The sequence below is a fragment of the Pinus tabuliformis genome, chromosome X (assembly GCF_031772625.1).
Source record: "Pinus tabuliformis cultivar Carrire ecotype Pingquan chromosome X, CPIR1, whole genome shotgun sequence".
NCBI lineage: Eukaryota > Viridiplantae > Streptophyta > Pinopsida > Pinales > Pinaceae > Pinus > Pinus tabuliformis.
This window is the reverse complement of record NC_142308.1, coordinates 1642276679-1642348767: the sequence shown is the minus strand read 5'-3', so window position 1 is coordinate 1642348767 and position 72089 is coordinate 1642276679.

The window sequence follows — 72089 nt, the reverse complement described above, 5'->3', positions numbered from 1 at the left end:
CTTTTAAACATAAAGTGTGTATTCATTGTTATATCTTTCTTTCGTGTTGGTCTTCACAACTGGGTTGCTCACGGACCAAGCCTTCACCAACATGGTTCAACCAATGCACTGGTGGTGGCATTGGAAATATCACTTCACGTGATCAGGCCCATGCATCGTTAACTTAGGAGTAGGAGTAATGTTTGCTTTCAGTTGGTTTGCTTGCATGTTTGTCTACTTACTTGTTTTTTTTGTTTGTTTGTCTGCTTGCTTGTTTTCTTACTCAATTTTATTTTGCTTTTGCTTTGTTGTTAGTTTTCTTGTTTTGTTCATAGGTTAGTTTCACATGAAACCATGTATGACTCTTGAAAATGCTGGGTAAAGTACAAGAGTCCTTGTGCAACTATCACTACTTGGTTATATGTCATCTTGCCTATGTATGAAGAACTTGTTATTTCTAGTCCATGATACACCAATGGAAAATACGTACTGTTCAAAGTGAACCTTGGTGAAAACACAACGCTTGCGTGCTAACTAGTATCACCTACTCTAGTCGGTTGTTTTTGGGTTAATCCTTGTCAGCTCAGTCAAGAAGAGTAAGGTGAGGGGGAAAACCTTTATAAACACGTCATAGATATACATAAACTACTCCTCTAGAGGAAAAACCTCTTCTGCTCTCAATAAGTCAGGATCCCTCTTCCACCTCTGAAATGAATAAGTGATATTCACAATTATGAAGATGAAAAATGAAAAAATCAAAATGTTAAAAAGGTTAAGAAAAAAATGAAAAAGAATAAGGCAAAACAAGAGAAAGACTTCCTGTGCACAGAGGTGATGCAAGTAACTCTACTGGGGTACTGACTAGACTCGCTGGCAGCAGAGCCATGCTTATGTTCCTGTGTGACTCTGCCGGGGTATTTTCTAGGCCTGCTAGCAGAGGAGAAACACCAGAGATGAAACCAAGACTTTGACGACTATACTGCTTGTGCACCAATATACCCCTCAAGGCCAACTGAAACAACTGTGTTGACTTGGCTTGGAATGTGTGTCAATTGACCAAGAGATTGGCAGATGCTACATGTTACAATCAAGCAAGTGTGGAAACCAAGTCGAACTAAGAACTGAACAATATTTACAGAGGTGTTAGAATTGCTTTTCACGAACAAGGTCCATTCAGAGAGATGGATTTCTACCAGTGTGTCACCAAGTGTTGTAGCAGCTACAACAACCCACAAAATTTTTTCCTTAGCTCCATTTTGGAGCCTCCCTACCAACCTTTCACAACAACATGTATTTCCTTGTGAAGTACACAAGCTTCAGTGATTTTCTTGTAGAAAGAAAACCTATCTATCAAAGCTTGATGCATTCCCCTCATAGGTTGTTCCTCCAAACTTGGTCCGGCTACAGGATGAGAAGCTCCCTCAAGAAATTGCGCAATTCTAGAGGGCAACCAGCCTTCCCTCCAGAAATTTCATAATTCTATTTGGTAGCCTACTGGGCTCCAGAATTACACAAATCTCCTAGTCAGGCTTCATCTAGAAAATTGCGCAAATCCTCCCATTAGGGCTACTTAGCCTAGGAATTAAACAATCTTGGGTAGCAGTTAGCTACTTTGCTTGGAAATTGTGCAAATATCATGGGAAGCTAGCCCAGCTCCCTCACATAAATGCAATTTTCTCCCAGCAGTTGAGAAGCCTCTTGCATGTGTAATTGAGTTGACTGGTTCCCTTCGGGACCAAGCAAAACAAATTTACATGCATGGGCTTCTTCTCCCAAGGTAGCATGGAAAGGCATCCCTTGATTCAAGGAACTACTTTTGCCGCTGGAGGTTGCATCCAAAGATCATTTCGGAAACCTCCCACCAGGTGTCTCTCTTCCTAGATTTGTGGCATGCACGTCACATCATTGATTTTATCAAAAATCATGAGTCAAATGCTGCAGAGCTCATTCCTCACATCAGCCTTGCAGCTTTGACATCCCATGTTGCATCTAGGATTCATCGACACATTTAGCTCAACTATTTTGGGGTAAGCCCGCCTTCCATGTCTTGTGTGAATTTCTGGCGCTTTTTGTGTTTCACTTCTTTTGAATGTTGTCTGATTGATTTCAGTGAGAACTTGCTATCGTTTTGATACATACTAGCTTGTACTAGCACCATTTCAATTTTCGTTAACATCTCACTGTTATCGCATGCATGAAACTATTTTTCACGAACGTTCGCTAATTCGGTGACTCACCTCACCCACATGCATGTTGTTCCATTTTCTAAATTTGTCATTCACCATTTGCAAGAATGATCATTCACTTATTCTTACACTGAGTATCACCATGCATTCAAATTCACTTTCACTTCTAGTTGCCCGTCGACGGGTCTGGGCAGCCTTGACCCGGACTCTGCCTCACCAACATAACATTGCACAATCTTGAAAGGGAAGGCTATGTCTTCCTCTCAAGAAATGAGAATTTCTTCCCAGTGACTATCCTCCAGTATTGCATTGCGTAATTCTGAGGGACAGTGACTGCTGGCCCAGAAAATTGCGTAATGCAGTCACTGAGCCTGCAACCATTGATAGCTGAGATTGCGCATTGCGCAATTACAGTAGTTAGCAGCCAGGTTGGACTGTGCATTGCGCAGTTCCAGCAGTCAGTCAGCCTCCTAACAGACTATACTATGCCTTGCGCAGTCTTGGCAGTCAGTCTCCCAACCTCCCGGTAGAAATTGCGCAACCATCATGATTAGTCACACAAGTATTTGGCAAGTTAGTTCTCAAGTTCATTTTGGTTTTTGACTGACAAATTGCTTGCCATGAGTGTTTCCATGTCTCCAGGTATCACATGTGTTCATCTGCCTCTCAGCAGCATAGGTACAATGGTTTCCAGGAGAGCTGAGTCGAAGAAACCGTTCAAAGCACGCTTGGGGATGCACTCGATCAAGTGTCTATGAACTTTCCTACCCACAAAGACATCAAGTTGTTCATAGACAAGGACATCAAGATATCAAAACAACAACATCATAGCAAGTAGCACCATGAACAGTAGCTGAAGGAAACATACCGGATGTAACGAATGCAAGAGGAAGTTTGTTGACAACACAAAGGCGGAACAAAGTTGCAAGCTCAAGTAGATCCACTTGTGATAAAAACAACTTTGGAGACTCAGGCTATGAGGTGACGGCATGACATGAAGATCACACGAAGGTAGAGAATGGAACAGAAAATGTGTTTTATGTGCTCAAGCAACAACTCAAGGAAGAACAAGAGCTACATAGACGAGAGAATGAGTTGCAACAAGAACAGGTACAATAGGGGGCACAACATGCACAGACGGATGAAACTGCACCCGTACAAGTTATAGATTCATCCCAACAGCTAGCACGAAGCAGATAAGGTGAGTGGTGTTATTGATCGCATGCAAGGGAATTCAACAACATGCACATCATTTTTCACATGCATGTGATCTAACCCATTTGGCACACTCACCGAGGCAAAGACAAGAAGCAAGTCCAAATGGAGTTGAACATGTAGTTGACAGTTGATGTGCATGACCACCAACACACACTGGAAGATCAACATGGAGACTATGCATCAGTGTGTTCCTGGTTCAGCTGCACCCAAGAAGACCATGCACATCCTAGAAGACGAGTTGGATGGAGGAGCCACACCAATGCACTTGGATGCAACAGAGGCAAGAGTTCTCTTCAACAAGATGTCACCATGGAGCGCATGCACACCATCGCAGACAACCAAGCTTGGCATCAACTCACCACCTTCACCATCACAATCATGTCAAATAGTTGGCATCACCACAACAAACAGAGTGTCAGTGATGTCTTTCATGGCTTGTTGAAGCCATTTTGTCTCACATAGGCACATGTGAATTATAATGTAATGTATTGTCAAGGGGAAGTTCAAGTGTTGATAGTTAGATGTAACAGTCATAGAGTAGATGAAAAGTCATGAGGGTAGATGAACTGTCACAAAGGGGAATGTCAGTGGTCACCCCACCCTTTGCTATAAATAGAACCTCATAACTCATTGTAAAGGCTTTTGGTTAGCCAAGCTTCTGATGAGGCTATATTTGAGAGAGCTTGGACAGTACTGTAATGAGTCTTGGCTTCTCCACTACACAGAGATAGTACATCTCTTTGGAGGAGCAGGCAGATGTGGCTATAACGTTCCACTATCAGAACTAGTGTTTGGACATAAATGTATTGTATGACTGGAACTTACACTTCTTAATATAACAGAGCCAGAACGTTTCATGCATATGTTATATTGTATTCCAGCTATCTTGTTTACTCTAGATGACATATGTATTTGTTTTCTTACACATGCATGTATGGACTATTCGGTATAAGTATGTATGAATCTTTCTGAAATGTGCTGATTGGTTTAACCATCACTTGGATTGTTAGCTAACTTGGTTTCTAGTTTTTGATGCATCTTCGCTCGTGTGTTCCCTTCCAAGCCGCGTGCTACCACAGGTTTCCAAGGGGCACACTCACCCAGCTCTGTGTGTGTTAGAACTGTTCATGCACCTTCCTTGTCTTACTAAAACTATCACACCCTTGCCACCAACAGAGTTATCTTACTTGCCTCTGTACAAAATCATAGTCAAGCCATTACGTACGACCCACTGCTGAGAGTCCTACACCAAACGGTTTGAGGTCTAATTCATACTTCTTACTTGGGAGATCCCCTGACATGTTGGTGGGTCCCTCACCGTCAACAGGTCCAGAGTCTGATCAGTATCCAATACAGTCACGCTCACTTGCTGCAGACTTGCTTGAATCTCGCTTGCAGCCATCCCATCTAAATCTGTAGGTCGCGCAAATCCTTCAGCAAATTTCATAGTGCCTGTTGGTACTGCTATTCGAACTGCGTCCATAGTCTCGTCGTTGTGTCACAAACCTTATCTTTGATTTTACTGAAGTCCCCCTAAGTGAGGACCATTGGATCAACATGTGTGTGCTTGTCGGATTTCTCCTTCTTTCTAGGTCTGGAAGTTGTCTCCTTGGTCCACTTTTGTAGTTTAAAGGGAGTGCCCTACTCCTCAACCTCGCCTCCTTCAACATTAGACTCCCATTTGTCCTCTGTGTGCTGAGAAGTGGACTGCTCAACTTCAATAGTGGTCTCCTTAGCCACTCGGTCTTTCTCAGCAGCTACCTTAGCAACAACTACTTTGGCAGCAACTTCCTTCTTCTACTACGCAACTTTCTCTCGATCTGCAGCTTGTTCGACCTCCTTATACTTCTGCACTGCTATGGCCTGCGGGGAGGAACTCTCCCCGACCTTGCTTTTACCCCACACCTGCATCTAAAGGGTGCAACCACTTCCATGGACATTTCCCAATGACCTCCTGTGCATCTTCCTTGTTCACTAAATAGGGTAACTTATACCATGTCTTCTTCGGATCCCAACGCGTGCGGATAGACACGTCGTGAAATTCCACCTTGAATTCTGCATAAGCCTCCAATTGTTCATACAGGGTTGGCGATAGCCTCGGCCTTTGGCTGATCACCATGCAGAGCTCCCTTTTGACCAGAACCCAAAACATCTTAGTCTCCATGACCTGCGCAGGGTCCTTTGTTGCCCATAGTGAAGCGAACTTCGCAGCTTTTTGTAAATCAGGTTCTTGTGGGGTGAATTGATTGTCTTCTAGTAGCCTCTAGGTGACAAGTGCAATAAATAGTAGCATCCAAGCATAGTGAAATGCCTTTCCTCCATTTTGGGCTTCCTGGCAGTTTGCCAAAAACTCCTTGTAGAGGTATTGTGCCGAGTTTTACTGCACTCCCTTAGCACATTGGGTAGCAAGTGAAATTACTAGCACCGGAACCTCATCCGCATGACACTTCCTCATGATCTTGCAGGCCAATATATGCGCGATAACTTCATTGCCTTGTCTATAATAGAGCGGATGGAATATCCAAGCGAATTCTTCACCAAGATGAACTTGCTCTTCATTTGGTCTGCGTTTTTTTTCTTTGGTTTTTCGTCCAAACTCCTCTGCTAGATCCATTCATTTATGGGGAAACATTCTTGTCCGATGGATCAACATATCTATAATAGACATGGGTTCTCCAAACCAGAGACACCCATCATGCACCAGGGTAAGCAATTGTCGAACACAAACTGTGTTGATGTTTGTTTTGCTAAAATGCGACATGTACAACATATTTATCAATCCTACCTTTTCAACCTTGGTGACCCATTTCATTGGCTCCAATTGCTTTACTCCGGTCTCCTCGTAGTAAATCTTTGCCAAATACTTATTCAATGCTAGTTGGGGGAATTTCTCATGATCTTCCAGATCCCAATCTTCCATTTTGAGCATAGGAGTGCCCCCTAAGAGTGTGCCTTTAGATACCGCCTTCTCCTGCAATAGTGGTGTAGAAAGCATAAAATTGGCGGTATCTCAGTCTTTTGGTACCCTCGCTTTTCCTTTTCATGGTGGGATATACTTTGGGAGCCGAGTCACAGGCTCACCCTCTTCAGCTCCCATCTCCTCAATTCCTTCATCAAGATCTAGGGGCTCATGTGGTTGCTTTGACTTATCCATTTTCCCCTTTTGGCGAATATCTTGGGGGTTTTTCCTCGAGGATTGGCGCACTAGAACTTATTGCAGCTTCTTTTGTTTCTTCTTAGTGATAATCAGATTACACCTAGGTGACCTCAGCACCGTTGGAACAGAGGGAATTTATTCCATTTGCTGTATGATTTCAGGGGATGTAGCTGCAGAACTTGTGGCTTTTGTGGGGTTAGTGGCCGTCATTCTGTCCAAGAAGGCCTTACAAAATGTTTCAGACATGTTACCTAGACCTAGGTGCTTAAAACGTTCTTCCTAATCAATCACGTTCATCAACTTAAGGCAAGAAATATCACAAACCATTTTCAGAGAGAAAAGTGTTCTAATGCAGGGCAACATGCCTGATTTACTGGCGATTTCAAATTCAAATCCAACTTTTCCCTCCAAATTTCGATCATAAATGCATCTTTTGCGGAAGATTTCCAAATATTTGCACCATAAATGCATCCTACCCACTCCTTCTAATGGAAAATTTTCCATCCAATCACCTACAGTGCACCTAACGACTATTTTTTGACCCTGATGCGCGACACTAACCTACATGGTGTAGCTCCTCTTGGCACACTTCTTGCTTCCTTCGTGCATCCCACTTACTTCTTTTTTCCACTCCTTAGGCAATGTAGTTTATAGCCCTGTACTTCCTTGTAGTTTCCTGGAGTACTAAGACTATCTCGCCATCATATATTCATTGCGTAGGGGCGTGATCACCCTTGAACAACTTCAATCGACTACCGTTGACTCTTCCTCGAAACAACTCCCCATTAAACTTCACGAGTTGTGTTAGGTTCAGTCTTTGCAACCTTCCACCAGCAATCAAACATGCTCTTACAAAGTGGTCTTGGGGTGTCAAAGTCAAATTTTGTCATTTCAGTGAATCTTCAAGTAAAATTTGGTCAATAGGTATTAGGTCTAGGATTTTTTTTCACTCCTTCCAAATTTTTCCAAGTATTGGTCCATGTCACCATTCGGTTGGGTGTACCATCATTCAAAGAGTTGTCATCATTATTTCAAGTTCCAATGGGTCATTTTACACCTTGTTTGATAGGTCCCTGTAATAAGTTAGTGATTACCCCATTACTATTGTAGTTGTATCCCTTATTAATATTGTTGTGCCCCTATTGTCCCCATATTTTTATTACTGTGCCTGATAGAATCCCTCTATTGTTATTTTTGTGGCTTTATATTATTATTGTTAGGTCGGCTGGGTTATATTGTGACTCCTTAGACTCCTATATATAGAAAGGAGGTTTTGTCATTTGAATGATCCAAGAATCGCTCATTTATGTAATGTAAAGTAGGTTTCCCCCTCGAAGAGGCTGAATTCTAAGGCGTTGATCTATCTTTTCTATCTTTTTCTTGAGCTGGTTTCATAACATTTGGTATCAGAGCTTTGGATTCTAGGGTTTCACTGCTCCAAACAGGTCATCGTGGCATTTTCACTATAAATTTTTTTCTGCGATGCTTCAGAATCTAAAAAAAAAACCCATTTGAGAAGAAATCACGCTGAATCTCGGGTCCAAATTTCAGAGATTTTCGCGCTATATTTGCGGATATATGATCTGAGGAAGTTGGTCTTTTGCAGATTCTTGAATTACATTCCACACAGGTGACCTGGGGAAAATCATCATAAATTTCTTTCTGAGCATTGGATTGAAATTTCGTAAGAAGGTACAGAAAGAGGATGGAATTTAGTTTCTTTTATATATTTTTCAGAGCCAAAAGTCGAAACAGTGACTCGTGGCATGTCGTACAAGTTCGCTCTACTAAACTAGTCTATAATCCGGTCACCGTGGGAGATTGTGCATAACTCTTTCTTGGAGAATCCAATTTGGATCGGACTGGTGGCATTGGAAAGAGAACGTAGAGGGCTACTACAAGTCACAATTTTAGAATTGGATGATCCGAAATTACAGAGATACATCAGATTCAATATCAGGCTCCTACAAAGTGAAAAAAGGTGTGTAGTTTTTTTTGAATTTTTGCATAAGCTTGGTTTGAAAAATTAGTTTGAAGGAATTCAAAGGGCATAGTAAAGAATTATTATCAGTAATTGATGCCTCGAGGAAAGAAAATGAAAACACCTAGTAGGCAACCTGAAAGCTCTTGCATGACTCATGAAGAAGAGGAAGAAATGCAACATGATATATCAAAATTACGAGACCAAGTGCAACAACTGTCACTTGCACAAAAAGGAACAGAATCTAAGATGGATGGTTTAAAGAAATATGTAGAAGCTAAGATGGATGGTTTAAAGAAAGGCATAGAAGCTAAGATGAATTGTTTAAAGAAAGGCGTAGAAGCTAAGATGGATGATTTGAAGATAGACATGGAAGAATTGAAGATAAATATGAATAAGTTGCTACAAGAAATGGTCACTAATGGTGAAAGGGTAGTAAAGGAAACTCATGATGAGAACAAAAGAAATGTTAATCATGATTCCATAGACTCTAATGTCGGATCGAAGACCCACCATATTCCAAAAATCGATATTAGGAAGTTTGATGGCAAGGATCCCGCAACATGGATATTACAGATGGAGCAATTTTTCGATCTCAATAATGTGAAAAACACACAAAAGGTATGTATTGCAACTTTATATTTGGAACCAAATCAGTTTGTATGGTGTCAATGGCTTCGCTCTCGTAAATAAATTATCACCTGGGCAATTTTTACGGAAGAATTGACAGCACATTATGAGGATACAAAAAGCAACACTTTTTTTAGCCAATTGATAAGTCTCAAACAAAAGGGTTCAATAATGGAGCACATTGAGGAGTTCCAAAAATTGAACGTAAGGGTAAAAAACATTCCAGAGGAGCATAGGATTGATGTGTTCATAGGTACTTTAAAGAATAATATCCAACATGATGTTCGCCTTTGGGAACCTGATTCATTAGAGAAGGCATTCAGGTTAGCAAGAAAAATGGGAAGCAAAATTATGGAAACCAAGAAGCATACCAGCCAAAACTATAAATATGGAAGTGTTGTTATGCTTAGCCTTCCACAATCTATAAGGTTGACACCACAAAAATTGGAAGAAAAAAGAGCAAAAGGGCTTTGTTACAGTTGTGATAACAAATACACTAAAGGTCATAAGTGTGCTGAGAAGAAATTATTCTGCATAGATTGTGAAGAGGATGAAGAAAAGGAGCAAGAAAGGTCAAAGGAAGAGGATATACTCTAGGAAAAAAGCCTAGATAAAGAAGAAATGAATCCAACCATATCTTGTAATGCATTGGTTGGAATTACCACTCCTCAAACCATCAAGATAGAAGGACAAATCAAGAAGAAAAAGGTAATAGTGTTGATTGATTCAGGAACTACCCACAATTTTATTCATTGTAAGGTAGCAAAGGAATTGAATTGCTTCCTATATCCAGCACCAGAGTGTCAAGTGATGATTGCAAATGGAGGAACAACAAATTGCTCTAGGAAGTGCCATAATATCAAGCTATCCATGGGAGAATATGTATTGACTAGCCCAATGCTTTCCATTCCAATGGGAGGTGCTGATGTTGTACTAGGAGTCTAATGGCTACAATCCTTGGGTACAATAGCTTTTAATTTTCAAGAACTTTTCATGAAATTTTCTGCGGAAGGAAAGGAAGTTGAATTAAGGGGTATTGCAGTGAAACTAGGAAAGATAATTAGCTCTAACGGTATGACAAAGCTTCTAAAAAAGGAACAAAGAGGTGTAATTGCACAATTATGTTCGCTAGATGTTTCCACATCGGAATCATTTATTTCTCTAGATCTCCAAAAAGTCTTGGACAATCATTCCAAGGTATTTGAGACTCCCAAAGGTCTCCCACCTATTCGTGATCATGATCATGCTATTCATCTGATTCCAGGAAGTGTTCCTGCAAACATCAGGCCGTACAGATATCCCTATGCCAAAAAGAGTGAAATTGAACGTATGGTTGCAAAAATGCTAGAGGCTGGTATAATTCAACCTAGTGAAAGTTCTTTCTCTTCTCCAGTAGTATTGGTGCACAAGAAGGATGGGTCATGGTGTATGTGTCCGGATTATAGGGAGCTCAACAAGCTCACTATTAAAGATAAGTTTCCCATTCCTGTCATTGATGAATTCTTGGATGAATTGCATGGATCAATTTACTTCACCAAGTTGGATCTTCGTTCAGGATATCATCAAATCAGAATGAAGACTGAAGACATTCCAAAAACAACATTTAGAACTCATGAGGGTCATTATGAGTTTTTGGTCATGCCTTTTGGCCTTACCAATGCGCCTTCTACATTTCAAGGTTTGATGAATTCCATTTTCAAACCCTTCCTTAGAAAATTTGTGTTAGTATTTTTGGATGATATACTAATCTACAACAAGTCTTGGAAGGATCATGTTGAACATGTTTACAGGGTGCTACAACTATTGGAGGAGAAACAATTATATGCAAAAAGATCCAAATGTTTCTTTGGAGTACAAGAGGTGGAATATCTGGGTCATATTGTATCTCATGAAGGAGTTAAGGTAGACCCTATCAAAATTAAAGCCATTAAGGAATGGAAAATCCCCACATCCATAAAGCATCTGCGAGGATTTCTCAGGTTGACAGGGTATTATCGCAAGTTTGTTAAGAATTGTGGGAGAATAGCAGCACCTCTAACAACATTATTGAAGAAAGATGCATTTTCATGGACTCCAGAAGCAACAAAGGCCTTCGAACATCTTAAAGAGGCAATGTGCCAAGCACCGGTCTTAGCTACACCGGACTTCACAAAAACCTTTATTATGGAATGTGATGCTTTAGGAAATGGAATTGGTGCTGTTTTAATGCAAGATGAAAGACCCATTGCTTTTGAAAGTCGTCCAATCAAGGGAAAGTTTTTACACAAAGCTATTTATGAGAAGGAAATGTTGGCAATACTACATGCACTTAAGAAATGGCAACCCTACCTAATGGGAAGACACTTCAAGGTAAAAACGGATCATGATAGCCTTAAATACTTTTTAGAACAAAGATTATCCTCTGAAGAGCAACAAAAGTGGGTCACAAAGATGTTGGGTTATGACTTTGAAATCATCTACAAAAAAGGGAAGTAAAATGTGGTGACAGATGCACTCTCAAGAAAGGATGAGGATGTGGAAGCGTTTTTGTGCGCCATTTCTATTATCCAGCCAGATTGGATAAATGAAGCAAGGGAGGACTGGAAGAATGATGAAGAAGTGTGGGCACTTATTCGAAAGTTACAACAAGATTCCAATACATCTGATACATTTAGCTGGCAAAATGATTCGTTATGGTACAAAGATCGCTTATACCTCTGTAAGATTCGCAACTCAAACAAAAGATTCATATGGAATTGCACACTTCTCCCTTAGAAGGGCACTCAGTATTTTTAAAAAGTTACCACAGGGTTAAGAAGGAATTTTTTTGGGATGGCCTTAAATCAGATATTCAAAAGTTTGTGGCGGAATGTTTGGTTTGCCAACAAAATAAAGTTGAAACAATTAAGACCCCATGTCTATTACAAACCTTTATCCATTCCAAGCCAACGTTGGGAGGAGGTTTCAATGGATTTTATCATAGGTTTACCCAAGTCTGAGGGAAAGAGTGTCATCATGGTGGTAGTTGACAGACTTACCAAGTATGCACACTTTTGTGCATTATCACATCCATTGAAAGCCAGTACAGTTTCTACTGCATTTATGGAAACAGTTCAAAAGCTACATGGAAACCCAAAGATTATTGTAAGTGACAGAGATCCCATTTTCACTGGAAATTTTTGGACAGAATTATTTTCTTGTCTTGGTACTCAGTTAGCTCATAGCTCATCTTATCATCCTCAATCTGATGGGCAAACTGAGATAGTAAACAAATGTTTGGAAGGATATCTTCGTTGCTTTGTATCTGATAAACAAACACAATGGGTCAAATGGTTGCCTCTAGATGAATGGTGGTATAACACTTCCTTCCATACAGCAACAAAAATGACCCCATTTATGGCACTTTATGGATATCAGCCACCATCCATCACATCATATTTAAGAGAAAATTCTAAGGTTCAAGCAGTGGAACATCACATTGAACATCAACAACAAGTCCTCCAACTCTTAAAGGATAACCTCGTGTTGTGACAGAATAGAATGAAACAACAGGTAGATCAACATCACAGCGAAAGAAGTTTTGATGTAGGCGATTGGGTATTCCTACGGCTACAACCATATAAACAAATGTTCCTCAAGCAAGCCAAGAAGGATAATAAATTATCACCAAAGTATTATGGTCCGTACAAGGTGTTGCAAAAGATTGGTACTATGGCATACAAATTGGAGCTTCCTGCAGCATCTCGAGTGCACCCAATTTTCCATGTTTCATGTTTAAAGAAGGTTATAGGCGACAAACTCCCAGTTCAAACAATATTGCCAGAACTTGACGAGGAAGGAAAAATTATATTGGAACCAGAAGCAGTCACAGAAACAAGAACTCGACAGCTACGAAATCGATCAATCTCGGAGTATCTCATCAAGTGGAAGAACTTATCCACTGAAGATTCCACACGGGAGGATGAGAATTTTATACAGAAGCATCCATAACTACTCAAGCGTTGAGGACAACACTTTTTTTGAAGGAGAGGGGCATGATAAGTCCCTATAATAAGTTAGTGATTACCCCATTACTATTGTAATTGTATCCCTTATTAATATTGTTGTGCCCCTATTGTCCCCATATTTTTATTACTGTGCCCCATAGAATCCCTCTATTGTTATTTTTGTGGCTTTATATTATTATTGTTAGGTCGGCTGGGTTATATTGTGACTCCTTAGACTCCTATATATAGAAAGGAGGCTTTTTCATTTGAATGATCCAAGAATTGCTCATTTATGTAATGTAAAGGAGGTTGCCCCCTCGAAGAGGCTGAATTCTAAGGCATTGATCTATCTTTTCTATCTTTTTCTTGACCTGGTTTCATAACATTGTTTGTGCTTCAGTGGTGCTTAGGTAAGGCTCATTTCCCTCTCCTAGGGTTTTGAAGGTAATTTTTCTTGGATGGTCAAATCATCAACAAAACTTGTATCCTGATGCTCATACACCTTCCCCTATCCTTAATATACCTTCTTAAACACTTCCCATTACGGATATCCCTCAAATTCATCATTTTCCCACAAACCCTAGCTTATTGCTATAATTTGACACTTTTCTAGGTTAGGCCTATGCTTTTCCCTTCTGGACCCCTTCCCCTCACTCAATCCTTAAAATTCCACTTTCCCTTCTTTCTAACATCCCTCCCTACTTCCAAAAATTTTCTCAAGAATTTAGAAGCCCCTCATTCCCTTCATTGCTACAAATCCCCTCTTCCACACATCGGGATAGGTTTTATTCAAATGATGTTTTTGAGCACGAAAAGATGAATTTGACAAATGTGAGAGAGGTTTTTGTCCACCATAGACCCAAGAAAAAAAGCTTTCTTCAGTTTTTACACAAGTCTCATGGTTTGGGAGAAATGTCCGAACAATCATTTGTCACAGAAGAGTTGCTGCCTTGGTAAAATCAATTTTTTCTCCTAGATGAAATGTTAAAATGACTTGGTTGATGAGTCAAATGATAACTAGACAGAGATATTTTTCCAATGAGATATCATGAGCTCAATTTGGAGTTAAGGAAGACCTCCTAAAGTGGCCTGCAAAATCACTCTGCATTTTGGTAGCCTCATTCTGTACATTTTGACCAGTCTTGGTAGATTTAGATTTTAATAGGGAAAATTAACTCCAAATTGCAACATTCAACATTTTATGAAAATTAGACTCGACAAGCTTTCCAACGAGCTATCCCACGCCCAATTTTGACACCAGAAAGGCCTCCAAACGTGGCCTGCAAAAAGGCATTGTGCTTCTGGATGAAGGCATTGCGTGTAGGGCAGTGAGCTTCAAAATCGCTTCAAACTTCAAAATTCCACCAAATTTCTTGCAAATTCCTCCTCTACAAGTAAGTGGCCCTACTTCACTTGATGTTTAGCTTGCACATTTAATGTTTTAGACACCTCCTTCACTCTTAATATCAAACCCTAGTTTTCCACTACAAACCCTAACTAGCTTGTTTTTCCCATTACCTATCATTATAACTAAAACCCTTTTTACATCATTTCCTTTCCCCTAATCTATATTCCCTCATCTATCCATCATTCTCAAAACCCTCTCCCTCACCCTCATGATTCATAATTTACCCATAAGTGCCTAAATTCACTCAAAACTCATCCCTACAAACCCTAAAGCATCCCACTCATTCCCATCTTCATTGTCTAAGATTGTGCAACTAAAAAGCTGGTTAACATGGATAGAGGAGATTATGATTATGATGAGGAGAATACAGCAAGTGAAAGTTCAACAGAGAGAAACATGCAGCGTAGAAAACCTCATAAGGGAGGAAAGATCACAAGAGAATAGCCAACTAACCTAAGAGAACTACAAGCCTCTCCATTGGTAGTTTCATGTTTTAGACACCTTGAATGTTATGAATTTTGTGAACTAGTGGAGAGAGTCCAATTTCACCATGAACTGGATAGACCTTTTGTAGCCCACCTACACAATAATGAAGTGACTCTTACTGGGGTGACTTTCATAGTGTCACCATCAATCATTTCAAAGGCCACCAGGATTCCTAATGTTAGTGAGAAATGGTATAAGGCTCAAGACCTTGATGAGCATTATTATGAGCCTTACATTAAACCTCAGCATGGACGTCAGGTGAAGAGGCTCTTTCCTTTCAAATTTCTAGAGAATAGGTATGTTCTCTTGATAAGGGTCATCATTAAATATTTCACTTGTGAGGGCAGATTTTCCAGGTTGTACACTTACCATATCAGGCTCCTCATGCACTTTACAAGGGTAAAAATGTTGAACCTCCCATACTTTTTGTTTAGAAACATTGATAAGATGGCTTACCTTGTGCAGAAGAAGCCATACCCTCAGCAAATGAACAACATCTATCACTACTCCTTGATCAAGATTGTTGTTCTTCACCATCTCACTCTCCTCAACATCCCTTGGGAGACTTTCATTGCTCATGACATGTTTAGGGGACCCCAAATTGCTCCATCCATGATTCAAGAAACGATTGGGCCTCCTAGTCATGTGGAAACAGGAGAAGAAACCAAGGAGACAAAAATTGCTGAGGTGCCAGTTTACTTGACCTATCAGAGGGGCACAAGGACATTATTTGCAGCTGTTTGGCAAGTGTTTGCTCCATGGGATGTGGAAGGGACCTTGCCTTCTTCATCAGTCCATAGGCAAATGCTAAATCCACAGGATGTGGAAGGGGCTTTGCCTTCTTCATCGACACAGTAGGTACAGGTACAATAGCTGAACAAAGGGAAGGAAAAGGTGCAGGAAGAAGACTTGGATGATTACCAAGAAAGAGAGTTTGAGTTGGAAGAACATGATGAGCCTGAGCAGCTTGACACTGATATTATTGATTTAGAAGCTTAGGAGAGGGAAACTATCAAAGACATCATCATTTTGGAGAAGGAAGCTCAGATACAAGCCTTCATAGACAACCTAGAGAGAGCCAAGTTTGTCATCACATACTTGGAGCAGGAGAACAAACAATTGAGTGACAAGCAAGTCCTCATGGAGCTAGAAGTACTAAAAGCAAAGAGGCAAAGTGACAAAGAGGCTCATGTCACTTTGACTCCTATCGAGCAAGAAATTGAAAAGGATAGGGAGACTTGGCTTGAAATAGTCAATCTACATCTTGAGGAGCTGATTAAGAAGGCCAATAGGGATAATGAAATGCTTAGACACATGGCATATCACTACATGACCCGCAATAAGATTTTCAATATGAGAATCAAAAAGATGAAGGCTAGGTTAAGGAGGGCTTTAGAAGGCAAAAAGGAGGAGGATAGCCTTAAGATATTGGCTGAAGCCTCCTTGGCTAATCAAAGCAGTTGACGGTGGTGCCTCATACCAATTTTGGGCAGTTTTTGAGGAATTTTGTCATTTTTGAATTTTGGAAATTCAATACATAGAAAATCTTCCCGAAAGCGCAGCGCCACCAGCACTGCGCTTTTTATAGGGCCACCCAATGGACAAATGAATTGCATTTTTGGATTTAGGGCATCAAGGACATGGACCCTAGCAATTTTCAGAATTTTTGGAGCAGAATTAGTTCACCAGAAGGTCCAAAAACACTCAAAATTTGACCTTTCTGCCAGTTTTTGGACACACAGAAGCAACCTTGGGAGAATCCTTTTTTTAGGGGGGAAATGAGCAGGTCCAAAAACACTCAAAATTTGACCTTTCTGCCAGTTTTTGGACACACAGAAGCAGCCTTGGGAGAATCTGTTTTTTAGGGGGCAAATGAGAAATTCTAGGTGTTCTGGAAAGTAGACTTGAATACCTTTCCAATGAGCTATCTCGGACTCAATTTGGAAGATGGGAAGGCCTCCAAAGGTGGACTCAAAGTGGCGTTACACGTAGGACGAGTGGCGCTGCACGCAGAGCAAATTTTGCTCAGGATGCCTATTTTTCCAGTTTTTGACTATGATCATGGATTCTTTCTCATGGTGGATGATTTACTATTGTAAATGATGTCATGGCTTGTAAATATGATGGTTAAAAAGTTGTAGAGGGTAGATTCATTGCTTTAGGAGTTAGTTTGAAGTCAAATGAATCAATTTTTCACTTTTGGAGGCAAGTTGTTGATAATGCCTATATTCCTATTCCTTGTTTAGTATCAGTTAGATCAGCTCCTCTTTTCATGGTTTCAACCCCCGAGGCTAGGATGAGTGGTTTTGATGCCTATATCATGTGTTTTCTTAGTCATTTGTAGAGGTTGGACTCACTTGGATGCTCAGAGCTTGATTGTAAATCATTGTAAGCAGTTTGGCAAGGAGATTAATAGGATTTGCAGCTATTTTTATGGGATCCCTATGGTATGGAGTTTTAGCGTAGTTTATTCTTTTGTAATAATTTCTTTACGTGCTTTATGTATGCCATCATCCATTTCCTTGCTTATTATTGAATGTTATCAAGTTAGATAGGTAGAATCCATTGTAACAGTGCTCTACCTTGGGAAATCATTCAATATTTCATGTTTTCTACTGTTTGAGAAGGATCCATGATTTTCACATGCCCTCCTCAGCTCCTCATCAGTCTTAAACACCTCACACCATTAAGCCTAAAGTGCTAAAGCCTATGCCTACCTTGCCCCATAGAACACCCTACATTTCTGACCTAATTTCCCAGACCTAAACTGCCCAGCTCCATCTGATCCAGCGAAACATCAACAAAACCCAATCAAAACTCTCGTGCTACTATACCTAGCCTAAAATCCTTACCTGATCCAGTCATTTCGACTGAGATTCTAAAGGAGAGATCCCTCTCATGGCCTTGTAGGTCTAGCTACAAGGCTAAGCTTGGTTTGTGGTTACCCTGGAATTTGCCTCCCTTCAGCCTGAGGTAAATCTAGGTGATAACAAGTTGAACTATGCCACCATTCATAATTTCCTTGACTACATAAGGACCTAGCCAATGCATTTGAAACTTCCTAGGAACTTTCATGAATTTGTTGTCATATAACAAAACCAAATCATTCACCTGAAAGGTGTGCTTCTTGATGTGTCGATCATGCCATGCCTTCTTGCGCTCCTTTTGCATCTATTGGTGAAATCCTGCTAAAAACTGGTCTTCTTCTAATTCCAACAACTGCATGAGGCGCTCCTTCATAGTCTCGCTATCTACCATATCAATCAATGCTACAATCCTTAGACTTGGCACAATATACTCCATGGGAATCACAACCTCTATCGCATAGACTAACCTGAATGGAGTTTGGCTTGTCAAATTTTTACACGTCGTCCTATATGCCCATAGGACCACTGGTATGCATACATCCCAATCATTCTGTTTCGTGTTGTAGACCTTTGTTAGCACGCTTTCCATAATCTTACTGAATGCTTCAACTATACCGTTAGCTTGAGGATGGTATGGCATACTCTTATGATGATAAACCTGGAATTATTCAAGAATTATGGAAATTGTTTCATTTAGGAAATGTGTACCCCTATCACTCATCAATATATTAGGACACCCAAACTGAGTCAAGATAAACTTGAAAAGGAACTTTGTAGCTCTAGCAACACTATAATCTTTGATTGGCTATGTTTCCACCCATCTCGTCAAATACTCCGTCACAGTAATAATGTACCACAAGCTCATCTTTTTCCCTAGTGTTTGTATCGGACCTACAAAGTCAATCACCCATTTGTCAAACACCTACAATGAAATATGTGGGTTTAAGGGTTGTTCATCCCTCCACGATTGCTTTACCATCCTTTGACAAGCATCACATGCCCTACAAAAAGCCTTAGAAGTTTTATGCACCATTGGCCACCACAATCCCGTGCTTAGAATCTTCTGCGCGGTTGCTCTGCTTACATAGTGTCCTCCTGCCACTCCTCCATGTGCTTTAGTGAGGATGCTGGATTGCTCAAACTCTGGAACGTATTGGTGCAATATTTCATTCGAGCCCATCTTATACAAGTGTCCTATGATTATAGAGAAATCAGTTCTCTGGACCACCAATTCCTTTTTCTGCTGTGTAGAATATCCCTCTAGGGCTGTACCAATGGTTAAAAACTAGATTATGTTAGTAAAGTGATTTTCTGTGAAACGTACAAAAAAGAGTTGCACATCTAGCAATCCTTCTTCCAAACTAGTGGGTTCTTCACCTATCTCAATTCTGGATAGATGATTTGGTCCCGCATTCAATTGATCGGTTTTCACAATCAACTCAAAATTATATTATTGAAAGAGCAATAACCAACTATATATCTTCCCCCCCAACATAGGCTTGTTGACCAGGTACTTGAGAGTAGAGTGATCTGTATACATCTTGAAGTGTGTGCCCAACAGGTAATGTCAAAACTTTTGTAGCATGTACACCATCGCCAACCCTTCACGCTCTGTAGTTGAGTAGTTCTTCTCTTCCTTCGATAATTTCCTACTTGTGAAGGCTATAGGATGATCAATATTACCTTCGCTTGGCTAGGTCAATACGCACTTGTGCAATACAGGAGGCCTCTACATGAACATGAAATTCTTTCTTCTAGTCTGGGAATGACCAAAATGGGCACAATCTCCATCTTTTCCTTTAACACATCCAGAATGTGCTGACACTCCTCATCCCAGCAAAAAGTTGCGTCCTTCTTTAGTAATTTCTCCATTGGTGCAGTTATCTGTGCATAAGCTTTGATAAACTTCCTATAGTATCTGTTGTGGCCCAGGGTTGCGCACAACTGCTTTACATTCTTGGGAGCCTCTAAATTGACAATAACAAATATCTTCGTAGGTTCGACCATTAATCCCTGCTTGCATACCACATGGCCTAGTAATATCCCATAGGGCACACGAAAGATACATTTATTCAAGTTGAGGACAATTTGGTATCTACGACAAGTATCCAACATAAGGCACAGCCTTGCAACGTGGCGCTTTACCAACCCAAACACAGTCTAGTACTCAAAATACACTTCTAAGAATTTATGGATGAACTCTTTAAAAGCTGCAATTACAACCTTGTAGAAGATCGTGGGCACATTATTCAGGTCGAATGGAATCACTGTGTACTGGAAGCATCCCCACTCTATCGTGAAGGTAGTATTACTGTGATCCTACGACGCGATCCTAATCTGATGGTACCCTAAGAACCTATCAGTGAACGAATAGGCTTCCTGCCCTCCAACATTCTCCATAACTTCATCTGTAAATGGCGTTGGAAATGAGTAATGAATGCATGCATCATTGAAATTTCTTAGATCTATGCATATCTTGATTTCATCTTGTTGCTTCTTTTCTTGAAAAACCATAGGGCTTACCCAGTTATACTCTTCCACTGGCTCAATGATTCCAACCTCTAGCATTTTGTCCAGCTCTTTACGCACCTTCTCCTTATATTTGGGATTTAGACGTTAGGGTGTCTGTTTCATAAGCTTCACATCGAGATTTAGAGTGGTCTTCATGACACCCAAATCCCCTACTATTCCCTTCAAATCCGAGCACTTGGTAGGAGAGAAGTCTTGATATTCGCACAGTAGTTCCGCAAATTTATCAATTGTATCTTCATCCCAATAATCACCTATCTTTGCAAACTTAGGCTGCACATCGGATCTAATTTTTACTTGCCTAGTTTTTAGAGGTTCTATTATATTAGGGTTTGCTACTTTGGGGCCTTAAACCTCGTGCTTTCCTTTAGTCTCTTGAATGTTGATATTTCATGGATCCTCTTCTTCTGATTTTGCAGTCACGTTATAACATTGCAGCGCATGACACAGTTGTGTATTAGTCCAGTTGTGTATTTCCTGGAGCACTTCATCAATGCATCCAAATCCATCCTCAAAACTGAAAGTTAATAAGAAACTTTTCCTAAGGATATCCGCTAAGTCCTCCCATGGCGTAGCTCCATTTCCAAATACAAATTCATCGGAATAGTATCTAGGGTATGAAAAAAGATATGTACCAATTTTGGTTGAGGTTCCTCCCCCCAAGATTTAGTCCATCACACCAAATGCTCGCGCAGATCATCCTTGCCTAAATATTTCTCTGTTAGGCGGGTATTCACGTACTCGAACCTGATATTCATCATTTGCTTGTACTCTTTCTAGTTAGAAAAGCTATCCTTATGCGTACCCCACCAACAGGTAGGCATAGCGCCATTTCAAGAGCCTAGAACGGGTGCTCTTCTGGCACCTCCCTTTCAAAATTATCTAGAAACAAAATAACATCCTCTAATCCATCATAATGAGGAAGTTTTCTTACCTTTGTGGATACACACTGAAGTGATTTTGTCATCATATTGCAGTGTTGCATTGAAACTTTGTGCAACCTGTTCTGCCAATGCTTGAGTTCTTCATCTGAATCTGAGGTACAAGATCTATATTTATCCCATGTAATTCACCCATCTATAGTGGGATTGATCCAATCTTCATCGCGTGTAGTAATCTTGTATATTTCATCCAAATCGTGTCCTCTTCATAGTCGCGGAATGGTACAGTGTAGCGCACTCCCTCAACAGGATCCAGTGGTACGATAACTCGCAGTGCCTTCCTCACAAATGTAATCCTTCATTTCTTTAAGTTAATTATGGTATCTATGTCGAAGGCCCAATCAATTCGCATTATTGAGTGGTAAGGATTGCTGTCATCCACTAATTCAATTACTTCAAAGTTGGCCAGAGCGCTTGCTCCTTCAATGTCTACTATTACCTCGTATAGGTGCCCCATAGGAATGCTATTTTATTGATTGGCCATGTGTATCTATATAGGAGACCATTGTAGTGCATGTCTCCCCATTCTTTCCCATGTCTTCTTTGGAAGTACGTTCACATGAGATCCCAGATCCGGGATGAATTGATCGATTTCATACTCTCCAATCTACGTGATCAGCCTGATTTTGCACCCTGTCTGCTTTTTATGTTTACCCAATTTCCTGACAGTGTGCTATTAAGGAGGGGTCTTGATCTTACCCGTACAATTTTCAATTATCTCTTGGAGGTCTTCCACTACCTTCTGATCCTGCAACAACTTCATAAACGTTTTCAGAAAAGTAGCTAATAGCGAGGGACCCATGTCCTGTGCTTCATTGTTTCCAGCCGGTTTCTCCTAACTTTCGGACGTAGAAGCCTCAACAAAGTTCTTCTTGTCCTCCATAAAATTTTCTTTAGCCTTGTTGAGATCAAATCCAACCTCTTTTTCGGCAGCCTTGTGCACTCATCCTTTGGTTTATGGTTGCTTTCCTTTATCCTCTCCTGTGGCAATACCACTTTGTGTCACTATATTGATGCTATGGTCCTCTTCGCCAGGCTCCACCTCATCATATGTATGTTTTGCGTGGGATGTTGCGTCTTTTTATCCTGCATCTTTGCTATCAACACCTGACAATCTTCTATCACAAGATCAAGCTATCTGCAACACTGACAGGATGGATGCGTTGGGTTCTAAAAGTTGCACACAAAATTACCTGCTTCGCCACAATTATAACCAATTATTTTTCCATGAACTCAGCCAGCCCCTCTGCCTCTTCTTCTTCCATGACCCTGGAATCCTTCGTGCACTGTACTTGTGCCGTAATCATGAGGCTGATTTTCTCCCTACATCTGATACGTAGGGGTCCGCTCCATCATTAATTTCTAGCTTCGGCAGTTTCACTCATCACGTCTAACTAATTTACAGAAGGTACAAGACAACTATCTCAGAGTCTGTACAAACTTTTGCAAGAGGTGAAAATGGTCAGTTACATGCTTCCCAACTATCTGGCAGATAACACACCATCAGGGTACTCCTGCGCTCAATCCCACAATGTTCTCAGGCTTCAAAGGAACAAGACCTCCTCCAATCAGGTAATTTTGATAAAGAGGACAATGATCCTTATCATGTCTCTTCTCTTTACACTTTATGCACTAGACTTTTGTGTGCACCTCAGACTGAGCTTCCTTCCCTATCTTCAAGCTCTACAATTCCATGAGTAGGCTTGCTAGTTGCGACTCAATCTATTGTACTCCAAAATTCATGTCCTCCATTGGTGAGGCTTTCAACCTCATCGTGATCTCCACAACCTCTGTTTGCATTCCTATCTTCTGTTGTGATAATGAAAATCTTAGATGAGGCAATACCGAAGCGATGTACCAGTCTCTGTGATCTTCATATTAGCCTATCGGATCAGGCATTTAGCCTCTGATCAAAGTCCCATGCGAACTCATTTACCCTTTATTGTATTTCCTTAAAATTTGTTACAGACTGCGCCTAAGACTTAGGGTTTTTAGACTCATTGTTCAGTGCATGCTGAGTCTCTTCCATCATCACGCCGGGTTGATCTGTACCGAACTTTATATACCAAGTCAACGCCTTATCCTGCAACGCAGTGACCAGTTGTGTCTTCTTCATATTATCGTCAGTAATATGTTGTGCCTTCCACATAACGTCCGCAATGAACCAAAATTGTTCAGGGTCTTTGGTTCCTACCTCTTTAAAGATCAACATCTTCATCATGTTTGCTATGTTGAATGATTGATGTGGATGTGGAGGTGTAGGTGTACGTGGTAGTGGAGTGGATGGATGGGGAATCCCTGGGATACCCTAGCTGACTATTTGCAGCACGCTTCGTGGTGTTCTCAGAATAGTCCCTTCGTCATTGCTATCAGAGGATCCTAACAACGGACTGTATTGAGATCCTAATTCTTGGTTCCTTCTGAAGGGTTTTCCGCTTCACGTAGTGCCAAATATCAATGTAATGGCATAACCCGCTTTTCACACAAGAACATCTTAATACAGGTCTTCAGATATTTTAAGTACTTACCTCTTGGTCCTTTGAAGAATCTTCACTCTTGGTCCTTTGAAGAATTTACTAATTTAGTGGTTTGACCAGGTGCATTAGGTCAAACTAGCCGTTAGCTTGATAGCTGTTGGAGTCTCTGCACGCTCTATTTATTCATGCTTTGCCAGTTTGGTTCTTCAACTTGTCCTGACGATGAACCACACTGGTTGGTTCGAAACGCGTCGACAAAAGTTTGATTATGTGATTTTGCCGAAGATTTTCTAAACAATCTTCACTCTGCTTCACTATAGCAAAAGTTGGTATCGATCACGAGCTCAGTGATGAATCCTCCTAAGTAATCCTCCTCATGATGTTGTAATTAAGGACCTAAGAGATCCTAGACGGATTTTAGCTACTTGCATTACTGATTATTCTACAAGGTTGTATAAGTTTAACAACTTTGGGTCATCAAATATTCCCTTGGTATTTTTTGCTCATAATGATGAAGTGAGAAAACTTTGGGATGAGTGATTTGGTCACTTAAACTATCGCTCCCTTCAAATTATATGTAAAGAAAATATGGTGACAGGTCTTCCTATGGTATCTTGCAGAGATGGTGTTTGTTCCGAATGCGTACTCAGAAAACATCATCGGGATAATTTTGAAAAAATTGCCTCTTGGCATGCCTCAACCCCTTTAAAACTTGTTTCATTCTCTCGCTACAAGTATTTCTTAAATTTTATTGATGGTTTCTCGAGAAGCAGTTGGGTATACTTCTTAAAACTCAAGAGTGAAGTCTTTAACATGTTCTTGGCTTTTAAGGCCTTTGTTGAGAAACAATATGGACATCAAATTCTTAATCTAAGATCTGATAATGATGGAGAATATGTTAACAAAAAATTCATAAACTTTTGCATTGATCATGGAATTCAATTGCAACATACTGTTCCATATACTCCACAACGAAATGGTGTAGTTGAAAAGAAGAATCGAACATGAAAGGAAATGGCTAATTGTATGCTTCAATCTAAAGGCCTTATTCTTAATTTTTGGGCATAAGCAATTACCTATGCAAATTACATAGTAAATCGCACTCCTACTAAGGTTTGAAAGAATATCACTCCAAAAGAAGCATGGATCTCAATTAAAAAAGATGCAAGTCACTTTCGTGTTTTTGGAAGTGAAGCATGGACCCATATCCCAGATGAGAAACATAAAGCCTTAGAACCTAAGAGTGAAAAATGTATTTTTGTTGGATATTCTAAAGATGTCAAAGGATATAGACTTCTTCAACCTAAATCCAAAAATGTTATCATTAGAAGAGATGTAAAGTTTGCTGAAAATATATTGGCCTACGAGCCTATTTCGGCAGATGTGCCACCTCTCTCTATCCCTTATACTTCTGAAAATATTCCTTTCAGATGATGACAACAAGGATGACAATCCTCCCCCACCTCTTTGGGATCCGCCTTCATATTCTCAGCTTCTAAAATAGGTTTGCACTACTCGGGATGCAACAACTTCTCTTGCAGGCGATCCTACAAATCAACATCATACACATTCTTAGTTCAATAGAGCCTCTTCTTTATTGGCTCAATCTTTAGCGAATTAGGATCCTGACAACTTTGTCGAAGCTTCAGGTCATCCAAATTGGGATGCAACTATGAATGAATAACATCGATCACTATTGGAAAATGATACATGTGAACTTGTTCCTCTTCCAAAGGGATGAAAACTTGTTTGATGCAAATGGGTTTACAGAGCCAAGTTTGGACTTAGATGGAAAATTTGATAAACGTAAAGCTTGTCTTGTTGCTAAGGTTTTTTCACAAGTTGAAGGCATTGACTATACTAAAACCTTCTCCCCTATTTCCAAAATGAACTCTATCTTCCTTGTTCTTTCCCTTGCTTCCTCTTTCAAATGGGAAGTCCATCAGATGGATGTTAAATCCGCCTTCTTGAATGGGGACTTGCATGAAGAAATCTATATGGAACAACCTCTTGGCTTGATACAAACAGACTCCAGCCTTTTATAAAGGCTCAAGAAATCCCTTTATGGTCTCAAGCAAGCCCCTCAGGCTTGGCATACCAAAATGGATAACTTTCTTTTAGATACTGGCTTTACTAGGTGTCATTCTGACAATACTGTCTACACCAAGAAAGTGGGTAAGTATCTTATCATTCTTTTTCTTTATGTTGATGATATTATCCTTATAGGTAGTGATCCCAACCTTATAAACCATGTGAAGTCGAGTCTTAAAAAGCAGATTGAAGTGACAAACTTAGGACACTTGCATTATTTTATTTGCTTCAAGTCTTGCAATCCAAAGAAGGTATTTCCCTTTCCCAGTCCAAGTATGTATGTGATCTTTTACGCCACTTTCACATGGAAGAATGTAAGCTAGCCCCTTCTCCCTTTCAGTCTGGAGCCAAAATTTTAGGCACTTGTACTTCCCATGAAGTTGATGCAACCTTATGTCGTCAACTTGTTAGAAAACTTTTATATCTGCTACCCATCCTGACCTTTCCTTTGTTATTGACCTTGTTACTCGGTTTATGAAAAACCCACATGAAAATCATTGGAAAGAAGCTAAAAGAATACATCGTTATGTTTGAGGTATAGTTCAGTTTGGGATTCATTACAGTGTAGAAGCATCTCCTCTATTGGTTGGTTTCACTGATTATGATTGTGCTGGTGGCCTTGATGATCAGAAGTCTACTGCAGGTTATGTATTCACTCTTGGTTCTAGACCTATTACATGGGCTTGCAAGAAACAAAGTGCCATTTCTCTTTCTTCAGCAGAAGAAGAGTATCGTGATGCCATTGAATCTAGTAAGGAAGCCTTGTGGCTTCGTCAGATCTTGTCAAAGTTTAGTCTTTAGTAGCAACATCCGACTACACTTTGGTGTGATAATCAAAGGCCATTCAAATATGAAAAGATCTAGTCCAACATCAGTGCAACAAACACATTGAATTACAGATGCAATTCATTAGAAATCTCATTCATGACCATGTTCTTGAAGTGCAATATTGTTCAACCGATGATCAAGTTGCAGACATCTTTACAAAGGCTCTCATAGAGGCGAAGTTCACTAAACTTCGATTTATGGTTGGAGTTTAGTAAGTTGTCACCAAGTGGGGATAATATCTAATGCCTCCTTCCTTCTCTTATTGTGTCATCTTTTTGCATCCTTCAATCCTATCCAAATTTTTTCTTAAGGTGGGATGTTAGGATATTCCGACACATAGGAAATAATTAAGTACAACTTGCTATAGTGTATAGTTAGCTAAAGTGTGTTTCTTTAGTATGTACTTTTTGTAACTTACAATGCAACGGTCATGATATGTTCTAGACATGAAGTGATCTGACAGTTCATTCTCTGTTGGCATTATGATACAAGTGTTGTCCTTGATGGCAACTCACTCAGAGGTATGATACAGGTGATGGTAACTCAATCAGAGGATAGATCTCAGTACAATAGGTCAAGAGAAAGATATACGCAGGTTCATCATGACCAAGCCGCGTATACACACGGGTTAGACGTTCCAAAGACGCGTATGCGTATACATGCACTTTCACGCAAGGAAAAGCGCGTACATGTGGGAAAGCTTATTTTTGGGCCCATGGTATTTAGACCTATGGTTTTGGTCCTTGGTATTGCGTCCGAAGTGTTGAACCCAGGTATTGGGTCCCTAGTATTGTTTCTACATGGTTTTGGACCATGGTATTGAGAGAAGCCTAAACCTATATAAGGAGAAGATCATTAGGAAAAGAAAATTGGGCAAGGAATGCATGTCTGATGAAGTGTGAAGATCTAGCATGCTGGTTATGGGTTTGTGATGCTTGGCTCAAGTTGGAAATGGCAGCGAAGGTATAAGTAATTATCTTTAGATCTGTACGCGGGTTGTCTCTGGTGAAAGCGCATATACACGCGATTTTGATATAGTCAAGTAGCGTATACATTATGAGATTTGGTGTTTCAGGTTGCTGTTGGTTCTAGTGGTTGTTGCAGAGTTCTGGGCTCTGGTCTGTGTTCTGGTAACTGTGTTTTGATGACAGGGTTTCAGTGATTCAGTATTGGGTGATTTAGAGATTTATGATGTAGGTATAAGTTGATGATTGTATTGCAGCAGTGATTGTTTTGTGTTTATGGATCCAGTCTGAAAATTGATGAAACGTGGTCCCTGGAAGAAAAAGAAGGTTGTAGCCTTCTGTAGGTCAGCACCTATGTACTAGTATTTCAGCTAGTACAAGAGCTAAGGGGGTTGTAGCTCCCTTCCAGAAGAAGCTGGAGAACGAGAGAGGGTTGTAGCCCTTTGCAGGTTGCAGCCTGCGTGCTGGTAAAGGACTGCACCAGTACATTGTAAAAGAAGTTTCTTATTAAAGGAAGATAGAAACAAATTGCAGCAGGTGGTTTTCACCCACATTGGGTTTCCACCTTATATCATGGTGTTCATGTGTGCTCTTTATGTGTGATGATCTGTTCTGTTTACTGTTCATATGGTTAATAACGTTCTGATGCATTCACTGAAGATGAACTAACTAAATCATAAAGTTACTGGATGTACGCTAGTTGCATTTAACACAGTTGCATATATACGCGGGTATCCTTAACTGAAGTAGCGTATATGAAGTTGAGTATGAAAATGAAAAAGTATCTGATTTGCTAATACTAATTCACCCCCCCCCCCAAGTATTATTTCCAACATTTTCTCCTTGGTATTACCGACACTTTATTTGTGCCTTAACACCAAATTGGTCCATGATCTCTATTTAAAGAGCATGGAGGTTTTGTTAGGTGACCATTCATGAGAGAAGTTTATGTAAATTTTATTTCTTTTACATTAATAAATTTCCTGAAGTGGCCGCATTGGCTAGGTCGTGGACTGTTTCCCTCTTTGAGGGTTTTAACCACATCAAGAATATTGTTGTATTGATCTATGATCTGTTTGTGAGCGATGTCCTTTGGTGTTCTATGTGAGGAACTTACCTTGTAAATTCCTACATTGGGAATAACTCTTTCTTGAAGAATACAATCTCAATCAAACTTGTGGGGTTAGAAAGAGGACTCAAAGGGATACCACAGGATGAAATTGTAGAATTTGAAGATCTGAATTTACATAGTTATAGTCGTTTCAAGATTGAGCTCCTAAAATCAAGAAAAAGAGATATGAGGAAGTTTGATGACAAGGATCTGGTAACTTGGATACTACAGATGGAGCAATATTTTGATCTACATGATGTGCAACCGTTACAAAAGGTATATATTTCATCTTTATATTTATAACCAAATCAGTTTGTATGGTATAAAGAGATTTGTTCTTGTAAACGACTTGTCACCTGGTCAATTTTCATAGAGGAAATGATAGCACGTTATGGGGATACAAAGAGAAACACCTTATTTAACTAATTGATAAATCTCAAACAAAAGTGTTCAATGGCTGAGCACATTAAGGACTTATAAAAATTGAATATTAGGGTAAATGATATTCTCGAGAAGCATAAGATTGAAGTCTTCATAGGGAATTTAAAGGATAACATCCAACATGAGGTTCACCTTTGGGAACCTGATTCATTAGAGAAGGCATACACGTTGGCAATAAAAATTGAAAGAAAAATTATGGCAACAAGGAAGCCTACCGCTCATAAATATAAAGATGGAAGTGTTGTTGCTCCTAGCCTTCCACAACCTACAAGGTTGACACCACAACAATTGGAAGAAAAAAGAGAAAAAGGGCTTTGTTACAATTGTGATAGAAATTACACAAAGATCATAAGTGTGTTGAGAAGAAATTATTCTACATAGATTTTAAGGAGGAAGAAAAGGATCAAGAAATGTCAAAAGAAGAGGATATACACCAGGAACCAACCCCAAAGAAAGAAGAAATGAATCCGACCATATCTTATAATGCATTGGCAGGAATTACCACTCAAAATCTCAAGATAGAAGGAAATATCAAGAATAAAAAGGTTCAAGCAGTGAAATATCACAACGAGCATCAACAACAATTTCTCCAACTTTTAAAGGATAACCTCACTTTGGAGAAAAATTGAATGAAACAAGAGGCATATCAACGTCGCAACGAAAGAATTTTTGATGTAGGAAACTATGTGTTTTTACGGCTACAACCATACAAACAAAGGTCCCTCAAGCAAGCTAATAAGGATAATAAATTATCACCAAAGTAATATGGTCCTTACAAGGTGTTGCAAAATATTGGTACTATGGCATACAAATTGGAGCTTCCTGCATATTCCTGAGTGCACCCAGTTTGCCATGTTTCATTCTTAAAGAAGGTTATAGGTGACAAGCTCCCAGTTCAAACATCATTGTTGGAACTTGATGAGGAAGGAAAAATCATATTGGAGCCTGAAGCAGTCACGGAAATAAGAACTCGACAGCTATGAAATCGATCACTTTCAGAGTATCTCATCAAGTGGAAGAACTCACCTGCGGAAGATTTCACATGGGAGGATGGGAATTTTATACAAAAGCATCCAAAACTACTCAAGCGTTGAGGACAACACTTTTTGAAGGAGAGGGCCATGTTAGGTCCCTATACTACTAGTGTAGCCCCTTATTGTTATTAGTGCAACCTCCTTATTGTATTGTTGTGCCCATGTAGTCCTCATATTGTTATTATTATGCCCCATAGAAGCCCACAATTGTTATTGTTGTGCCCTTACAATATTATTGTAATGTTAGCTTTGATTATATTGTGACCCCTTAGACTCCTATATATAGGAAGGAGGTCTTGTCATTTGCATCATCCAAGAATTGTTCATTTGTATAATGTAAAGGAGGTTTCCCCCCTGAAGAGGTTGATTTTGAAGTTGTTGATCTATCTGTTCTTTTATTTTGTGAGCTGGTTTCATAATAGGGTAGCACAAAAAAGTATCCATTCATGACAGGACATTGTATGTCCATTTCAAATAGAACCACATTAACAAAATAATATTAAACATATGAATCAATATTAATGGTTGTTCCAAGTCTAGAATAAGGAGGATTTGTATTGAGAAAAATAAGTGTTTTATATCCTTGAGTAGTTTTTGTTATGCCTTAGCCCACTCATCCCAGAAAAACTTATCTTTGGCTCCACCCATGGTCACTTTTCTTAGGAGCCAAGATATATTAAAAGAATATCCAAACATGAACCTTTAATAAAAGTTGGAAAGGACTAAGAAGATGAACATATTCTTTAGTGTTGATGACATCAAACAATCATGGATGCTTTGGATCTTGGTTGGGTCCACATGTGCATCATCCTCACCCATAATGTATCATAGATGCTAATTCTTTGTATGTAAAATGAACTCTTCTCTAGACTAACATATAAATTTCCTATTGTAGGGTACTCAACACTTGTTGAATGTACTTTATATGTCCCTCTTGGGTTTTACTAAATGTGACTTCCATGGAGGAATTTGTGAATAGCTACAAGATATCATCAATCACCCTCACAAAGGTTGATGGTGCACTCGTCAAGCTAAAAGGAATTACGAACCACTAAAAGACACCCGATTTAGACTTGAAGTTTGTAATTCACACATTAATTTTCTTGATTGGAACCTACTAATAGCTTGAGTTCATATCAAGTTTAGGGAAAAACAATTGTGTTAATATTATTGAGAATCATTGATTTAGGGGAATAGATGCTAATACTTGACTGCAATATTATTTAGGGCTCCATGGTAAATGTATAATTTCTATGTCCGATCCTTCTTTTGAAATAGTACATTTGAGCTCTTGTAAGCTAAGGAAATTGGTCTAGTGTGGCCATTTTGTAGTCGCTCTTTAATCTAGCATTTGATCTCCTCATTCTCTAGAAAAGAGCATCTACATATGAATCCCGTAGGTAGAGAGAACCTAATTTCAAATAAATTACATGCTTTATATGAAAATGCAAAGGTAAACCTATAGATAAGGTGAAGATATATCTATATTCTTCCACCATATTGTCCATCTGCTTTCATTATGTAAAGAGGCCCCTTATAAAGACAATGAAAATCACAATGATATCCATTTTCCTTCCATCTAAACCATGAAGAGGAAAAATATCCTAGTATAAAAGTTTACCTTCATTCACTTCTTAGATATGATTAGAGTGACTTTGGAAGTTGGGGATACCTCTTAGTCTTGTAGAGTTGACCTCTCAAAGTAAAATTGACCATATGGCCTAGAATCGTAAATAGCATAATACTTCCACATATATAGTTGTATTAAAAGAAAATTAGAAACTCAAAGTGGGGTAAAATCACATAGTACATCATATTTGAAAGGATTGATGTCATAATGTAAGTGACATTGTTGATTTACATAGATCTTTCATCCCTAGCTCAACTAATTGATGGTATCTAGATGAGCATGTGGTGTTGTTAGTAGTTTCAAATTCTTGAAATTTTCTTGATATTAGGTCCTTATGGTTAATATTGTCAACAATTAAATGTACTATAGTCCCCTTAAAACACACCTCTATGTGGAAGAGGTCTCAAAATCCTTAGGCTCCTCTAGTTCCATTCATTAGATATTTGTAGTAGTCATAGTGACACTAGGTTCTAAGTCAATGATCTATTTTACATTATTCAATATGGAATCATAGTATGAGATAGAATAAAATTTGAAGTCCTATAGCATGGAAAATAATGATTGTTTGCATTGACATTCATTAGTGTTATTCTAATGGATTTTATGGATCTCAAAACACTTTCCAATGTCCTTTAACTTCTCATTACTCTTCTTTGCATGTAGCTTGGACTAGTCAATGCATGGTTCTTTATGCTTGCTCTATCCTTTTTTTATATGAATTAGGTTCACTGTACAATTATTTTTTTGTAGTTTTCTTGTAAACGAAATCTCTTTCTTACCTTTCTACTGAACATTTTTCTCAATATTAGTAGCATATCAATAAGTAGCTCCATATGAATAGATATCCAAGAAATAAATTTCCATTTGGATGTAACTATGTATATTAGTCAATATTTGAGAATCAAGTGTTTTTCAAATTCATTGATGCTCATATTTGAACACACGATTGGGAGGAATAAATGTACTCCAAAACTACCTACTCTTTTTCTTAGTACAAAATTGTCCATCTCATGTACTATTCATAATAAATTCCAATAATGTTTGAGGGCATCATTAAAGATTACATAATTTTGTTCTATCTCAAATTATTTGGATTCTATTTGACATGATTCACATAATAATTTTACAACCAATATTTGACATGGGGAAGTGATTTAAGGAACATGAAGGTGATCCTCCCACTACTAGAAAAAATTTGGACTAAGGTAATAACTCTATAGAAGACTTAACTGTTTTTCCAAAGCATATGTGTTTTCTTAACTTGACAAAAAGGAATTTCAAATTTAGATTGTTCCTATAAAGAAACTACTTTTTGAAGGAAATTACATCATTATTGGGAGTTGCTGAAGGATCTAGAAAATATTATTCATCATTTTGTTTCTATGTTTCTTGAGGGATTCCTCAAGGAACATGTTGATAGGATCCCTTAATTCATCACATTTCTTTTCATTTTTCACTCGATGCCACTTAGGTCACAAAGAAAATTCTTCACTAGGGTTGTTTCGTTGAATTCCCAACCCCGTATATACTAACCTTATAAAGGACATACACAAGAAAATAAAAAAATGTAGACTTCTTTGATACCATTGATATAGATTATGTTGAGAATGAAATAAAGATAGAAATAATAAGTAAAATAACATAAAAATATTGCAAGGAGCACATTGATACAATGAAACATTATATTATTAATGAATGAAATAATGAAAGAATTGCAATATGAAAAGCCACAAAAATTGACGATAATGGTGTGTTGATAGTGCTAGACCTACCAACATTCAAGGGGGTCTCCCTGATATGTGGTCCCAATTAGACCTCACACCATTTGGGATAGGATCCCAATCCAAAATATGACTTAGTTACCATTTTCTTAAATATTTTCCTTGGCTCTAACTGTCAACAAGAGAGAGTGTTCCGTTGTAGGTGTGTCAAGGTTCTTCTACTGTGGAGGGAAGAGAAAGTGAGTCTCTAGAATAGAGGTAATAGTACCACTATGATAGAAACACATGTAAACAAGAGGTATTTGTCTAACATCCAACAGAATAGTACACAAATATAAGACGGGCATTGTAACCATTACAACACATTCTCAATGTGATAAGCACTAAAATAACTGAAATAGTTCAACTAGTTTAGTACATGTGAAAGAAAAATTGAATTAGAAACATTCACAGAAAAGTCTTACAAACATTCATAATCCATGCATGAGGAATGTGCAAGCCATCAGGCTTCATATATTATGTAAAATTCCCTGGACATATGTATACAACGGACACCACTAGCTCCAATAATTGAGCATTGGAGCCACTACATACTCTTCAAAAGAACTATCTTGTCTCTCTGATGCCTTGTGGGGGGAGCCAAGGTGAAAATTCATATGCTCATACAATGAGGGTGTATTTTTAACCAATGGGGTGATGCTTCACCTCCTTTGTGACTCTTTAACTACCCTCTAACTTTTTTACTTTACACGACTCTTCATATTTTGTACATGCCCTTTGGAATTCCACTTTACAATACATTTTGAATAAGAATTTACATATTCCACAAAAGTGATGTGGCACATGGTGATTCATGACATGATAGTGATGACATGGACTGCATGATGACATGATAATGCCAAGTCGTTCTTGTTGCTTATTGCTATGTGTCTTCTTGGGAATGCTCTTTTGTCCACCTCCATAGGGCTTGGAGATAAGGAGATTTCAGTGTTATCCGATCTTGAGTAGTGGTTGCAAATTGGTGTCCCTTTTATTTCTTCTGATTGATCTGCTTGCATATTCAGCTACAAAGGTGTATTCTCACATGTTACCCTTCTCCATATCATTATTCATCATCCTTTCATGTTATGGTAGAGTACCTGCATCTATAATTCTATCATGAAAAAATTACATCAGTCTGATAAACCCCTAGTCTAACATGTTGCATGAGAACACACTGATTGACCCAGAAACGGGTGGAAGGTTAAGGGATAGGCTCAGTGATTGTGCAATTGTGCAACTCAGGAAGTCAAGGGTTAGGCTTGAGCCTTGAGACTGTGCAATGCACAGTTTAGGATAGACTGAGAAAGAAAATTGCGTAATTGGGGAGCTCAGGGAGATAGGCTGAGGGCTCGAGAATTTATTTTTCCCACTACGAAGTTCTAGAAGGAAAAGGAGGTGAGATGATTGTGTAGTTGCATAGTTCAAGGGCTTAGGGATGAGGCTTGATCCTTGTGAAATGAGCAATATTGATTGGGAAGGAGAGAGAAATTGCGCAGTTTTGGGGTTAGAGGTTGAGCTTGAGCATTGTGATTACGTAGTGCACAAGTGTGGGAGGAAGGAATTGTTATTTGCACAGTGCCAAGAGGTAGGGTTGTAGGTTGAGTGTTGAGACTATGTAATGCATATTTCAAGAGTGTCAGGTGAGGCTAAGTTGCTTGGTCGAAAGTTTTTCTGAATTTGACTAAGTGTGGGATCGATGAAGCTGATGTGAACAATGCTATGACTTGACTGTGAGCACACACTTAGAACACTTGACAACACAACATAGATAATCCAGAACACATGAACAAAAAAATTCCCTAAGAGTAACAAATTTGTGATGACAAGTGTGATACCAAAGATACACTTTGCGATGACCGTGACGACACTTGTGCGACAATGCTTAAAACTTTGGAAATGAGTGTGATGGATGTTTAAATAGTAATAAATATCATTTTCACAAAGATAACCTCTTGAAACCACCAAAACAAGCTTTATAGGTTGTGTGACGCTTGACATGCAAAAAAACGACACTTTTATTGTCTTGTAAATGGGAGAAAAACAATTAGAGTCATAATGTTTGCAACGAGTCTCAATGTTTGAAACGATAATATGAAAGATCAAGGTAGGCTCTGTAATTTGGATGTAGGCCAAAATTTTGGAGGGTGTTGTAGCAACAATAACACTTGGAAACAAACTAGTATAATTCCAACTTCTCTGTCTGGGTTGACTCTTTTGTGCAGGGTCTCAGTTCTTCAGGGAGTATTGATTTATCCTACAAATGACTTTGGCTTCCTCACTTACCCTACAAATAAAAATATCCCCCTTCGTGCCTTCTTGGTTAAACACAAACATAAGATTCAACAATACCGCAATGTTTTGAATAAGAAATGGTAGTGTAGTTCATGAGATTTATATTTTTAGAGTATAGTTTTCATGTCTAGTTGTCGTCAGCTACCAGTAGGCCTGGATAGTACCTCGACGAAGTCACTACAGGAACATAAGCATTGCTCCACTTCCAATGAGCCTGGACAATACCCCGATGGAGTTTCTTGTTTCACCTCTCTGCGTAGGAAGTCTTTCTATTCTTTCACCTTTATTTATATATTTAAATAGTATTGTGCATAGGAACTTATTCATTTTATGGGCGGAAGAGGGATCCCGACTTAGTGAGAGAAAAATAGGTTGTTCCTCTTTTCCTCCTCTACTAATTGGATAAGTGTGAAAACACTAAAACATAAGGAACTGAGTACGAGCATAAGGTTTCCAGAATAGACACATGTATCATGGTTCAACACAAAACTCTCCTTACAGATCGATCATATTTTATGTCAGAACATCATTGATGAAAATATATAACCAACAAAAAGAAGGAGGACCGAAGGTAAGCCAAATGTTGTAGCGTCACAAGACTCTTTTCAAGTTAGCAACACACAAAGAAGCCAAAAATCATGTTCGCACAAGATGCTTATTTACAAAAACGAAAACAAAAACCAGACCAAACAAACAAACAAGAAAATAATCTATGTACATAGGGAAGGGCACAACCGCAGATAATCATTGAAAATACTGTTTTAAATGTTGGCTATTAAAAGGAAGAGAGTCGATATTCCCATCTAGTGATTGAAGACAATATGTGTGTTGGAAAATATTTTCATGGAAAGTGAACGGTCTGATCCACAGGGATTGAAACTAAGTGTGTGTTCCTTTGTCCTCGTGGGCTTTGTCCCACTTTAAGACTAGGTATCCCACAATGAATTCATTCTTCCCTACAAATTTCTTATCAAACCTTCTCTTGATATGACTCTGGTGAAGAGAAATTTTTTCTTTTTCTTTGTTTTTTTTTTCCTGCCACTTGCAAAGGGTGTCTATCCTACTCTAAACAAATAAGCACAACTTTCCCTGGGATTCTTGTGAATGTTGAAGGGCATGTAAACAAATTTTTGAGGGTAGGATGGCTTCTTTTCCATACACCAGGAAGTAAGGAGACATATTCATAGAATTTTTTGGCGTGACTCGTTCAACCCATAAGGCATTTTCCAAAGCAGAGTGCCAGCTCCTCTGCTAAGACAAAAAATATTCTTGATAATGTGGATACAGTTCTTATTCGTGGACCCAACAAGACCATTTACGTGTAGATAGTAATTAGCTGAATGTTTCAATAAAATTGCATTTTCCATTGCAAAATCATATAATATTAATGTTGAAAAGTACATTGCATTATAAAAAACAAGTAATGCCAAACCTGGAAATGATATTCTTCTTAAGGAAATTGATGACTTCCTCATCATTCACCTGCTTGAGTAGCACTACTTCTTCCCACCACGTGAAGTAGTTTGTGGAAATGAGAATGTAGCAGTGCTACTTTAAGGAGTGTGGAAAAATTTCACCAATAACATCTAGGCCCCATTGTTGAAATAGTTCTTCCATAATGATAGGTTGCAATGGGGCGATTGAATTATTTCCTCGACTGACACATTTATGACAGGCTGGACACTTGCGGGCATATGCGTGAGCATATTTGAGTAATGTGGGCCAATAAAAAGTGGCTCGCATAACCTTATACACCGTTGTCACCCGAAAAGTGTCCCCTGGCTAGTCCATCATGGAGATCACACAACACTTTCTCTGAATTGTGTGCTTCTAAGCATCTGAGCAATACATCGTTATGGTGCTTTCTAAAAAGTACCCAATGCACCAAATGGTAAGATAATTCTTTTAATATAACTACCCTCTTCTGCCATGTGGATAAGGGAGAGGGAAAAGTTCCATGATGGAGATACTGGTGCGCATCCGTGTACCAAGAGTTAGAAATAGAAGTGTGGGAGGCTCACTCAACATTGTAATTTTTTATTTATTTCTCCCAACTGGATGGACCATATTATTTTGCATCCACCACTTCTGCTACTAGCTGACATAGACCATGGCCCTTGATGGTTTGAACTAGTTTGAATTCTAAATCATACTCTTGCAAACGAGTCATCCAGTTCACTCTTCTCTCACCCATTTCTTATTGGTCAAACAATGATCTAACTATTGGGTGTGAATCAAATATAATGCAATGATTCTTCAAGAGATAGCCCCGAAATTGATTTATTTCCATATAGGCTACATACAACTATTTATCAATGGTGGGATAATTAAGCCCGGGTCCTTGTAGACTAGCACTCATAAAATATATTGATTGCTCATCGTTCTGATCATATTTCTGTGTAAGCACAACAACAAGAGAAGTATCAGAAGCGAACGTGTAGAGCATAAAATATTTATTGAAATATGGATTGTACAAGGCTAGCACTTCTATGATTTCTTTCTTAATATGGGAAAATGCGTCCTTTTCCCTTTTGTCCCACTTGTATATCACATCCTTCCTTACCATCTCCTGCATGGTTTTGACAATTTGAGCGTAATCAGAGATGAATTTGCAAAAAAAGTTGATCTTACCGAGGAAGGAATTTGCGTAATAGTTTTGACCCTTTATGGATCTACCTTAATCCCATTTTTCGCGATAATGTGGCCCAAAATATTACCCTCAGACACTGAAAAAATTCTCTTCTTTGGATTAACCGTTATCCCGTACCTTTGACATTGCTCAAAGATTTCATTCAAGTGGTGTAGGTGGTCAGATCTATTCTTTGAAAAAACCATAAAGTCATCAAGATACACCACTATGATTTGTCTGATCAGTCCACGGAATGGGATGTCCATTGCATGTTAAAATGTCACGTCGACATTGACTAGACCAAAAGGCATTCTTCTGAATGTGAATGTGCCCCACTTAGCTTGGAATGTAGTTTTTAGTTTGTCACGCTCTGAGACCAGAACATGGTTGTAGCCTGAATAACCATCAAGCAAAGTAAACATTTATGACCCCGATACTGTCTGCAGTATCTGTTCCATAGATGATACAAGGTAGTTTTCTTTGTTTGAGGCATGGTTCAAGTTTCAAAAGTCAACACACAACTGGATTTCCCGAGATTTCTTTCTTACTGGGAGCAGATTAGATGCCTAGGTTGAATGTTTCACTTTGTATATGATCTAAGCATCCAACATATTTCTAAACTCTTTTTGAATTAGGGGCTCAAGCGTCAGATTCACCTTTCACAACTTTTGCTGAAAGGCTTGGCCCCTTCCTGGATTCGGATAACATGCTGGATTATTTGCGTGTCATAAGTTTTTAGCTCATCATAAGTCCACACAAAAACATCTTGGTACTGCTTGAATAAGCATATGAAGGCTTGCTTCTCTTGTGGTGTGCAACAAGTACCGATATTGACAAACTTAAGATCTTTCTCTGTTCCAAGATTTATTTGTTCATGCAAAAATGTTGAACTGTGGGTTTTTGCGTTGACTGGACCTATGAAGTGATTATGCAACTCATACAACTTTTCTAGTGATGCCATTCCTTTCAACATGGGTTTATCTTTGTTTGTGCGAGATGCATCTTGCAAGACCCTTTCAGGTTCGTCTTCATTGATAGTTGCATCTTTGAATACGTCAACGTTCTCCATAAAGAGAAGTATCGGCTAGTCATCATTAAAAACACATAAATTAGTGATATTGTCAAGGATAGATGGTTTGTAAAGAATTTCAATAGAAAAACCATCCCTAGGTGGTGACAACCTAGCAACAACATTTTCTAATGCATCCACAACTGCATTACTCTTTCTAGGAACAAATATGATATTAAACGCTTGGAAATGAGAAATCAAGCGTCGTACCTCTTATTGATAACCTTTCAAATGAGGTGACACATTGTTTATAGTATTACGTATCCATCATACTATGATTTCAAAGTCACCTATTTCCTTGCGAACCCCAACATTGAGGTCAATGGCCTTTTGTAATCTCGGAATGAGTGCTTCATATTCTGTCGTGGTATTCGTGCACTCAAAAGCGAGTTGAGATCAAGTGTTTTCTCTGTTGCAGGTCTAATAAAACAAAACCAGCCCCAAAGCCCTCTCATGTCTTTGAACCGTCAAAATACAAATTCCAAACATCATATGTACAAGAACTATGCCCTACACTAGTACTACTACTACTACTACTACTATATACTGTACAAATGTCATTTTCACCATTTAGACTAGGAAGCAGTTCCAATTGTGTGTCTGGTGGGATTGGGGAAGGCTGAGTAAGGTAGCACCCTCGTTCAGTTTTCAAGTATCAATTACCAAAGGTTAGATCTGCTAAAGCAACTGGTTCATTTTTCCCTTCGAAGGGTGTTACAACATGCTTCATGTAAGGTTCTAAGTTCACCCAGATTTGGTTATTTCTACCCTTTTATGAAAGCCATAAATGTGACTAGTCAGTAGAAAAATACCCCTGTAATTTGTTGGACCAGTCTCTACTAAAAAATACACCATATGCTTCAGGAATGTCTTAAATTACTATATTTATACAGTGGTGAAATTGTTGATTAGATGATAAGTAAATAAGCACATTTTTGAGTTCATTGATGGCACGGACAAGGGTCTTGTCTAGCTGAATGATCTATGGATCCGTTTTCTCCAATTTTGCATTGATTTTCTTAGCTACAGATAGAGGCATTATATTCACCAATGCACCAGAATAAACTAAGCAATTATGTACATTGTAATTAAAAATTTCAAATGTTAACAAAAACAAAGGGGCAGAGTGTTAGCTTCTAATGTTAATGCATTAAGTATTGATTCTAGAGGACCAAAAGACTTACCAAATCCCTTATGTGAAGAAGTGTTGTTACCTGAGGTAGGTTGTTCAAGAGCGTGGATGAGAAATTCCCACTGGCTTGCGATCCTTGTAAGTTCGAAGAGTGAAATGTGAGCACAAAATATCTTCATGTCTTCGATTATATTATACTCCAGCACAACGGGGATCACTAAAGTGTCTATAGGAGTAACTTGATCTGATACTTTCAGAGTAATGGACTTGCTTTTATTGTTGGTGGAAGTACTCTTCATTGTAGTAGTGTCTCCAGACTTGCTCTGAGTGTTCTACGTTGAGTTGACAGGCAGTGTGATCTTCCTTAACAAATGTTCTTTCAGTTTCTGCCTTGTCAACTCTGGTTCGGAAACTGAACCTTGGCTTCTCAATTTATATCAACCATTTTTCATTTGAGCTGGGTCCTCACTCAGTGGCTGCTTTTCGACATTTTTCTTTTCAGCTTTGTATACACAACTGAGTGTATTCACTGCGTGCACAACACTCGTAATTTCTTCGGTTGCAGTAGTCTCTTCCTTTTCTTCCGTGGGATCATTCTGCTTATCTGAAAGTACTATGTTAATGAAATGTGTAACTATAGCATTCATGTTGTCGTTCCATTACAAGCATGTTTTTTCTGAGTTATATTCTTGATGCAATGAACAATATTGATCCATTCCCATGCTATCAACAATCAACATGACATTTGAGCTTTGCACAGACCTAGATGGTTGATTGTTTCTGGTACGAGATTTGGTATCCCTTCTTATAAAGTTGAATTTAGGAGGTTTGCTACTTACGGTGGTATTGCTTGACAAAGACTTGACGGTGCGGGTCAAGCTCTCAAGATCAGTAGATTCCTTTTCTTTGGCCTTACATATGGAAGCCTAAGACCTTTTTCCCATGTCTTTAGAGTCCTTTGATGATTCATCATCAACGATGACTCTAATCACATGCAAGTCCTTTTCAATTGTGATTGCTTCTTCATAATTCTCTGCAAGAGTCACTTTCACAGTTCTCTTCACGGACTGTGCAATCCTTGTTGGTAGGAAAAAGGATAATAATCAATAGTGATGGAGTCATGAGGTTTTGTATCTATAGGAAATATTTTCAATATATGATTAAACCTATGATTAAAATATTTAACCTTTTATTTTTTCTCCATCTTCAGATTGCCCAGCTCTTTCAATAACATGGCAGGGGTTTTTTCATTGAATATTTTTTTCAGGAAACAACTTCTTAAACCCCTTCCAATTCTGGATTGAGTTTGGAGGGAGACTGTGATACCATACAACTACTCTTCCATCCAAGGTATGAGGGAAAAGTATACATGCAACATCATCATAATGTAGCTCAAGAATTTGCAAATGCAAGTAGAAGTTGTCCAAGTGGTCCTTCACCTTCACTTATTTTTTAGGGTCATTCTTCGTTAAATTTTTTTTCGGGTGCTCGACATCTTGTGTAAAACACCTGGTAGAGAAAGTGGGCCCTGAGTCATCCAATCCAGATCTTGGTCTACCATGTCTTTGTCTATATTCTCCTCATCTTCGTCAGAATCTAATGGATATTCCTCTTCTTCTCCATGATCTGATGGATCTTCTTCTTCTTCTTCTTCACCTAACTCACAGAAAGTATCGTCTGAGTGTACAACATTGCCTGTGTCACCTCCGTTAAAATATGGAGGCTGCTCTGGTTTCTTTACGCTTTCTGGAGTCTATTCTATATCTTCAAGGATGGCGAGAACAAAAACTTTGATTGTCAAAACCACTATCCCAGTAGGAGTGGTTGTGTTCTTCTTTGGAAAATAAGGAAAATTCTGTACTCCAGGAATCAGTCTAATAGCCTTTGCAAACTTATAGGTTATAGGCTAGATGGCTTGGATGTGCTTGTAAGCCATTTCACAGGTTTGTTCAAGACCAACCTGAGAAGATCTGCGGACTTCAAGAATATTGGTAGGGAAGGTGTTGGGAATATTGTTGGCTTGATCGAAAGAATTATGAAGAAAGTGGGTGAGGTTATCAACCATAACAATCTGGTTTCCCTCCTTCTAGTTCCAGAAATGTTGACAGTGCTAGACCTGCCAACATTCAAGGGGGTATTCTTGATATGTGGTCCCAATTAGAACTCACATCATTTGAGATAGGGGCCCCATCTGGAATACAACCTAGTTACCATTTTATTAAATATTTTCCTTGGCTCTAACTGTCAGCAAGAGAGAGGAACACATCTGTGCCTTCAAAATGCAAGAAAGTGTGCCCGGTGAGTGTTCATTTGTAGGTGTGTCAAGGTTCTTCTACTGCGGAGGGAAGAGAAGGTGAGCCTCTGAGAGAGAGGTAATAGTACCACTCTGATAGAAACACACACAAATGAGAGGTATCCATCTAACATCCAATGAAATAGTCCACAAAGATGCAATGAGAATTGCAACCATTACAACACATTCTCAATATGATAAGCACTGAAATAACCGAAATAGTTCAACTACTTTAGTACAGGTGAAAACAAACATGAATAAAAAACATTCACAGAACAATATTACAAATATTCATAATCCATGCATGAGGAACATGCTAGCCATCAAGTTTCATATATTAAGTAAAAGTCCCTGAACACATGTATACAATAGACACCACTAGCTCCAATAGTGGAGTTGTTGGGTCTCCAAAATTTCATTCATTTCACCCTATTTTCTTTCACTTTTCTTTATAATTTACCATGTTCCACATCTCCATAACCCTGCACTAAGACCATTTTCATAATTAAATATTGGTTTAGACACATTACTTTCCAATACATTTATTTTGGTATTTTGAGTGAATTTATGGTTAAATATTAGAATAATAACATGTATTCAATTATATATAAAAGTTGGATGATTTTTGTGAGATGTGTAGGCATATTCAAAGATTCTAGGACAATCATTTAACCTCCAAGAATCAAATTCGAATTTCCGCTTCAAACTCTTGAATATTTGAGGAAGATTGAGATCATTGGTCAAACACATTTCATGAGAGGATATCAAGAGATGCTAATTGCTAGATGTCAAGAGATTTGTGAGAGGATATGAAGAGATGCTAATTTCTAGATGTCAACACATGGTTGTAATCACATGAGATATTTGTGGATATAGGAGAGATTTGTAGATCTACACTTATGAATTAGTTATCTTAGCTTTTGTATAAATAGGAGAGCCTTCTCATCTCAAAAGGGCGTGAAAATTTTGGGAGCTATGCTTATGCTTCAATGTAGAGTTTTGGATGTTAAGGATTGGTACTATGCTTATGACTGATGTAATGAATACCATTGTTGTTCACTTAGATATGGTTGTGCTTTCATTTGTTGTTTGATCAAGATTTTTCTAAATTTTCCACCTCTCATGCACTTTGGAATGGCCACCTAATGAGTATGGGATGTATTCTAATGTTTTATTTTTTTGGTTTCTTTATGTTCGTTTTAAGTCTTTCAATTAGATGCATTGTTTACATTCTTTCATGCTCATTCCATTTATGCTCTTTTGTAGGTTAAGCGTTAGTGCTCTTATTTCATAGATTCATTGCTCTTCAATTTGTTTGATAGAAACTCATGGATGATTCTAATTTGACAAGGCACACATTAGTAATTTCAATTGATCTCTCACTTCTTTCAGAATAGGTTGCCTTTAAATTTCGTAGTTTAAGAATTCAATGATTACTTCGTATAGGATTTGTTGCTTTCTAAATTAAATTTACTTTCAAGTCATTAGAATAGATTTACTTTCATGTTGGTAAAACATATTTACTTTCATGTCACAAGAATAGATTTATTTTCATGTCAATAGAGCCTAGTTTACTTTCATATCAATCGTCATCTCAATTTCATAGATTAAAATATTTCTTCCCAAGTTTTGAATTTGAGACTTTTGAAAAAGAAAGTGTGTGCATAGTCATCTTAGACATTTTTCATGAATAGATTTTATTTCAGTTTTGCTGCTTCTTTCAATAGATTAGGATTCTCTTTTGAAATTTAAAGATGATTCCTAGCATATATTGTGCAAGTATACTTCACAAGTTCACGAACCTTGGGTTTGAAAATTTAATGACAAGTAATTCAACTAGCAGTAAATTACCCAATATCTTTGGTGCCATTGCTGGGGAAGTATACATAGGAGTTAACTTTCAATCTCAAATTCGTTTTTAGTTACAATCTCATTATTATAGTTGGATTCATTTTTAGATGCATAATTAAAATTCAAGTTAAAAATAATTTAGATGCATAAATTTCAATCATTTTTTTATACTATAAGAGTTTTGACACTAATCCATTTATGGATTGGAGATCTAGAATGATGACCACAATTTTTTTGGAGAGCAATGACTAACATTGAAGATTGGTTCCAAACAGTGACTACGCCACAACATTCGTCCATTCTTCAACAAATATTCATGCCAAATTCAAGTTTAAAATTGGCCTCTCATATCCTAATGAACATTGAGGTATATTTTTCAAATTTGGACGTGAGCATACTAGAAATTTTGATCCTTAAATGGCTTCATTGGAAATACTTCTACACTTGATTTTTAAAAATGGAGTAGGATAGAATCAAGGAATAAATCCAAACTTGGTGATGATTTTGAGATTTTCTTTTCAAGTTTTAGGTTTGATTTCATTTTCTTGAATTTTTCAGTTTTGGCGGTGCATTAAGATCCACCTTGTTCACTAACCATTGGCAGGTGATCCACAATAAAAGGGATGTTTGTGAAGAGGAAGAGAAATAGATTTTAGAGAGCTAAATTTGAGGTTTGAGATCAATTCTTCTTACTTTAATTCCAAATTTCAAATGTATAAAAAACAAGATAATCTTGAGTATGCTCTCTTCTTCCACCTTTTTGCGACCTGGAAGATCAAAATGGAAAAGTGGATCAATTAGCTTTGGAATTTCACAATAAAATCATAAATATGAAAAATGACTAGGAGATCTAAATCTACTATTGAATCTAAATTTTTCTCTAATGTTGATTTCCAATTAGATTTGTCTCAAATAATTTTTCAAAAAAAGAAGACCTAATTAGACTTTTCTCAAAATTTTCTCAAATAAATCGTTTTTTTTTTTTTTTTTTTAATTAAAATAAACTAAATTTCTTGAGAAAAAAAAATTATTTTTCTTTATTAAATAAAAAATATTTAGAATTAAAAAATAAAAAAAATAAAAACAGTTATATTGTTTTTTTAGAACATTAAAAAAAGCAATTAAAATAATTAAAAATAATAATAAAAAACACAAAACACTAAAAACAATAATAAAAAAATTTAATTAAAAAAACAAATATAAAACAAAACATATGAACAAAAAAAATTTAAACAAAATTTCAAATGTTTTTTTGTCTTTGGTCTGAAATGGCCATACGCATATGCCAAGGCCAAGCCAAAGACAAGGCCTACGCATGTGCGTGAGGCCAAGCCTTAATGCGAGCCAAACACATGTGCCTATGTCACCAAGGCAAAGCCCTCAAGCCCATGCCCATGCACAATAGCCAAGGTCGAGGCTAAGGCCAAGGAAAAGGCACACCATCAAGAACCCCACGTAGTATAGCCTAAGGCAAAAAAAAAAAAAAAAAAAAAAAAATTATAAAATAAGAAATTATAATATCTATATGTATATCTATATATATAAATATAAATATAAAATATAAAATAAAATAAAATGTAAAAAAAAAATAGCGAAGAAATTGCAGAGAGAGGTCGGACAAAATTTTGCTTCATCAACCTTGAAACAAAACCCGCAACACAAATTTTGAGTTTTGGTTGAATATTTTCCGAAGTTTTAAGGAATAAATTGGTTGTGAGATCCATTTTTTTGGCAAAATGCATGAGTTTAAATAAAAATGAAACATTTTGGTGGCATGAAATTGCTTGACAAGTTCCCAGGAGCAGTTAGACACTTGGAATTTTTCTCAAAAATCCTGAATTTATTTTGTTGGGTGTTCACCATATTGTTACTTCATTAGCCATTTTGTCGAATAGTCAATATTTTCAACTTTAACTAAAGTTTTTATGGCTCCATTTCTCAAATGTGACTGGGGGTTCTATTGGTAACTTGTTGGATTTGTAGAAAAGAGGTCATGAGTTCAAATTTAATGGAGGCCAAAATTTGTTGACCATTTGGATAATTTTGACAAACCTTAACTTCACAACAATTTCGCTGCTACGTGGAAACACTTGATTGGTCCACATGGTAGCATAGGATTGACCCATTCCACTGCCACATGTCACCAAATCATCAATGATTTCCTAGTAAACCGCAAACTCAACATGCCACATCAATAGTTGACCAGTGAATGCCACATCATTGCCATGTCAGCAATCCACATCACTTCCATGTCATCATTACCACATCATCATCTATCATGTCACCATTTTCCATGTCATCATGCCACGTTAGATATGAACAACGCATGTAGCACTTTCTTGTGTTACCATGTGGCACCCTATAGTGCTGCCACATGGCACTCCCTGGTGATGCCACGTGGCACCCATGGATCTCTTTTTTACTATTTTTCTAAAACATCGAACATCCATAATTTTCTCATACAGCTTCTGTATGACGCGATTCAAGCGTCGTTGGAAATATCTTGATAAGCTATACATGATGTGATATTTTTCATTAGCATTTGAGACAATAATAAATGGTCATGTTTATTATGGATTTTACAACAATTGGACTTGGAAAAAGCATTAAATTATTAAAAACATGTTTCTGATATGAATTTTCTTTAACCTGGTTTTTGAATCACTGAAATTCGATATCAAACGAAGAAATTATCAACAAAATACTGACAGGTAGTCCAAGTTGCATCACTTTCTGACACGTAAAAGTACATTTCAATTTTATTTTATCTTCCTTGAATTTGTATTATTGGCACTATTTATGAATTTGTTGCATATATATCATATAAATAGAGGCTAATCAACTCTCTCCTTCGAGAATCTTATGTTTTATTGCAGACTAGTGTAAGTTTTTTGCAGGCTCCAGGATGACCAAAGAAGGTCAATTTATGCACAATTGGTTCTCAAAGACCAATTTTTTTTTTCAAGAAGAACATGAAGAAGTCAAGTCCATATCAAATCACATCCATAGTCCCTTTTCTAGTCATTTATTTTCCTCTCTCTAAGCTTACATTCCATCCATGAATTTCCATCTTCCTACTACTAGATCGTGATTGCAAAACCATTTTTCCCTTGAAAATTTCACACTTTCCTGCCTCACTTATATTTCATTCCTAACCCATGAATAAAGTCATTCAACTCACTTACAATGATGAGTTACCTTGTCATTTTTCCCTTTTTTCCAAATAAAAACTGCTTCATAAATTCAAATCTTTCATCTATGGTCCTTTAAATTATTACTTTATGCTCGTGTTAGATGATGGGGGATTCATTAAGGCCCTCCTTCTAGCAAGTCTTGGCCCATTGACTTCAACACATTCTCTAGGTTCATGAGTAGATTTCTTTTTACTACCTTAAGCCTTGCATGCCTTAATGACAAGTTCTATCGCCAATAAATAGTGGGGATACATCATTAGCCCCTGTTTGTTGGATCTTCTCGGTGACTCGACTTCAACTCATTTATTTGTACATTGGGCATCTTGACTCTCATTGATATTAATTGTGATTAGTCTTTTGTTTGTTAACGACATTCATTAATGGTCACTAATCCAACAATTTCTTTCTATGTTCGACATCAACAAAATTTCCTCACATAGAAAAGAATTATGCCACGATGTTTCTTTCTATCTTCAAAATCAATAAAATTTATTCACATAGAAAAGAATTATGCCACAATGTGGATATGAATGAAGACTATATGATTCCAGCAACTTACAACAGTGTTCTGATAACTCAATATTCAGTTTCAAATTTCAATAGCAGTAGCATTAGTTACAATAATAAGAAGACACAAAGATTCCAATTTCAAATTTCATCCACTATTCATGCAACCAAAAGAAGAAGCATATCAGAATCTTTCACTTCACATTCCCTGATCCAACAATAACAACCAAGATCTCACACATGCATATCTTATTGGCTTTTGAAGTAGGTGAAGGTATGTTTTTTTTAAATCTTTAATTATTAATTCCTTGAGTGCTAAAAGATATGTATTTGGAAAATTTCTCATGCAAAATTCCTTTCCTCTTTTTCCAAGAATAGAAAATATCTATAGTTGGGGGGACGACATTCATTACCATTTTTCATTTCCATATTCCATAACCTCATACATTCTTGACCAACATGCTTCTCCCAACTGAATGTTGTTGCCCTTTTTGGTTCTCTAAAGATGGATATGTTCTATAAAAGATTCAAATTATAAGAAAGTATTGATTGATATGTATATGAATATGTCTTCATTTTGAATACATTTTCAAGTATTCTTTGTTGCAACAAGAATAAGAATAGGAGAAAAGTGTTGTTACACAAGAACCAACACTTGAAATAGTTATGGTTGTGTTGATGGTGTTGGACCCAACAACATTCAAGGGTTCTCCATGATATGTGGTCCCAATTAGACTTCACATCGTTTGGGATAGGAGCCCCATCAAGAATATGACCCAGTTTCTAGTTATCTTAAAGATATACCTTGTCTCTATTTGTCAGTAAGAGAGAGGAATGCAAAAGTGCTTTTGAAAAGCAAGAAAGTGAGCCTAGTGAGTGTTTAGCTATAAATGTGTCGAAGTTCTTCTACTATAGAGAGTGTAGGAAAGTGAGCCTCTAGGAGAGAGGTAGTAATACCACCCAAGAAGAGACACACATGAACTAGAAGGATCTGTTTAACATCCAATGGAATAGTCCACAAAGGATGCGATGGTCGTTACAACCAACAAATCAGAAAAGTTTGTCTAATATCCTGCAGAGTGGTCCACATGGATGGGACATCAATAAAAACCATTACAACACATTCTCAATAAGATAAGTACAATAATAACCGAAATAGTTCAACTACTTTAGCACATATGAAAGAAAACATGAATTACAAACATTCACAAAATAGTCTTACAAATATCCAAAATCCATGCATGAAGAACATGTGGCCCATAGGGCTTCTTGTATTAAGTAAAAGCTCCAAGACACATATATACAATGAACACCATTGGCTCGAGTAGTAGAGCATTGGAGGCACTCCTGCTCCCAAAAATAACTAGATTATCTCTCTAATTCTTTGCGGGAGGAGCCAAGGTGAAAAGTAATTTTCTCTTACAATGAGGAGGTGATGCTTCACCTTCCTTGTGACTCTTCATCTACCCTCATGACTATTTGACTTCCTATTAATTTTTAACTTTACATGACTCTTTGTATCCCACACACGTCCTTTGAACTTTCACTTTAAAATACATTTCTGAAACATATGTTACATCATTGGCCACAAGGTGTGGCATGTGCCCACTTATGAAATGACATGACATGACATTGATGACTTGGAATTCTTGATGATATGGCAATGTCAAGCCACTTCTACAGTTGAGTGCTAAATTTCTTTTTGAGAATGCTTTTCTCTTCACCTCTGCATGGATTGGTGACAAGGAATCTTCAATGATCTCAAGTCTTGAATGGTGGTCGCAAACTAGTGTCCCTTCACTTTTCTTGATTGATTGGCTTGTATGTTCAGCTACAAATGTGTATTTCAGCATGCTTCCCTCCTTCATCTCCTTCTTCATCATCTTGCCATGGTATAATAGAGTACCTACATATGAAATTCACTCATGACGAGATGGCATCAGTCTAAAAATCCCCTAGTCTAAGATAGTGCATTTTGATCCATTAACTAAACCAGAACCAGGTGACAGGCGGGTAGAGAGGGGTCAATGACTACATAGATGCATAGTTCAAGAAGTGAGGGGTGAGGCTTAAGCCCTGAGATTCCATAGTATGAAGTTCAAGCTAGGATGAGGGAGAAAACTGCGCAGTTCTAGGAGACCGTGAGACAAGCTGAGGGGGTGGACACTGAGAAGACATAATGGGTAGTTCCGCGAGACAAGGGAGGCTGGGAAATTGTGTAGTTCAGAGGCTCATGGAATGGTCTTGACGCTTGTGATTGTGTAGTGCACAGTTAGGGCCATGATGGAGGAATACTTGTGGAATTCTAGAGGTCAAGGATAGAGCTTGAGCATATAAACTATGCAATGTAGCAGTCCTGGGAGGTAGGAACTACACATTGCGTAGTGCCAAGGGGAAAGGTCATAATTAGAGGACTAAAAATTGGTAGTGCATAGTTTAGGGAGGCCAAGTGAAGCCATGTTTCTTAGTGGAGAAACCTTCTCAGAAATGGCTAAGTGTAAGATCGGTGAGACTGATGTAAACAATTATAAGACTTTGACTGTGATCTCACACTTAGAATACTTGACTATACAACGACATAGATCACCCATGGCACATGAAAAATGAATTTCCCTCTGTTTTGTGACAAATTTATGACTAGTTATGACAAGTGCAACACTTGAGATAAAATTTGGGACAATTGTGATGACACTTGTGCAATAGTGCTTAAAACTTTGTGAATGAGTGCAACAAATGTTTAAATAGTTAGGAAAAATCATATACACAAAAATAGACCCTTGAAACCATCAGAACATGCTTCTACACATTGTGCTACAACCAATCATTCGAAAAAGACGATAGTTTTCCCAACTTGCAAAGGGGACAAAAATACTTCAAGAAAGTACATGAAATGAGTTTCAGTGTTTACGACAACAATGTGAACAACGAAGGAAGGCTCCAAAATTGATTGTAAGCCAAACGTTTGGAGGGTGTTGCAGCAACTACAACACTTGGAGAACACTGATAGGAGTTTATCTTCTCTACCTCGGTTAACTTCTTCTATGCAGGGCCTTGGTTCTTCAGGGAGTATTGATTCATCATATGTTGTTGTGGGGAAAAATGCCTATGCAGGACGATCCTATCCACCTAAGGTGTGACAGTGCCTTAGCAACAAACAGATACAGCTATTCTGGTTCTTTCCTTTATGAAATGTGAAAGAGGGGAGATCAATGGACTTACCGTTGTCTTCCGTTTGTCCCTCGATCTAGATCCTCTCCTCTTTGGGTGTTCACAGCTACTTGCCTCCTCGCTTGCTCAAGAGAATAGCTACTTGATTCCCACGAGATCACAAGAGAACAACTACCTGTGACAAGAGAACAGCTACTTGCGACAAGAGAAGAACACAACACAAAGGCAAATATTCATATTCATAAATGATTCAGGATTAGGAGTAAATCAAATACACTAATGCAATCATACAAATACACCAGTATATAGGAGAAAACCAAGATAGCTTTATTGATTGATAACAAGGTTCAGGAAGAGATACAACCCAGAGGGCTCCAATCCAGCATCTCCTTCCCAGCAGAATGGAATTCCTTCTTCAACTCCCTTCAAAGCATTAAGCACCCAATGTTTCCAGTCTCAAACCAACATCAATTCTTTGCAATAACAAAATTCCAGCCTCTAGATCTCATGGAGGTGAGATCCATATATAGATGTTTGGAGAGAAGATGAGTCAGCTTGAGATTTGAATAGTGTCCTCTCCCTCCCTCAGTTCTTGAGTCCACTCGGAGGTTCTTGCTTCCACTTGGAGATTTGGAACCTCTTACTCATCACCAGTCGAATTCCCTGAGGCAAGTGTCATTTTGGAAGCTTCCTGAGCATTGACACATTGAGGAATGAGCCTGCGACTTGTCCAATCTCGCTCAGCGCAGGTAGCCTTTGTTGGAGTTGACATTCAACGCAGGTAGACAGTGGAGCAGTTGACATTCAGCGCAGATGCTCAGTGGAGCAGTTGACATGATCCTGAATTGACTTGTTTTTGAGTGGTTTCCGGTGGAGAACTTTTGTGAATTGCTGTGGTTAGTTAGCCTTGTTCCTCTAGGGGTAGGAACAACATGTTTAGGGACTTTGGATCCCTTAGATTATGGACATTTCATGCTCAATGCTGTAAGGCACAAAAATGTCTATAACAGTTGCCCCCTAAAGTATGAGGCCGTTTATCGGGTGAAATGCTTTATCTAGGAGGGTCCGAAGTTCATCCATTTGCTGGGAGGAGACCTGTAATAAGATACAATACAATACATTATGATTCATACTGCTTTCATGATCTAGCTGAGTTGGGCATTCCCATGCTCAGCTTTATAAATTCATTTTTGTACATAGAATAGACGATCGTCTGATGGTAGACTGATAATTTTGGCGAAATTATCATCCTTTGCGTAGGATGATCATCTGCTGCAATGATGTACATGTCAAATGTTTTTATTTTTCCTGAATATATATCGCAGCTCGAATGGATGAAACTAGATCCGGGGTCTTCAAACTCGTTCGATCTTCACTCTAAGTACAAGTCGATCCATGTGAGAACTGCGCTGAAGTCGAACATGGAAAGACATCGCTTGATTACCGGTCAATGATGTAAACCGTTAACAAGCGCGAGAGGAATCACCGATAATGATAATGACCCTCAAGGTACTGCAGTACAATTCACGTGGTGTGAATAAAGGAATTGGCGTCGAACACCACGCAAAATCTTCTGGTCGAAGGTCATTGATGTATACCTGTCGCCGGAAGTGAGAAACTTGCCATTGAGGCATGCAAGCTTCAAAGTACTGAAGGGGTTGTTCCTAGATCAACTTCTTGGATAATTAGCTGATGTCGACAAGAAGCGATCCGTCAAAGGAGGGCCTTGATGAATCCCACATCAGTGACACGGAACGGAGCTAATGATTTTAATGGAGGTGAAAACGATCTGTGACATATGATTCAGGGTGGCGGTCATGAATGGATGAAGGATAATGTATGGCAGTGGATGGGACCCGGTTGACTCTTTCTGAATGACTTCTCTTGAACATATGGCGACACTGATGCGATGGATCGGTAGCATTACCCCAAATATGGATGGTATGGCGAGACCATGGTGATGTGACCGGTGAATGAAACAACCCAACCCGATTGTGGTACGGAGGAAAAGTGTCATGTTCAACAGCGACTTGCTACCATCAAAGTTTTCTTTAGTTTCTCCCAATTTTTCCCCAGTCATTGCTGACCAGTACCTCTTTATTTTTGTCAAGCTTGAGGAGGATAACATATGCTTGTTCTATAACCTGCCCTTCGGGCAAGCCCATCGCTATGTTTTAACGAGCCTAGCGATAGTGAAACTCATTCTCGTCTAAAGACAAGTTTGTCGCTATTTAATGATTTTAACGAGTCTAACGACAAGGATAACTCGGTCCTTTTCATTTTTAGAGAGTCTGAAAAGGTACATAAAGTCAACTCCAAAATTCCTTTTTCGTCATCTAATCCCTTAAGTCCGAAAAAGTATAAAACAATACAGAAGGGATGAGTTTTCGATAGCTTTAACGAGCCGAATAAAACAAGCGCTCGATCTTTTTGTGCAATAATCCGTCAAGTCCAAAAAGATTAAAATCTAGAGGAGGGATAGCTCTTCCAGTCACTTTAACGAGCTGGAAGGCCAAAACTCGGCAATCTTTTCATATTTTACGAGTCAGTTGAAAAGAGCTTAAAGAAGACTCGTCTTTTGAGGAACGAGTGATAAACAGGGATAGCTGCTGATTCCAGGTACAGGTTGGAATTTTCCAATCACGGCAGTGTCACAAGGATGGCTAGGTGAAATCACTCTTCGCAGCTGTTCCTCAAAATGGGTAAACAATCATATGGAGGTGAACGATCGGCCAAATGAAAAGTGGAGGTGACAGTCCAAACACGACCAAGGCTTTTATGGCAGATAAGGTTACATACACAATGGTTATTTTACCGGTAATGGGTTCATTTTTTAAAGAGATTGAATGCGCCAAAACACTGCTCAAGCTTATGTTTTATTTTTTAACGAGCATGAATTCTGCGTTAAAACTGCTCGGTTACCCAGTCATAAGATAAGAGTGTCTCATCAAGATTCTATTTTTTATGGAGCTTCATCTCACTAAGCTTTGCTCCTCATCCTTTCTTTATGCAAGTTCGGAAATGACTAATCCTACGAGTTTAAAGGGTTAGACCTACAAGTTTAAAGGGAGGACCTAAAAATTTAAAAAATAAATAGTCGCCCCTTGCTTGCACTCCAAAAGGTTTGCATGCCCCCAGGTATAAAATACGATTTCAAAGTTACCTCTACTTCACTTCCTTCAAAACAATTGTTTTAAAGAGAGAGGTTTACCTCTTTCAGGTTACCTAAAGATTGTCTCGTTAGTCTTTCAAACAAAACATTTCTTCAGCAATGTCTACTGAAATAGACAAGGGTGAATGACTCTGGCAAACACGTAACTTTGACAAAAGAATCCTATTCTGGAACAACCCCTCTTCCAATCACGGACAGGGTACGGACTAGTCATATTCTCCCGCGGAAACCTACTCTATACCCAAAGTTTTCCTGCCGAAGCAGACCAGGACGCATGCCCCCTGGGTTCCAGTCATATCCTCTCGGATTACTCGCGCTCATCAGGAGGATGGACCGTGGGTTGAGACACTTCTTGCGTGAATAGACCATTTAGGGATGGTTCATGACTATTTGCGATGCGTGATCCGGGAAATGAAAGTTGGTCCACGAGCTTGACCACTCTTCCTTCATGCGGGAAACACATTACTCTAAAGAGTGAGGAGACGATGGCTCTCATGCAATATACATAGTCTCGTCCAAGGAGTAGGTTATAATCCAAGGGTCCTTGAACGACCATCACGTTCATTTGAATGGTCTTCCCTTTCAACGTTATAGGCACATTGGGGAGGATCCCTAAAGGTCGACTGGTTCCTTTATCAAAGCCTGATAGATTTCTCATTTCAGGCAAAAGCGCTGGCGAACCAAGCGCTTTCCAAGCAATAGAGGAAAGGATACTCACAGATGCCCCCTCATCAATGATAGTGCCAGCCATTACCATTCTGTATATTTGAACGATAATTCTGAATGGTATGCTTGCTGGCAACCGGGGTCTGCCTAGTTGGTTCCAATCAAAGGACACAACCAGGTTGCTTGGTGGTGGGACTGAATAAACGGCCGGATAGCGCTTGATGAACTTCCTTGCTGCGATAAAGGAATGGTGGCATTGCCCCCTTGATCTTCAGAGTCAGTGCTGATGAAGAGAATCTGGACGGTGTCGTCTTGATTCTCCTCTGTGATGGTGTCATTCGAAGATAGATCCTCTGAAGGCAAAACCGGGTCAACTGCCGTTTCAATCTTTAGACTTTCGTCAGGTATGGATTCAGACGGTTCATCTTCAATGACAGGTGCTTCGGCTGACCACCTGGGCCGGTCAGCCGGGTTCTCAACTAGTGAGGGACTTGGCAGGAGTCTTTGGTATCCAGGAGGGAGATGCGCTCGTAAAATCGGGCGATCTTCTAGAACTCTTTTTGCCTCGTCTAAGAAGGGACAACGGTGGATGGCGTGATCGCCTTCACACAGTCTGCAGGGAAATTTAGCTTTCCCGCTCTGTCCTGGGGCTTCACTCCCACTAGTTGACGGTGAGCAGTCGACATGGCTATCAGAGGTCGATGCTACCGAATTGTGCAAATGGGGGGACCAGTCTCTTAGTATCCGGGGGATACAGGGACAATCTCTATGGAAGTGGTCTCCCTTGCATATGACGCATGGCGATTTAGGCCTTGCGAGTGCTATGTGTGGATTTTTGTCAGATGACACTTGGTTGCCCCCAGTCGCCTTAGGCTCCTTCTTCTTCTTCTCTTTCTTCTTCTTCTCCTTGTTCTCCTTAGGAACTCGGTTTTTTGATTTACCAGTTCCGTCAAGCGAAGAGGAAGGAGGAGAGGGAGATGAAGTAGAAGGTTGGGAGGCAACTCTTGTCTGATCTAACTGTTGACTCGACTGTTCAGGAATGGTGGTGTTCTGAACTACATTGGTTGAAAAGAGCCAGACTGTTAGGCCAATTGTCAGTCCTGGAAGCGACAATGTGGCCATATGGGGCGCACCAACATCTCCCCAAGAGGAGAAGGGACTAGGATTTCCACCAAGGGGAATTCCTTGGTTGGTGTGCTCCATCTTTTCAACCTAAAGATCAACGCGGGAATAAAGGGTGATTGTTCCGTTTAAAATAAATTCTTAACGACGCTTTAGACACAACTTGCTTTTTCACTTTTAAAGAGTCGAGAAAAAGCTAAAGATGACTCTAGTCTCCTTCGATGTTTTAACGAGCCCGAAGTGACAAATGCTCGGATGGACTTTTTCTGTTATAGAGTCTGAAAAAGGCCAAAATAAACTGCTCTGGAGATCTAGGCAGAGGGTGTGCCAAACTTTTCGCAAAACCGCAGAATACTTTTTAAGGTACGGGCGGTCGATCTTCGTGAATGCTGTGTTCATTGCATTGCGATCAGTAGGGTGGTCGACACGGCTTCCTAAGGATAAAGGATATATGCCTATAGGGGTCTCCCAATATATACGCAACGGTACGTGGGAGCACAATCCGTACTAGCGCTATCGTTCCTCAGGAGGAATCACCCACCTTCCACGAGATCGACAGTCACTAGGCTTAACGACGCCGGAACACGTCTCTAGCCTAGACCTTTATGTTGTGCGTTATGTTACAAAGCGTTGTTAAGTTCATTCAGTTTATTTTAGGTTGATCTTTTTAAAGTTTGCCTTTCAAGGTTCACCACGAGATGTATGATACAAATTCCTAAATGCAGTCTAAAGATGATAAGCAAGCTTTATAATCTTTTCAACTTTGAAAATCCTAGCTACTAAGGGAAAAGAAAGACACTATCTTTTCTCAAAGAGCAATCAGCACACTCTAATGCACTCTTTCCTAAATCAATCATGCAAACTTATCAAAATGCAAATGCACAATGCAGGTGTTTGTTTTCCACTTTCTTAGTATATATGCCTACAAAGAAAGCTTTTTGTACAACTTTGAATTTGCTTTTAAATGATCAATACAAACAAGTTCACTTTTTCGAGATCAGAGAAGATAGAAGAGATTACAACACTTAAAGATTTTCGAAATAAAGACTTGTTTTGACACTTAAAAGAGACAAATTCAAACCAATAAGCAAAAGTAAATCTATAATCAATCTGCAAACAGCCAATGAACTCTCTTCTAAGATCACAATCAATCAGATCTGAATCAAAGGTTACAGGATGACTACTTTACTCATGCAAAGGAAAACTGTAAATGACGCCACAAACACATAAAAACACTCACAGTCTTTTTGTACAAAAGGAGGCGGAATCTAAACAAAGAAAAGGAGCTATCTGACTGGTACCTATGCTGGTTAAAGGCTGCAAAAAACAGAGATCAAAACAGGGCAACAGACAGCAGAGAACCCCAGCTGCACAAGGCTAAACTGGTTCAGCGCAAGTCCAACACTGTGGAGTTGACATTCAGCGCAGGTAGCCTTCACGGGACCTGCGTTGAAATGCAGACTGCCTTCACAGTGTCTGCGCTGAAGGAGAAACTCTCGTTTCCCCTGGGTTCTGGGTCACAAAATGCTCAAAAATCAACTGTTTCAGGCCAAATCAGAAACACAAGCAAGGTATAAACAGAGGGATGCTTTGAGAGGGTACTAAAGACTATCACAAAGGATCATCAAGTCATTTGTGAGTCCATTGTTCAGATCATAGACAAAATCCAGTGAAGGATCAAGGCAGCAACAATCTACTTTGCAGAAGCAGTTCGATGGTTGTTGTTGAGTCTATGAAGGAAACAATGATGTAAACACAAATAAAATGACTAAAGCAATGTCCCCAGGGGAGTCGCCAATTTGTTGTGGGGAAAAATGCCTATGCAGGACGATCCTATCCACCTAAGGTGTGACAGTGCCTTAGCAACAAACAGATACAGCTATTCTGGTTCTTTCCTTTATGAAATGTGAAAGAGGGGAGATCAATGGACTTACCGTTGTCTTTCGTTTGTCCCTCGATCTAGATCCTCTCCTCTTTGGGTGTTCACAGCTACTTGCCTCCTCGCTTGCTCAAGAGAATAGCTACTTGATTCCCACGAGATCACAATAGAACAGCTACCTGTGACAAGAGAACAACTACTTGCGACAAGAGAAGAACACAACACAAAGGCAAATATTCATATTCATAAATGATTCAGGATTAGGAGTAAATCAAATACACTAATGCAATCATACAAATACACCAGTATATAGGAGAAAACCAAGATAGCTTTATTGATTGATAACAAGGTTCAGGAAGAGATACAACCCAGAGGGCTCCAATCCAGCATCTCCTTCCCAGCAGAATGGAATTCCTTCTTCAACTCCCTTCAAAGCATTAAGCACCCAATGTTTCCAGTCTCAAACCAACAACAATTCTTTGCAATAACAAAATTCCAGCCTCTAGATCTCATGGAGGTGAGATCCATATATAGATGTTTGGAGAGAAGATGAGTCAGCTTGAGATCTGACTAGTGTCCTCTCCCTCTCTCAGTTCTTGAGTCCACTCGGAGGTTCTTGCTTCCACTTGGAGATTTGGAACCTCTTACTCATCACCAGTCGAATTCCCTGAGGCAAGTGTCATTTTGGAAGCTTCTTGAGCATTGACACATTGAGGAATGAGCCTGCGACTTGTCCAATCTCGCTCAGCGCAGGTAGCCTTTGTTGGAGTTGACATTCAACGCAGGTAGACAGTGGAGCAGTTGACATTCAGCGCAGATGCTCAGTGGAGCAGTTGACATGATCCTGAATTGACTTGTTTTTGAGTGGTTTCCGGTGGATAACTTTTGTGAATTGCTGTGGTTAGTTAGCCTTGTTCCTCTAGGGGTAGGAACAACATGTTTAGGGACTTTGGATCCCTTAGATTATGGACATTTCATGCTCAATGCTGTAAGGCACAAAAATGTCTATAACATATGTACTACTTTGGTCTCCCCACTTACCCCATGAATATAAACATTCCCCTCTATGCCTTCTCAGTTGAACACAACATAAGATTCGACAATATCACAATGTTTCAAGTTGGGAAGGGTAGTGTAGCTTGCGAACTTAAGATTTTTAGAGTATAATTTTTCATCTCTAGTGTTTCTCTACTGCTAGTACCCCAACAAAGTCATGTAGGAACAAAAACATTGCTCTGCTACTAGCCATCCTGGACAATACCCCAACGAAGTTGCTTGTTTCACCTCTCTCTGTAGGAAGCTCTTCTCTTCTTTGCCTTTATTTATTTATTTTAAAGAGGACTGTGCATCAACACATTCATTCTAGGGCGAAAGAGGGATCCCGACTTATTGAGAGCAGAAGAGGTTGTACCTTAAGAGAAGCATATGGAGACCTATGATTTAGGTTTTCTCATTTATATTTTCCCATTCTTTTCTTCTACTGATTGTATAAGCATGAAAACAACGAAACAAAAAAAATGATTGTAGGAATAAGGTTTCCTCAATAGACTTAGGTTCATGGTTGGACCAAAACTCTCCTTACGGATGGATCGTATTTTCTGTTGGAACTTCATCGACCAAAATATATAACCAACACAAGGAATATGGATAAGAGGTGAGCGAAATGTTTAAGTTTCACAAGACTCTTTAGAGTTTGGCCACACACATACTAAGAAGACACAACATGTTCATGCACAAAAATTATTCACGTGACGAAAAAAAGAAAAATTCAAACAAACAGGAAAGAAACGACTATTTACACAGCATAGGGCACAACCCCACATCATCATTAAAGGTAATGTTTTAAGTATTGGCCATTGACATGGAGAGAGTCAATCTTCCTTTCAAGTGATTGAAGACGATAAGGGTGTTGACCAAGATTTTTGTGGATTGTTAATGACCCAATCCACAGGGATTGAAACTTAGTATGTTTTCCTTTTTCCTCGTGGGATTTATACCACTTCAAGAGTAAGTCACCCACATTGAACTTGTTCTTCCCTGCAGACTTTTTTTTGATCCACCTCTTGATACGGTACCAATGAAGTGAAATTTTTTCTTTTGCTTTCATCCTTTCTTCATGTAATTTGTGAAGGGTGTCCATCATACACTCCACTAATAAACATGGTTTGCCTTGGGATTCTTGTGAAATTTGGAGATCAGGAAAGTAGATGTTGGGAGGGATGATGCTTTCTTGTCCGTAATCCAGGTAGTAAGGGGAGATTCTTAGAGAGGGATTTGGAATGACTCGGTAAGCCCATAAATAATTTACCAAAGCAGGGTGTCAATTTTGTTGTTTAGAGAATATGGTATTTTTGATGATACAAATGAGGTTCTTATTTTTGGATTCAACAAGACCATTCTCACGCAGATAATAATTAGTTGAATGTTTCAATACAGTACCATTTTCCAATGAAACATTGTAAAGTATTAGCGATGAAAAGTACGCTTCACTATTGAAAAAAAGTGAAGTAGGAATGTTGAACGTGGAAATGATGTTCTACTGAAGGAAATTTACGACTTCCTGATCATTCCCCTGTTTGAGCAGAACTGCTTCTATCCACCCCATGACATAATTTGTGGCAGTGAGAATATAACGATTTTTCTTTGATGAATGGGGAAATATTTCTCCAAAAATATCCAAGCCCCATTGTTTAACAGGTTCTTCCACTGTGATAGGTTGTAATGGGGTAGTTGACTTCTTGTTTCTGCCGACACACCTCTGACAGACCGGACACTTGCGGGCGTAAGCATGAGAATCCTTGAATAATGTAGGCCATTAAAAGCCGACCCACATGACTTTATGTGTTTTTGTGTTACCCACAAAATGTCCCCCACTGGTCCATCATGGATGTCACACAATAGTTTATCTGAATTACGTGCTTCCAAATACCTGAGCAGTACTCCATTATGGTGCTTTCTGAAAATCATCCTGTGTACCAATTTGTAAGATAATGCTTTGAGTCTAAGTTCCCTCTTTTACCGTGTGGATAGATGGGAGGGAACAATGCCATGCTCAAGGTATTGGTGCACATATGTGTACCAAAAGATCATGACAATAGTGGGAGAAGGTCACTCAACATTCTACATTTCAATTTCTTGCTCCTGTCCTGAGAGATCTTCTTCTTCCTTTGTGTCCATTGCTTATGCTACTAGTCTGCATAGACCGTGGCCTTTGATTATGTGAACTGGCGTGAAATCTGAGTCATATTCCCGTAAACCAGTCATCCGATTTTCTCTTCTTTCACCCAAGTTTTTTTGAACAAAGAGTGATATGACTGTTGGGTGGGGAAAAAAGATAATACAATGATTTTTAAAGAGATGGGGCAAAAAGTTCTTCACTGCCTTGTATACTGGATAAGAATGTTTGTTAACGGATAGATAATTGAGTTTGTGTCCTTGAAGACTAGTGCTCCTGAAATATATAGGCCACTCATTATTCTTATCATCCTTTTGTGTGAGAACATCAACGAGAGAAGCGCCAGAAGCAAAGTTGTAGAGCAAAAAACCTCTGCTGAAATTTGGGTTGTATGATGCAGGTGCTTCCATAATATCTTGCTTGATATGGGAAAACATATATTTTTCCATATTATTCCATTTGTATATTGCATCCTTATTCACCATATTCTGTATTGGCTTGATAATCTGAGCATACTCAAAGTTGAACTTATAGAGGAAGTTAATTTTCCCCAGAAATGACTGCATAACTTTTTTGTTCACTGGGAAGGGAAACTGCATAATTTATTTGACCCTCTCTAGGTCTAATTTAATCCCACTCGTAGAAATGATGTGGCCCACGAGATTACCCTTTGATAATGAAAAGATACTCTTCTTGCGATTAATAGATATCTAGTACTTGCGACATCTCACTCAATTTTTTTCTTCAAATGGTGGATGTGGTAGAATCTCTATTTGGAGAAGGCTGTGACATCATCAAGATAGACCACTGCACTCTATATGATTAGTCCTCATAATGAAATATCCATGGCATGGTGGAATGTCGTACCAACAATAATCAACCCAAATGGAATTCACTTAAATGCGAGCGTGCCCCACTTTGTGCAGAAAGTTGTTTTAAGTCTGTCAAGCTTTGAGACAAGAACCTAGTTGTATCCTGAATATCCATCCAATAGAGAAAACATTTTTAACCCTAATACTGTTTGTAGTATCTGTTCCATAGATGGCATAGGGTAGTTATATTTTTCTGAGGCACAGTTCAAATTTCGGAAATCAACACATAAGCATATTTTCCCAGATTTCTTTCTTACCATAACTAAATTAAACACCCAGGTAGAATGGCGCACTTTGTATGTGATCAAAGCATCCAAAAAATTTCTTAACTCCTTTTGAATGAAAGTCTCAAGTTTCGGATGTACCTTCCGTAGCTTTTTTTGAAATGGCTTGTCCCCTTCTTTTATCAGAATCACGTGCTAGATAATTCATCTCATAAGTTTTAATCTCACCATACATCCAAGCGAATACATCTCGGTACTGCTTGAACAAGAAGATAAAAGTTTTTCGCTCTTTTGGTGTGCAACAACTACCAATATTAACAAATTTTAGATATATTTCTATTCTCAAATTGATATGTTCATGTGACATCATGGAACTATGGGTTTTAACATTAACATGCCCCCGAAAGTGGTTCTAGAGATCATACAACTTTTCCAACGACACTAGTGACACCTTTTGGAATGAGATTTCCTTTACTTGTGTTGGCTACATCCTGCAATGTCTTCTCATGCTTGTCTTCATCAATCGTCACATCCTTAAAAGCATCAACGTTCACCATAAAATACAGTGTCTACTGGTCAAAATTAAAAATGTATAAATTAGTAATATTATCAGGGAGAGATGGATTATAAATAATTTCTATAGAAAAACTGTCCCTAAGTGGTGACAACCTAGTAGCATCATTTTCCAATGCATTCATAGTTGCATTACACATTCTAGGAACAAAGATAATATGAAAAGATTGGAAATGTGAAATTAAATGCCATACCTCTTGTTGATAGCTTTTAAGATGAGGTGACACTCAATGTATGGTATCATGTACTTTCTGCATGAAAATTTCTGAGTCACCTACTGCTTTTAGGATCGCAACGTTGAGGTTAATGGCTCCTTGCAAGCCCAAGATGAGGGCCTCGTATTTTGTAGTGTTGTTCGTGCACTCGAATTCCAAGCGTCTAGATTGGATGTTTTATTTGTAGCAGGTTTATTAAAATTGAACCAGCTCCAGAGCCCTCCTACATTTTGGAACAATCAAAATACAAATTCTACATATCATATGTACAAGGGTTGTGAACTACACTAGTTCTATTATGACTATTACTAGTAACTGTACAAATGTCATTTTCATTGGCTGGACTGGGAAGGAGCTCCAACTATGTATCTGGTGGGACTGGGGGTGGTTGTGCAAGATAGCATCCTATTGATGGTGTTGGACCCGTGAACATGTCAAGGGGATATCCTTGGTAATAAGTCCAAATTAGACCTCAGACCGTTTGGTGTTAGAGTCCTCGTAGTGGGTCATAAGGTAATGCCTTGACCACGATGTCTCATAGAGGAAAGTATAATAACCTTGTTTGTAACAAGGTTGTGACTGATGCAGTGAGTCAAGGAAGGTGTATGAGAGGTTCCAACACTTCGAAGGGGGAAGGAGGTGAATGTGAGTTCTAGGTTGAAAGGGATCAGTCCTAACTCAGTTAGGAACACACAACACAAAGGACATGCACAGCTTCCGGTGGAGCAGTCTACTCAGATGTGTCAGTCACATCATAGAAGGTAAGATAACACGTACAACACTCATAGATCCATCCGCGATGAGTGCGACAGTTGTTGTGGCAAGGTTCAAGTGAAAGGTCTGTTTGATGTCTGATAGAGTAGTCGACATGGATGGTGGCAACATTAAAAACATATGCAACACATTAACAACAAGATTCATATAATTGCATGTGAATCAGTTCATACACAAGTACGTAAGTTAAACAACATATATCATTAAAGCAACTAGAACAGTCCACCTACAATAAAAACATATGCATGAAAATGTGATGGCTTTTATTATATAAAGAAGTGTAAGTCACAATCATACAATACATCCATGTAAACCCGCTAGCCCCAACATTGGAACGTTATAGCCACATCCACCTGCTCCTCCAAAGAGATGTACTAGCTCCATGCAATGGAGAAGCCAAGGCGCGTTACAATACTATCCAAGCCTTCTTCAAGATAGTCTTAGTAGAATCTTGGCTGACCAAAAGCCTATACAATGAGTTATGAGGGACTATTTATAGCAAAGCATGGGCTGACCCTTGAAATTCCCATTTATGACAATTCAACTACCCTCATGACTCTTCACCTACTCTATGACTGTTACATCCAACTGTTGACACACGACTTACAGTTGACATGCTCAACATTACAATGCACATGTACTCATGTGAGACAGCATGGCTTGAGCAAGCCTTGTAATATTTCAACCACACTCGGTCCGCTGTGGTGAGACCAACTATTTGAAATGCTTGTGATGGTGAAGCTGGTGAGCTGATGCCAAGCTTTGTCATCTGTGATGGTGTGCATGTGCCTCATGGTGACATCTTGCTGAAGCGAACTCTTGCATCCATTGCAGCCGGTGCATTGGTTCGGCCCCTTCATCCAACTTGTCTACTAACATTCGCATGGTCTTCTTGGGTATGGTTGAACCAGCAACACGCTGATGCATAGTGCCCGTGTTGATCTTAAGTGTGTGTTGGTGGTAATGCGCATCAACTTTCCGAAGTTCATGTTTAGCCCCAGTTGGACTTGCTTCTTGTCTTCACCTTGGTGAGTGTGTTGAGTGGGTTGGATTGCATGCATGCGATCAACGATATGCATGCTGTTGAATCCCTTGCATGTGATCAACAACACTACTCACCATGTCTTCTCTGTGTCAGCTATTGGGATAGATCCTTAACTTGTATGGGTGCAGTATCCTCCATGAGTGCATGTTGCGCCCAATGTTGTTCCTATTCCTGTTGCAAATCATTCGTCTATCTGTGCAACTTCATGTTCTTCCTGAGTTGTTGCCTCAGCACATGAAACTCCTTCTTTGTTCCATCATCTACCTTTGCGCAATATTCATAGTGCGTCATCACTTCATAGCTCGAGTCTCCAAAGTTTCTTTCATTATTAGTGGATCTGCTTGACCTTGCAACTTTGTTCCACCTCTGTGTTGTCAACAACCTTCCTCTTGCATTCGCTGCATTCGATGCGTTCTATATGTTGCCTTCAGCTGTTGTTCATGATGTTGCTCGCTATGATGTTGTTTCTTGATGTCCTTATCTATGAACAACTTGATATCTTCATGGGTAGGCAAGTCCATGGACACTTGATCGACTGGATCCCCAAGTGTGCTTTGAATGGTGTCTTCATCTCTGCACTCTTGGAAACCATTGTACCCGTACTGTTGAGGGGGAGATGAAAACCTGGGATACCTAAAGGCATGGAAATGCTCATGGCAAGCAATCTATCACTCAAAAACCAAAATTAATATTAGAACTAACTTGCAACATACTTGGGTGAATGATCATGAAGGTTGTGTAATTTTGGCTAGGAGGTTGGGAGACTGACTGCCAAGACTGCACAAGGCACAGTCTGGGCTGCTGGGATACTGAATGACTGTTGGAATTGCGCAATGCATAGTCTAGTATGCCTGCTGGCTGTTGGGATTTTGCAATGTGCAATTCCAACTAGGAAGGACTGCTGGCCTAGGGACAGATTTGCGCAATTTCTTGGGCCAAGCAACCACTGTCCTCCAGAAAATGTAAAAAAAAGTCCTTGATGCCAATACTATGAAGGAATATGCAAATCTGGATAGGAAGATGAGCCTTCCTTTCCCAAATTGCGTAATGCAGCCTTGGTGAAGGCAAAGCACGGGCCAAGGTTGGCCTGACTCGCCAACGGGAAACTGAAAGCAAGTAAGTCAGTGAATGCATGGTGACACTAAGTGGTAGCAGAAGTGATTAATAGTGCATGAAAAACATGAATGAAAGATTCAACAAACATATCAACATGCATGTGGGTGAGGCAATTCGTCGGTTGGGCGAATGTCCGTGCAAAACAGTTTCATGCATGCGACAATAGTGAGATAGCAACAAAAACTGAAACAGAGCTAGGACAAGCTAGTATACATGTAAATGAAAGCAAATGTTCAAATAAATCAAGCAAACAGTACTCCCACAAGTGAAAACACAAAAAGCAACAAAAATGCAGCACAAGGCATGGCAAGAAATCTTATGCCAAAACAGCTGAGCTGAATGTGCCGACCGCTCCTAGATGTGATGTGGGATGTTAGAGCTACAAGTTTGATTTTAGGAATGAGCTCTGTCACGTCCGATTGATGAGTTTTGATAACATCGAGGTTGTGATTCGCATGCCACGAATCTAGGGGAAGCAACACTTGGTGGGAGGTTGTGCAATTTCTTCTTGCATGTAACCTCCAACTGCTAAACATAGATCCTTGAAACAAGGGAATCATGCATTTTCATGCTACCTTGGCAGAAGCAGCCCATGCATGCAAGTCTATTTTGCTCAGTCCTGAAGGGAATCAATCAACTCAGCTGCACATGCAAGAGACTGCTTGACTACCGGAGAAAAATGTGCATTTCTTGCTAGGAGCTAGGCTGGCTTCCCAGGAGATTTGCGCAATTTCTGGGCAGAGCAGCAGACTGTTGCCTAGAGTTGCACAAATCCTAGGCTGAACATCCTGTAGCTGGGAAACTTTGTGCAAATCCCGCTGGGAGTGTTGGCTTGCAGGATTGTGCAATCTTGGAGCCCAACATGATGTCAGAGAGGATTGCACAATTCCTGGAGGGAAGGCTAGTTGCCCTCCAGGAATGTGCAATTTTCGAGGGGAAGTTGCTCAGCCTTTAGCTGGACCAAGTCCGAGTGAGTAACCTGTGAGGGGAATGGGTCAACTGTGATCAAGAGGCTACCTTTATGTGAAGAAAACACTGAAGCTTGAGTACTTGACGAAGCAAGGCAAAGTACTATGTAAGGTTGGTAGGGAGGCTCCAAAATATGCTAAGGAAAAATTTTGATTGAGACCAAAGAGAGGCCACATAGGTGAGATTCCCCCCAGGATTCCATATTGCTTGGGGTGGCGACGGGACTAGATCTAGGGGGATATTGATATGGGCCATGAAGCACCCACTTGGTTGGCATAACTAATTACCGAGCTCTTGGCTGGGTGGTTGGCCTAACTGTTTGGCTGTCATAAAAGTAAGTTCGTTTGCTGCTATCCCAACCTTGTTGAGCTTCTTTCCTTCTGGGATTGGAGGGTGGTTGTAGCCTCTACAACACTTGGTGACACACTGGTAGAACTCCAGCTTTCTATATAGACCTTGTTCATGAAGAGCAAGTCTAACACCTCTAGAAGTATTGTTCAGTTCTTAGCTCATCTTGGTTTCACACTAACTTGATTGTAAGATTTAGCATCTGCCAAGCCCTTGGTCGATTGACACACATTCCAATCCAAAGCAACACAGTTGTTTCGATTGGGGTTGAGGGGTATATAGGTGCACAAGAAGTATAATCGTTAGAGTCTTAGTTTCATCTCTGGTGTTGCTCCACTGCCAGTAGGCCTGGACAGAGTCTTAGTTTCATCTCTGGTGTTGCTCCACTACCAGTATGCCTGGACAGTACCCTGATGGAGTCACATAGGAACAAAAGCATGGCTTCGTTGCCAGCGAGCCTGGTGAGTACCCTGGTGGAGTTACTTGCATCACCTCCCTGTGTAGGAAGCCTTTCTCTTCTTTCACCTTATTTGTTTTTCATTTTGAATTTTTTGACTTTTGAATTTCTTTTTTCACTGTGCATAGCACTTATTCATTTTAGAGGCGGAAGAGGGATAGCGACTTGTTGAGAGTAGAAGAGGTTGTTCCAATAGAGAAGTAGTTTATTGTATCTTTGACGTGCCTGTTAAGGTTTTCCCCCTTACCTTAATCTACTTGACTAAGATGACAAGGGTTAACCCAAAAACAATCGATTAGAGAAGGTGACACTAGTTAACGCGCAAGTGTTGTGTTTACACCAAGGTTCACTTTGAACAATGCATATTTCCTTCGACGTATCATGGACTAAAAGTAACAAGCTCATCATACATAGGCAAGATGACAAATAACCAAGTAGCGATCGACTTCGACTTGGGATCGATCAAGTTGAACTATACGTACTGCGGATTTTTGAGGTTGCACATTCAATTTGGCACATATTGACCTGGGTAAAATATTCGTTGAAGCACCAAAATCGACTAAGCAATTGTGCACGTTTTTGTTGAAGATTTCATATGTGAGAAGAAAAGGAGGAGTATGAGATCTTGATCTTCCTCCAATCAAGGCGATGTCATTTGGATCAATTTTATTGATCGTGTTGGTTGGAGGCCTTCCCAGATTGTGAGAAGCTACAGCTGTAGGTAAAGATGTAGTAGGCACAGCATGTAATTCTTTCATCATTATTTTTTGCTGGTGTTTCAATTTACTCAATTCGTACAGAGTGATATTAGCCCTAGTCTTCTTCATGTCATCAATGATGTTATACTCCATTTCATCCGACACTATTAGTGTTCTTGATGGAGGCGTTTGATCAGATTGGACTGGGCTAAACTGGGTCGCTTTAGAAGTTGACTTTTTTGTTGCGACCTTTTATTTTGTTGCAAGTCTTGCGCCCTTTTGTTTTGGGGTAGTTGGGGGAGGATCAAGTTGATTTTTGCTTCTCGTACTAACAGGAAATGCTTCTTGATCCTCTTCTTGTGGGAGGATGAAGTCCCACATTCCTTGTAGTTCTACGACCTCTTCCTCGTCGGTCTGCCCTTCAGTGGTATTCTCTTCTTCTTCGTCTTCTTTAGATTCAACGTTTGAGACAACACTAGGTGGTCTTACCTCCATGGGAGGATTTCTTTTAAAAGTCCTAAAGGGATTTTTCGAAGAAGTCTCTGCTACTTGTTTCTTAATATCAATCATCTCATTTGACATGGCTTTCGACACTTTTTGTAATCCTTCCAAATCGAAAGGATCTTTCGTTTGCTTCTTCTTGGTGTCTTCTTTGAAAGAGATCTTCTTAGATTTGCGTTCTTCTATAGCAGATCTCTTTTCTAGGGCTACCACGCGTTTTTCCACTGCTAACGCTTCTGTCAAGTTGTCGACTAAGGTGGTCTTGTTTGCCCTATCTACGAAGATAGCCAAGTTTGGAGGTAAAGCCGTGATGTACCATTCACATCTTACTTCCTCGCTGGGTTGTGAGGCAGCGGGGATTTTGTTGAGGATCTTATTGAACCGTAAGTTAAAATCTTTAATGGGTTCTCTAGCCTCAGCCTTAAGATTAGATAGGTCATTGATCAATGTCGTCGTGGATCTGTCATCACCAAACTTGGTGAGGAATTGACTTTGAAAAATGTCCTAGCTTGTGATGGATCCGGAAGGTAACGAAAAGTACCATGACCCGGCTGTTCCTTACATTGTATAAGGGAAAAGCCGGACAACAGCGTCTTCGTTAGTGACTCCGTTGAGATTAACATAAAGCATGAAATTGTTGATATGTTCCTCAGCTAGCATGCCTGCTTCGGGGTTGAATTTAGGCAGCCATTTCTCAGGATGGGACGGTATAGGGCTCAGGGGTGGAGGCATTAAACCGCCCCAGGATTGTTCCATGGAGACTGAGCCATCGTTGAGCTGCTAGTTAATGGAAGTGTAGAAGACGATCCCTGATGCTGAGAAGATGAAGATATTAAGATCTTTGATGTTTGAAGAGGAAGGTTTGTAGAAGATGGGTGAGTGAGTTGGAATGAAAGAGTGGGTGGTTGACTTCGCGGTGAGGGAGTTGATATGGACGAAGTGGATGAAGGAGTCAAACTGTCAGACTCTGGTGGTGTTTTCCTTGCTGTTTTCCTGGTAGGGAGAGGGAGTTCACTTGGTTTTATGCCAAAATTTTCACTCTTTGATCTAGTAAGGGGATGAGCAGGGTTGTACTGCGAAGTCACGCTGCTTTTAGATTTATCAGACTTCTGGTTAAAAATAGAGAATCCCTGGAGTTTACGAATCAAAGTTCGAATTTCAGGGGGTTCAAAGATAGATTGGTCTGATATATTCGAATATGTAGCAGCGGTAGATACTCGAGCGACTTCAAATTCCGGGTTTAACCGTGTTGGAGAAGTCGAGGGAGTTGATGAGGGTGTATTACTCTCAGAATGGTATTTAGATGTTGCTTTAAGTGCCATTCATAGTTCGTGCCCTCCTTATAGCGCCATATATGTTGAGGGCCCTGAAATCGGGTCAACAACAAGGGGGATACCCACCCGATCGGGAACCTGGTTGGCGGCTCCGTGCCCGTTTGGTGTAGCGGGTCCGACTGGGGATAACGGGACCAGCTTCCCGTTCTAAGGGTGTGTGTGTGTGTAGAGTTTGGTGATGTGTGTGTGTGTAGAATATGATAATGAAAATATGGAATTATTTCTAAGCTAATCTAGTTCTAAACTCTGAGACTGAATTTTATACTACTTTAATCTATCAAGAACAACACATCTAATCTACGCTAACCCGGGATAGAACTTTTTCCATTATGCGATCTAGAAAGATTTCACACAATAATTGGTAATGAAGATTATTAAGCTATTATGAGAATATAAATCAATTAAGATGAACCATCTTGCATAAAGAGTTAAGCAAAATGGTTGTGAACAGCATATCGCATAATCAATTATTCATGTATTAAGCACAAATCAATGGCTCCACTGTACAAAAGTGCCAAATGGTAGTCCACTCATTCATACGTTAACATATAAACAACATCAGCTGTATATTACCCTAAGAATGCAAGCAGAAACTCGTCAAGAGATAAAAGTACCATTTATGACTGACTTTATACTCACAGACCTGAAGCAATAATGATCTATTTGTACTTACTTCTAATGCCTACTAAGATTATAGAAGTGCAACATCAGTAGCAGGTATTAAAATGCAAACATAAATAAATCTTGATCCGTCCATTCATCAAAAACCCCCTCCGAGGGTGCAAAAGTGCATGTTCTGAGGACAAGTTTTTTGACAAATTTCCGGACCCTTCTCCAATGCAACGAGAAGGGTTAAATACTACTAACCATCGAATTTTAATTACACAGATTTAGGGAACGACTTCAAATGACCGCCCTTTTACTAAAACAAATTTATTTCTAAAAACTGAATCTAATTTCTAACCATTTATGTATCTGCTCCTTAGTGTTGTAAGCGATGCGTTGTTCGCCGTGAAAGAGTCGGCTGCTTGTCCTTTCCTTTTGTTCAAGCTTGAAAATTAGAAATAACAAGAGCTGGCACCTCTTTTTGACAAACTAGAAGATATTTTTGAAAGTGTTCTTCTGGA